This window comes from Somniosus microcephalus, chromosome 3 (assembly GCF_052327205.1).
Source record: "Somniosus microcephalus isolate GS21.2 chromosome 3, FLI_Smic_1.0, whole genome shotgun sequence".
Classification (NCBI taxonomy): domain Eukaryota; kingdom Metazoa; phylum Chordata; class Chondrichthyes; order Squaliformes; family Somniosidae; genus Somniosus; species Somniosus microcephalus.
The window spans coordinates 132,626,914-132,699,002 of record NC_140989.1 but is presented as its reverse complement, the minus strand read 5'-3'; the positions used below and the strand labels follow the sequence as shown (position 1 = coordinate 132,699,002).

The window sequence follows — 72,089 nt, the reverse complement described above, 5'->3', positions numbered from 1 at the left end:
AAAGAGCCTGATAGACTTAATCTTTGAGTACAATGTAAAGCTTTGAAAATGTGTTGACTGTTTTGAAAATGTTTATGTTTATAGAGCACTAACAAAAGTGTTACTGATATTATCTTTATTGTTTTCTTGAAAGTTGATTGATATTGATTTTGTTAAACCTCAAAGAAAGGGGGATGTAATGATCAATAACATGTCATTCTATAGTGGACACTAGGTGGAGCCGTAGAGCTGTGTAGAGCTGTATATAGCTTTATGTATAAGACTACACTACCCAGCTGTTTGTATATTAAGACTACATTACCCATGAGGCACTAGGCTACCCACAAGGCAGCAGTCAAGATGGAAGCCTCTACAGATACTGTACCTAGTCCACATGTGCTCAATAAAAGTGTCTAGCAAAAGCTAGCTGTGTTCATAATAAGAATGTCTATTTATTAATGAACATAAGAGGTTCTGGTGGGATCATGTGGGTGGGTGGAAGTCCTGACCTGCCATTTTACTATCAATCTCAGGAAAATCCAGCCTTTTGTGTCAATTAGTGCTGAATTACGAACAGTCTTGTGGATATTTACTCCCAAGAACTGGGTTGAGACTAACCTAGATTCTGCTCACAAAGGAGCTTTATGAAAAGCAATGAGAAGGTTATTTTACCATCAGCCCGGGATTCAAATCCAGTGTTGTACTGAGGGTGTGCTGCACTGTCAGAGGTGCCCTCTTTCGGATGAGACGTTAAAACCGAGGCCCCGTCTACTCTCGCAGGTGCATGTATAAGATCCCATAGCACTATTTCAAAGAAAAGCAGGGGCATTATCCCCAGTGTCCTGGCCAATATTTATCCCTCAATCAATATCACTAAAAAATAGATTATCTGGTCATTATCATATTGCTGTTTTGGGACCTTGCTGTGCGGAAATTGGCTGCCATGTTTCCTAAATTACAACAGTGACTACACTTCAAAAGTATTTCATTGGCTGTAAAGCACTTTGGGACATCCTGAAGTCGTGAAAGGCGCTACAGAAATGCAAGCCTTTCTTTCTTTAGAAGTTGTCTACAAAATTCCTGCATGGTATAAAAGGACAGGGTGTACAATGTCCAGGTAACTTTGGGCAAATGCCTGTCACCCCTGGTCTGGTTTATGTGTGACTCCAGTCCCACACTATGTAATTGACTTTTGATGCTATCAGGTAAACTAGGGACAGACAATAAATACTGCCTTGCCAGTGTCACTCACATCCCAAGTATAAATTATAACATGACACGACGGCTGCCAATGAAGTTGAAGTATTTACACATGCGCAGTTTCAGTGTTTATTCGGTTGTTCGCTAACTGAAAAGAAAATATTGTCGCCATTACAAAGGAAACACTTCCAGTGAGAAAGGAGAGGAGGGGGTGGTAAAAAGAAATACTGCTGAACAGAGCCGCATCAGGAAAAGAAAATCTGTGCCAGCAAAACACAGTAAACATCCATTTTTATTAATTTTCTTACTTTTATTAATTTTCTTCTCCTTTCCCTTCACATGGAACCTGCACACTGTACAAATAAATCTCCGCAACCCTCCCCCCCCCGTGAAAATATCATACATTAATGCTTAAACCAACCTGTGCTATTATTATACATTATTAAACCAACTCATAGATTCCATAGGTTTAGGCATGCGATATGGCTATATTATTATTAAACATGCATACTTAAACCACCACAGATTTATGCACAGAACGCTTCTGCGCAGCTTCCAGTTCGTTGGCAGCAGTCACTCTGATTATAAAAAGGGACTGGGGTTATCCACAGCTGTTCTGGTTATGAAGTTCATCACAGCAAGCCCTAAATTCCCCTCATCCAGCATCAACACTGGAGGGACATGGGATAATGTCGAATGAGCATTACTCTGTTTTTAACCCGTGCTTTACCTGACCTGGGAGTGTTTGATTGAATAGTGCAGACTGAGCTTTACTCTGTTTATAACCCGTGCTGTACCTAACCTGTTAGTGTTTGATGGGATAATGTAGAGTGTAAGGGGTGGTGTGTGTGGTCAGCTTTGCCTCTGACTCCCTGAGCGGTTCAAATCGCTCCCGCTCCCTTGGTTCTAGACTTTGGACTTATTTGGGGATTGTAATTAAATTTCAACAGACAACTGAGTTGTTGAAAAGAACTTGGATTTTTATTGAGACAGGAAAATATACACAACACAATATTCTTATTACTCTAAAAGGGGGAACACTTTGGAATATGCGAGGGAGAATGACAATAGACAAAATAACTAGGTTGGATTCCAGAGGACCAGGGAAATGCTCACCAAACGACTTTCTTGACAGTTGTAGAGGTTCGTGATTTTGGGGTTCTCTTTAGGTGTGGTGGTTGGGGCCTGCCGTACCCCGGACGTGGTGGAAGACTTCACCTGTGTTGGGTTTTCAGTCTTCGCGTGTCCGCTGATGCGGTCGGGTGCGTATTTGGATTTATCTGGTAAGTACCCAATTTCCTTTGGTTAGGTATAGGGTTTAGAGTCTTTTGCATTATATTTTACCCAGGGGTAAGTCAGGATAGCTTGTAGAGTGGAATCAAACTTGCGAATCTTCAGTTTCTTCCAGGTTGGTTTCTTGTTGGTCGCGGTGGCCCAATATTACCTAGTTGTTGGTAATATCATTTGTCGTTTGTTTCTTGAGGCCCTTGGTTGCCGCGATTCCTTTTCCTATCCTCAAGTCTCCGACTGCTGTGATGATGAATGTTCGATGATGCTGGATGAACTGTGACTTCTGGATGAACTGTGACTTCTCCCGTGTTGTTGTTCCGAAAGGCTGTGTTGAACTGACAAAGCAGGCCTCAATTATACCGTTTTGAGGCCTTGCTTATCTGCCCGCCAAATCTTCTCTGGCTCATTGTTAATTTTGGTGGGCTCGTTAACTTTAATAGAGTTTTAATAGTTTTTAATATCCTTTACCGAGTTTTGGGCTGGTCCCATCTATTTTTAATTGACTTTTAACTAGTTTTGGGATTGCTTCGAAATTGGTTTCGGGATTGCTTCGAAATTGGTTTAAGTGTGTGAAGTGGTTTTGGAAATCTCTGAGTGGTTTAAACTGTTGTTCGATTGGCCTCGACTGCTGGGGTCAGGGTCCCTTTTGTTAATTAGTGGCATGTACTGTATTATTCATATTTTTGATGGCTCTGCATCTTTGGCGGGAACTGTCCATTCGTAGGCCTATTGTCTTTATGTAGAATGACTGAGACAGTCCAGAACATTCCCAGACAATCTGGCCTATGCCAAATACTCAAACTGTTTGTTTTACGGGGGCCCATCCCAACTCCTTTGTCGCAGCATTCCACAGGCCTGGCCATGCCCTTTTAAAATAGCCAAAATGCTGGGGTTTTGACTTTAAGCCCCTTTTGGCCCAATATTCTTTTAAACAGTCCAAAATCTCTTCTTTTCTTGGTTTGGGGAATCTGTAGAATTTTGCAAACCTTACAAGAGTGAGCTTTGCTCTGTACCTGACCCATGCTGTACCAGACCTGGGAGTGTTTGATGGGACAGTGCTTTACCCATTATTGCCCATGATGCCTGTCATAAATTGCAACTTCTACAAGAAGTAACTCAGGAAGTACTACTGAACGGCCAGCTGAGGGCGCCATCCGAGGAGTATAAATACTCAGGCATGGGCCCAACTTAGCCAGAGACAATCTGGAAACAGGAAGCTAGTGACTATTAACTAGACCTCCATGTTTTGTTACAAGTCAATTAAAGCCTTGCTTTATGTACAACCAAGTGCGTAGTGAGTCTTTATTACGTCAATTTAATCGACTTGTTATCGTCTCCACGCCTTGGGTGATTCGGAACAACCAGCTGCAACTCGAACCGCAGAAAGGGACTTGGGCAAGAAACTGATCCATCATGGAAAAACTCCTTAGACCCGCTCGTCTCGACCTGGACCCGAATGCACCTGCGGCAGCAAAGGTATGGAAGCATTGGTTTCGTACCTTTAGCAACTTTCATGAAGAATGTGAGACGGATGCCCCTAATAAGTTACGAATGCTTATTAACTATGTATCCCCTCATGTGTATGATTATATTGAGGACTGTATAGACTATGACGCTGCTATCCAAATTTTACAGCAGCTATATGTCAAGTCCCCGAATGAAATCTTTGCTCGACACCTACTGGCCACAACTCGGCAGCAGCCTGGGGAATCAATCGATGAATTCCTCCAGAAACTTCGCAGGCTCAGCAAAGATTGTAACCTTAAAGCGGTTACAGCTGAACAGTATCAAGAGGAACTAATCCGCGATTCCTTCATCAATGGGATTGCATCCCCTTTTATACGTCAGCGCCTGCTGGAAAATAAAACCCTCAATTTACGGGCTGCTTATGACCAGGCATGTTCCCTAGACTTGGCCACCACGTGCACGGGCGGTGGCTATCACCTTTAATAAGTCTTTCGATAGGTCTCGGGTGGATGCCCCCGCTGATGATGACTCTACTCTAATGGACGATGACCCTACCCTAGAGGCCTTTGCTGATGACGACCCCGCCCTAGCAGCATCCTGGCAATCAGGAAGAAAGTGTTTCTTTTGTGGAGGTACGTTCCATTACAGAAAATTTTGCCCGGCTCGTAATGCGACCTGCAATCATTGCAGCAAGAAAGGACACTTTTCCTAAGTATGCCAGGCACGGGCCTCTGCTAACAAGAAAGGCCGCTCCTCTAAAGTATACCAGTCGAGAGCTCCTGTTAGCTTCACAGCTGCTATCTATGGAGCTGCTCCTCCCCCAAGAACCACTGCTAAGGCTACAGCTGCCGAAGGAAAAAGTACCCCTCCTCCCATCACAGCTGTTTTTCCCCAAAGTTTGTCCCATGCAGCCACGAAGGTTTCAGTAAATGGGCACACTCCAAGCATGCAAATTGACTCCTGCAGCTCTGACAGCTTCATTAGTAAGCGGGCTGTCAGCAGGTTAAAACTGCACATTTATCCCTCAGACAGGGAGATTGCAATGGCTCCGACGACTCTGACCACCAATTCTTCTGGCTTCTGTCTTGTCAACCTCATCCTCAATGGTCGCACGTATCCCTCCACCTGGCTCGGAGTACTCGAAAACTTATGTAGCGATGTGCTTCTGGCACAGGACTTCCAGAAGCAGCACAAAAGACTTACTTTTGAGTTTGGAGGGTCGAAGCCGGAGCTTACCATTTCTAAGGTGCCGTTTTGTGCGCTCTCGGTGGCCTTACTCGGTGAACCCTCCCTGTTTGCCAATCTCTCCCCCCGCTGTAAACCCATAGCCACCAAATCGCGGCGCTTTAGCCAAGATGACCGAGCATTTATTGAGGCAGAAATCTCTTGCCTTTTAGCCGACGGTATTATCGAGCTGTGTTTATCTCCCTGGCGGGCTCAAGTCGTCGTTGTGAAAAACCCTTTAAAACAACATAAGAAACGTCTGTGTATTGATTATTCGCAGACTATTAATCAATATACCGATCTGGATGCCTACCCGCTACCACGCATAGCTGACATGGTCAACAACCTTGCCAAATACAAGGTATTTTCAACCTCCGATTTAAAGAGAGCGTACCATCAGGTACTGCTGAAAGACTCTGACAAAAAGTATACGGCCTTTGAGGCCAATGGTCGGCTTTATCAGTTTCATCGCCTTCCATTTGGGGTCACCAATGGGGTGGCCGTCTTCCAACGGGCAATGGATGGCCTAGTCCGGCAAGAAAACTTGACGGATACCTTTCTGTATTTAGACAATATCACTATTGCCGGCCATGATCAAAAGGAGCATGATGCCAATCTTCAGAGATTTTTTGACGTTTTCCGTCGTCGCCACTTAACGTTAAACAAATCCAAATCAGTGAAATCGGTGCCATCAGTGAACATTCTCGGCTGCTGCGTGGGCAACGGTGTTATTAAACTGGACCCAGAGCGACTTCGTCCACTTCAGGAGCTCCCTCCCCCTACAAATCTCAGCTCTCTTCATCGGGCACTTGGCATGTTTGCTTATTACACAAAGTACCTCACTTCTCCAATAAAATACAGCCCCTGCTTCATGCGAAGTCTTTTCCATTGGAAGCAACGGCTATTTCTGCCTTCAACCTCCTCAAACGACAGCTGGAGAAAGCCACGCTTCGCTCCATTGATGAAAACCTTCCTTTTGTGGTCGAATGCGATGCATCGGAGGTGGCGATCTCGGCTACCTTGAATCAAGGTGATCGATGTTGTGTTGGTACCTTTCTACCTAGACACAATAAGAACTCAGAACCCAGAGATTCAAACATGAAGTGCTTTATTCAGGAAGGAAAGGAAAGTTCTGGAGAGTTCCGAACAAAGAGAGCTAAACTTAACCAAGAGAACACCCAACCATTTATCTGCTGTGACAGCGCCACCACAGGTGGGAGGAGAACATACAATACATAACATATTCCTCCCCTCTTAAATGAAAGGTCCACATTATTCCTCAACAGGTAAGTTACTTTCAATGCACTCAACTAACCAAGGGTAGAGGTAGACTGCCTCAAACCCTAACTTTACCCTGGGGTTTATTCTGCCCCAGTCTTGTGGGTAAGTCACTAAGCCTACAGATCCAAGCGTCTTGGAGGCCGCCGCTCTCTGACAGGATACCGGCGGTCATCGCTGGCTTCCACAGCAGTAGGCATTGACACAGGCCTAGATAGAGAAGGTGCCTGTGTCAGTCAAAAGTCAGGAGTTTGCACAGGTGGAACAGTCTCTTTGACTTCCTGTGTTGGAGAAGAGCACTGTGGCAAAGGATGCTGGTTTGCGGTATCATCCGGAAACAGTTCAGGCCAACCAGCCATTGGAGCCTCTGTGGCTGTCTCTGCTCCTAGCAACAGTTGATCTGTGTGTCTTCTCCAGACGACGCCCTCAGCAGTCTCAACCATGTAAGACACAGGGCCCGTCTGCGCGATCACCGTAGCAGGAACCCATTTCAGTCCAGTGTTGTAGTTTCAAGCTAGGACGTGCTCTCCAGGGTGAAACCGTCTCTCCTTGGCTCATTTCTCTCTCTTTTCAACTTGAGCTTGTTGTTGACAATGGACAACCTGTTCTGCCCTTGGAGGTTTGAGTAAGTCAAAACTTGTCCGCAACTGCCTCTTCATCATGAGCGAAGCGGGGGAAGTTTTGGTTGTGGCATGCAGCTCGTTCCTGTAGGACAACAGGAAGCTGTTCAGACGTTGGTGGATTGAGCCCTGACCTTGCGATGCCTTCAAGGTGTGCTTCAAAGTTTGCACGAACCTTTCTGCCAGGCCGTTAGTAGAGGGATGATAGGGCGCAGACCTGATGTGTTGGACACCATTCACATGCAGGAAGGTTGCAAACTCCTGTGATACAAATTGTGGACTGTTGTCACTTACGAGTTGTTCCGGTGAGCCATAACGGCTGAACATCTCACCAAGTTTCTCAATTGTTTTCTCTGTCGTGGTAGACCTCATCACAGCGACCTCCAACCACTTGCTATGAGCATCCACAACCACCATAAACGTCTTCTCTTCGAAAGGACCGGTGAAGTCCACATGTACTCGCTGCCACACTTCTGCAGGCCAATCCCAGGGGTGTAGGGTTGCCAGCTGTGGAACATTCCGGACCCTTTGACATGGGGAACATGTTTTGGCTTTCTCCTCAATATTTCCATCGAGACCTGGCCACCAGAAGTAGCTTCTTGCCATTTCCTTCATCAGAACCATCCCACTGTGGCCTGTATGAAGTTGTTGCAGTATAGGTTCCCTCAGAGGTGGCGGAATGATGACACGGCGTCCCCAAAGAAGACAACCTGCCTGGACGGAGAGCTCATTTCTTTTTGAAACATAAGGTTTCAAACTAGGAGAATCTCCTATAGCTCTCCCTCGAATGACATCGTCCATTACCTCAGACAGGACTGGATCGTTGCGGGTGTACCTTCGCACCTGAACTGCCGTGACAGGTGCTCCCTCCACTTGTCTAAAGTAGAAGATGTCTATCTGACGAGGCTCTGGGGGAGTAACAGGTAAGGGTAGCCTCGAGAGACCGTCTGCGTTGCCGTGCAAGTCTGATTTGCGATATTTGATGTCGTATGCGTGTCCTGACAACAGTAAAGCCCACCTTTGCATCCTGCTTGCAGCAAGAGACGGAATTCCGGTGTGGGGCCCGAAGATTGAAGTCAATGGATGGTGGTCCGTCAGGAGTGTGAACCTTCTCCCAAATAGGTACTGATGAAATTTTCGAATTCCAAAAACGATTCCCAAGGCCTCGCGCTCAATCTGTGCATAGTTACTCTCAGCCTTGTTCAAGGTGCGTGATGCGAAGGCGATAGGTTTCTCTTCACCAGAAGGCATGATGTGGGCTATGACTGCTCCCACACCATATGGTGATGCATCACATGCTAGCTGCACGGGTAGCTTTGGGTTGAAGTGTGTCAGGTCCTCCGATTTCAGCAATGCTTTCTTTGCTTGGGCGAAAGCTTCGTTGCACAGTTCAGTCAATTTCCATGTTTTGCCTTGACATAGCAACATTGCTGAAGCTGTTACATCAGTTGCTAAGTCTGGAATAAACTTCCCATAGTAGTTAAGTAGCCCCAGAAATGAATGTAACTGGCTCACATTCTGGGGTGCTGAGGCCTCCACGATCGCCTTGACCTTTGACGGCGCCTTATGCAGGCCAGTAGCGTCAATCACATGCCCCAGGTACTCAACTGAAGACTGAAAGAATTCACATTTGTCTTTACGAACTCGGAGTCCGTACTCTTTCAGTCGTTGTAGTGTCGCATCCAAGTTCAGAAGATGATCCTCCTCATTTGTCCCAGTGACAAGGATGTCGTCCAGGTAGCACTGGACTCCTGGCAGTCCACTCAAAATCTGATCCATTGCCCTTTGGAATAGAGCAGAGGCCGACGTACTTCCAAACGGAAGGCGGCAGTACCTGTATAGCCCCTTGTGTGTCACAATTGTCAGCAGCTCCTTTGATTTGTCATCGACATGCATTTGTAGATAAGCCTGGCATAAGTCTATTTTGCTGAACTTTTGCCCTCCGGCCAGGCCCGTAAAAAGATCATCAATGAGGGGAAGAGGGTACTGTTCCACAGACAGCACCGGGTTAATAGTTACTTTAAAATCCCCGCAGATTCGAACAGATCCATCCTTTTTCAGGACAGGAACAATGGGTGTGGCCCATTTGCTCACACTCACAGGCTCCAGGACTCCATTCTCGACTAAGGCCTCCAAGCTAGCCTCAACTTTTGGCCTAATTGCATAGGGTACAGATCGGGCTTTGTGAAACTTCAGCTTGCTGTCAGGTTTAATGTCCAGTCTCACGCTGATCTTTTTCATGCTCCCAAGTTCCCCACTGAAGAGTTCTGCATGTTTGTTTAACACTGCAGTCAGACCTGACTCCCCTTTTGACATCATGCGGACTGCAGGCCAGTACAGCGTGATTTTCTCTAGCCACGCACGTCCCAGTAGCGATGGGTAATTTCCCTTTACCACATATAGTGACAGTTTCGCAGTCTGTCCATTCAATTTAACTGTCACCTCAATGGCGCCTCTCATGGCCACAGGTTCGCCGGTATACGTCTTTAGCACAATGTTTGTTGGCTGAAGGGTAAGATGCTTTAACATTTTGTTGTAGACAGTGTCTGAAACAAGGGACACAGCCGCGCCTGTGTCCACCTCCATCCGCACTGATTGTCCCTCCACCAGTGGTGACACCCAGTAGCCATTTGAACCACCTGCAACCGTCAGTATGTGCACCTCTTCCTCCTCAGAGGTGTCGCTCCCCTCTGTTTTGCTTGTTCCATCATACTGCATTGAATGAACACTCTTTTTCCTCTCTTGTCCAAATACAGACATTTTGCTTTCATGCTTCCCAGCTCTGGCTGTTCTTCTTTTACCTCTACAGGCACGTTCAATGTGACCTTTTTTGCCACAATTTTGGCATTCCAGCTCCATACATCAGCAGTCATTAGCGTGATGGCCCGTTTTCCCACAACGGTAACATGTGCCGTTCCGCGCACCTTTAGGCTCAGACGACACCTTGTGAACTCTCCCTGTTGAACTCAACTGGTGAGCCTCCTTTTCCGCCATCTCCATGGAGACACTAACTTCAATGGCCTTTTCAACAGTAAGGTTGTCCTCAGTAAGAAGGCGCTTCTGTGTGGCTGCACTTTGCAGACCACACACAAGTCTGTCTCTAATGGTGCCATTCAGCACCTCCTTGAACTTGCAGTGTTCTGACTGTAAGAATTCGCAATAATTTACAGTTCTGAAGATCAATTTTTTTGATTAAAGAATCCCTGGGCGTTGTGCTTTTAAATTTCCAGGGATAAAAATGGCTGTCACCACATGGCCGAAGACAAAGGACAATGCTTTGTTTACAAAGCAATTGAATGCTATTAGCATTTGTTTGTATATCGAGTGGATACATCTAAACTGCAGAAGAGACTTTTGTACCTTGAATGGGAAACGTTTAACAATTGAATGGGTTTTAAATCACCCAGCACTGGACAATAGGGCTGTTGCATTCTTTTGTTTCAGCCCAGGGAGCTCCGGAAGACACATTAACCCAGTCTAACCACTTTGAGTTAGCCAATCACAGCTTTCTCTTGTGTATTGGACCCTTTGGGTGGGGAATTTTACACACAGCCCTTGCAAGGCAGAATGGCAGGACCTCACCAGGTATAAAGATAGCTGCTGAGAAGCTATCTCGCTCTCTTACTTCGCTGGACCACAGGTGAGCCGAGTGTTCTGACTCCTCGGCAAGGCAACCTAGCAGGAGTTTGGGGTGGTGATTTGAGGGTAATTGCTAAGATTGTTTAAATAACATTGTAGTCATTTTATCCCTCGTTTTTGCCGTCTGCAACCCCCCTGTTATATAGTTTTAATGTAATTACTGTGTTCGTGTGGTATAGTTTATTCCTGGATTGTAGTTTATTTAGTTAATAAAACTTGATTTTTTCTCTCATCCAAACTACGTGTCCGTGTTAATATCAATAATTATAAGTTCCTCTGCTCAGAACTAAAGGAGGGGTAGCGATTCGGAACCGCTGTTTTAAAATTGGTTTTATTGGAATTGGTCTGGGTGCAGGCAAAGGCTGCAAGACCAGGAAAATTATTTTAAACCAGTTTAAAGAAGCCCCCAACCCTTACAATGGCGAGCCAGGTAGGAGTGGAGGCAGTTTTTGATTTAATAAGTGGTCTGGATCTGGAGAAAGCATCAGCTCTTGTTTCTCTTGTTGTTTTCAGTATGTGGGTAGCCCTGTGGATGTTAGCAGCAGCGTGTAGGCTGACCTATCATGGTATAGGTGGCTGGGTTAGGAAGGGTGAGAAGAGGGTGCAGGAGGAGGTTGAAGAGGCCAAGAATCGGGAGTCCCAGCTTGAAAAATGCCAGGCGGAGGTAGAACACCTCAGAAAGGTGTATGAGGCCAGAGCTAGTGGAATGAGGGTGCGGGAGAATGCACGCCTCACACTAGAGGTCACGAAATGCCAGTCATTTATCGAGCGCCTTGTGCAGGAAGTCACAGAGGCAAGGGACTGTGAGATGAGACTGCGGGAAGAGAATAGGAATCCTCAGCCCACAGCAGGCACAAGTTCACAGGCAAGCTCTGTGGCTTGTGTGGGGGGAGGAGCCATTCATGTTCAGAGTAAGCTGTTTAAGCCAGGGAACAGGGAAGGAGAGTTCTGGGACCCCTGTAGAGCAGGTCTAGTAGCAGAAATCCGGGACAAGGGAGGCACACAGGGGATAGTTTTGGCCCCAGAAAAAAGGCAGGTCCAAAATTCCCCAGTTAAAGCCACCTAGGTGAGGGAACATGAGTTTGCTGTCCATGCAATTGCAAGTTCACCGCCTGTAAAGACAGGCACGGTGGCCTGTTTAAAGGGACCAGTTTCCCAGCCCGCTTCTAGAGTGGTCCCCCCGATGATGTGGGACCCTGCGGGGGCAGGGATAGCAATCCCTCTTGCAGGAGACATAGGGAGGGAGCTGACACCAGGTTTTAAACATGGGGAGGAAAATTTCCAGCCACCAGCAGCGGGTGGTGAGAGTATACCTGCCCCCAACACAGGAGTGGGCAGGGAAGAGCAGATAAACCCAGAGAGAGATTTGCACAAGCAGGCTGCCAGGTACATTATACAGTGCGGGCCATTTGGACATGGGGGAGAAGGTTCCCAGCCAGCTGGGGCTGTGACCCAAGCTCAGGGTCCACCAGCCAAAGTTTCCCCCAGAGAGACACCCCTCAGAAGGTCTCAGCGGGTGCCCCAGCCTAAGAAAGCATGGTCACCCACTTTACAGTGGAGTAGGGTGGTCTCCCGAGCCAGGGAGAAGCCAGAGAACAGAGGCCCCCATTCAACAGCCGTAAGCTGCGAGGGACCAGAGACAGGAGGCAGTCCAGCTTCGCTGCAGCCAGCAGCAATCTGTGACAGTGCCAGAGATTAGTCTGGCCATCCGGAGACGGGCGGCATTTGTATTATAGCTATGTGTGTATATAGCTTGATTTAAGGTGTATTTTAAGTTTGTTGACATAACTAGTTGCAAGTATAAGTTTAAAGAGTTTAAGTTAACATGTGTGCCAAATGTTTGTATTTTTGGTCCGAGGTCGAGGGACCTGACCATGTCTCCACCTAAGGCAGCAGGTCAGTGAGACCTGGCTGCATGTCCCTTTTAAGTTTTTGCAGGAGATTGGAAAATGAAGCAGCCATGTTCGCCCAGCCCGAGCTCGGCATCGAATGAAGATACAGATACGGAATATTGGGGATCACCTCGCCACTGGACGAATCCAGGAGACCCCGCAGCGATCTTCGGGAAAAACCGGACAGGATCCGAAGGAACTTGCCTACTCCTCCTACGGGGAGGAGATGGCTCCAGCTGGGTGGGGCACGGCCCCCAACCCAGCACTATCCTGACCGAAGTTCACATGCAGGAGACCTTGCTGTTGAGGAGTCATGATGGGGAAGCGTGGGCGCCTTGTCATAGGGATGCGTTCCCCGGGGGTGGGTGGTGATGGCCCGGGAATGATTGTATAGAGGAGGGGGAGACCCAAGAGTCGCGTGGGTGCGGTCGGGGGAGGGAGGAACTCACCCGGGGGCCCACGGGCAAAGAGGATAAGTGTGGCTGGGAAGGATGAGTGGGTGGCCGGATCAGTGTGGGGCCAGGGAGACCCGCCACACAGGCACCCATCATCTTCTGCAGCCAGTCGAGGGAAGACGGGAGGGGGAGGGACTGGGAGTCATGAGATCCCATACTCCCTGGTCTCGGTCTGTGCCAAGGTAATTTTTAAACATGAGGGGTACCCCGCCTCCACAAAAGGACAATGGAACGGCTCGGGGCTGGCAGAGCAGGCTGGTCTGTAAATCCATTCTGCCTGTTTTAAAGTTTAAGATGATCAAAGGGGGGTGGAAGGTACTTTAACTGCCCGGGTGGGAAGAGCAATGCCCACTCGAATTTCGCGACCCATCATCGGCACGTGATGATCCGGGTTTATTTAAGCATGTTGTTTCAAATGTTTAATTTTTTTGTATTTTGTGTTACAGCCCCAAGTTGAGCAGAGGCGTAGGATCCTCTCCGTGCTTGGGACCAGTTTGTGACAACTCCAAGTTGAGCAGAGGCGTAGGACCCTCTCCGTGCTTGGGATCGTTTTGATTACATTGTGTAACTAAGATTGCAACATTTTGTAATAACTTATGATGTAAAAAAGTGATTGTAAATTTGGTTTACACGGTATAATTTTACAAGCGTGTAGGGGTATGAGAACCCTTATTGAAAACTGAAGTATCTGTAAGATGCCTACCGTACCATGGTTTTTTTCTTGAATTAAAGGGGAATAGACGGGACGGGGATCAGTGGCAGATAGCTATTAGGTAAATACAGGGGATGGTTGTTTGTGAGGGGTCAGAAATCATTGCTCATTTCTTCAAGAGGATACTACAAGCAAGCTGGAAGTATCCAAGGGCGGACTGTAAGAATTCGCAATAATTTACAGTTCTGAAGATCAATTTTTTTGATTAAAGAATCCCTGGGCATTGTGCTTTTAAATTTCCAGGGATAAAAATGCTGTCACCATATGGCTGAAGACAAAGGACAATGCTTTGTTTACAAAGCAATTGTATATCGAGTGGATACATTTAAACTGCAGAAGAGACTTTTGTACCTTGAATGGGAAACGTTTAACAATTGAATGGGTTTTAAATCACCCAGCACTGGACAATAGGGCTGTTGCATTCTTTTGTTTCAGCTCAGGGAGCTCCGGAAGACACATTAACCCAGTCTAACCACTTTGAGTTAGCCAATCACAGCTTTCTCTTGTGTATTGGACCCTTTGGGTAGGGAATTTTGCACACAGCCCTTGCAAGGCAGAACGGCAGGGGCCTCACCAGGTATAAAGATAGCTGCTGAGAAGCTATCTCGCTCTCTTACTTCGCTGGACCACAGGTGAGCAGGGTGTTCCGACTCCTCAACAAGGCAACCTAGCAGGAGTTTGGGGTGGTGATTTGAGGGTAATTGCTAAGATTGTTTAAATAACATTGTAGTCATTTTATCCCTCATTTTCGCCGTCTGCAACCCCCCTGTTATATAGTTTTAATGTAATTACTGTGTTCGTGTGGTATAGTTTATTCCTGGATTGTAGTTTATTTAGTTAATAAAACTTGATTTTTTCTCTCATCCAAACTACGTGTCTGCTTTAATATCAATAATTATAAGTTCCTCCACTCAGAACTAAAGGAGGGGTAGCGATTCGGAACCGCTGTTTTAAAATTGGTTTTATTGGAATTGGTCTGAGTGCAGGCAAAGGCTGCAAGACCAGGAAAATTACTTTAAACCAGTTTAAAGAAGCCCCCAACCCTTACATGACAACCTTTTTAAAGCAGCAATAAACATCGTCACTGATTCCCCCTCCTCTTGATTCCGTTTGTGAAATCTAAATCTCTCAGCAATAACCAGAGGTTTTGGTGAAAAACGTGCTCCAAGAATTTCCACTAGTTGCTTATACGTTTTAGTTCCTGGCTTAACTGGCTGCACAAGGCTGCGAAGTAAATTGAATGTCTTCGGCCCCATTACACTCAAAAAGGTAGGCATGACCTTTTCGTTTGCCACTGCATTCGCCAATACAAATTAGTCAAAACGTTCCGTATAAGCGCTCCATTGCTCCACATTTTCATCAAAATCACCGATGTTTCCTAATATAGTAGCCATCTCACGTTTCAAATTAAAATTTCTGTTTACTCACTGCACCCGTAACATTAATGTGATGCTGCAAGCTCTGTCCCGAGTGTTTTGTAGTCAAAAACAAGAAAGTTCCCACAACGCAGATTCATCCGATCCTCGTCGCCACTTTGTTGTGTCGGTACCTTTCTACCTAGACACAATAAGAACTCAGAACCCAGAGATTCAAACATGAAGTGCTTTATTCAGGAAGGAAAGGAACGTTCTGGAGAGTTCCAAACAAAGAGAGCTAAACTTAACCAAGAGAACACCCAACCATTTATCTGCTGTGACAGCGCCACCGCAGGTGGGAGGAGAACACACAATACATAACAGTCGACCTGTGGCATTCCTATCCAGAACCTTACAGGGTAGCGAGCTCCATTACCCCCCCCCTGTCGAGAAGGAGGCTACAGCCATCATCGAGGCTGTACACCAATGGAGTCATTTTCTTGCTCGGCGTCATTTCACGCTCATAACTTGACCAGCGCTCTGTGGCCTTCATGTTGGATAACCGGAAGCGCACGAAAATCAAAAATAATAACATTCAACTCTGGAGGATGGAGCTGGCCGCCTTTGGATATACTATCCATTACCAACCTGGCAAACAGAATGTGGCCCCAGATACCTTCACACGGGTATTTTGCTCTTCAATGTCAACGTCGACTCTGGTGGATCTGCATATGGACTTATGCCATCCTGGCGTTACCCGTATGTTGCACTTTGTGCGCTCCAAAAATCTACCATTCTCAACGGAGGACGTAAAGAAAACATGCTCCTCCTGTAGGATTTGTGCAGAATTGAAACCACAATTCTTCCGCCCATCAGATGACTTACTCATACATGCAATGCAGCCTATGCAGAGGCTCAGCATAGACTTTAAAGGGCCATTGCCTTCGTCGACGCGGAACACTTACCTACTTATGATGGTAGACGAGTATTCACGCTTTCCCTTCGCCTTCCCCTGTCCTAATATGCTTACCTCTACGGTAATTAAATGCCTTGATCAGGTCTTTTCCCTTTGCGGTACAGCCAATTTTATCCACACGAATCGGGGTCCCTCATTTATGTCGAGTGAACTTGAAAGTTATCTCTCCCAACGGGGAATTGCCTCGAGTAAGACGACACCATATCACCCAATCGGCAATGGACAGGTTGAACGATACAATGCCATCATCTGGAACGCTGTCCATCTGGCACTGAGGTCACGCAACCTACCAGACCAGCAGTGGGAAACTGTGCTCCCCGACGTGTTACACTCTATCAGGTCTCTTCTCTCCACATCCACTAATGTCACACCTCAAGAGCGATTCTTCAAGTTCCGGCGTCGCTCTACACATGGGACATCTCTACCATCATGGTTGGTGGCTCCAGGCCCTGTGCTACTCTGGAGGTTTGTCCGCTCTGCCAAGAACGACCCTCTCATTGACGAGGTGGAGTTAACGGAGGTAAACCCCACGTATGCGCACGTGCGGTACCCCGATGGCCGGGAGTCCACCGTCTTGCTCAGAGATCTGGCTCTCTGCCCAACTGGTCACACGGGCCCGAATGATGAAGGATCCCATGACGATGATGTCAACACTTCGCACCCCTATGAAGATGACGCCCTACCTGGGACATTGAGGGATCTGCTGGCAGTGCTACCGGATCAACTCAGGGAGCCGAACACTCCCCGTAGGATGGCCACCTGAAATCAGGACGCCGGAAACTCTCTGGCTACGACCCAGGATGAGGCCAGCTCTGCACCTGTGGGGACCCGCACCCGGAGTCATGATATTCCCAGGCCTTCACAGGACGATCAAGACGACGCGGACTCTACCAACTTACCGGTTAGGGCCAAGCGACCCAGGGACCAGGACACGGTCCGGGGAGACATGCCTTCCGGTCACAAGCAGAAAGCTAAATGACTACGGCTATTTTTGGTTCACCTAGTCCGTTAAAGGAAGACTGGACTTCCAAACCTTTTAGGGAGGAAGAATGTCATAAATCGCAACTTCTACAAGAAGTAACTCAGGAAGTACTACTGAACGGCCAGCTGAGGGCGCCATCCGAAGAGTATAAATACTCGGACGTGGGCCCAACTTGGCCAGAGACAATCTGGAAACAGGAAGCTAGTGACTACTAATTAGACCTCCATGTTTTGTTACAACTCGATTAAGCCTTGCTTTATGTACAACCAAGTGCGTAGTGAGTCTTTATTACGTCAATGCCCGCTTGATTTATTGTTCTGATGGTCCCACTGGTTGATACTCTGAATGATCCTTCCATCTATTGCCTCTGACACCCCTTCCTGCTACAGGGAATAGATTGGTTCAGAACACAGAAGGGGCTGCAGTATCTCTGCCTCATCCCAACATCATTCACTCAAACAGCTTCTCATTGCCAAAGCAGGAGGGAGGCACACTGCCTGATATAAGACTTCGGGGTGTATAAAGCAAGAGGTGGACATGGGGTCATTTAGTGGGACCTCACATTTGGAGGAGGGGAGAGAGAATTCGTAAAGAGTAAGTTGGGAGGCTGTGCTCCCTGTCTGGAGTCTCAGTACATGGGAGCAGGTTCAGAGACATGACTGATCGTACAACCTGCGCTCATGCCCAGTGAGACTGCACCCCAGGTGCCGAGCCTGGCCATATGACCCTGTAACTCGAGTGGGCGGGGCTTGGGCTGCTTTGTGACAGTTCCTGACTGTGATTGGCTCCTGGCTCCTTTGTGATGTCACCTGGAGACAGGTTTATGCCCTGGTTACACACCATCAGTGGGAGTTACTGTGGGAGGAGCTGGAGTTGATAGCTGACACTGAGTGAGTCTGGTTCCTATAAATAGGGCAAAGAAAAGAACAATGTTATATAAAAGTAAGTAATTCAACCAAATTTAATTAATTGCAAATATATTCAAATTAAATACAATCATAGTCACAAAAAACAGTCCCACTGTATTCCAGTTACAGATTCTAGAATTAATATTAATCATTTTTATATTAACGGTTTATCAGGAAAGTGGACAGAGAGAAGTCAAATCATCTCCACACAAACTGGGACTGGAGAAATATTGCTTGCTTCACAAAGCAGATCTGGTGGGACCAAAACCCCCAGCGTTAAAGACAGGATAAAATGAGAAGCTTCAACAATGATTGGAAAGGTGAGGAACTTGACTGAGAATCTCTTCAGCCCAGGATTTTGCCATGGTGAGAGTCTAACCAGCTACTGGGAGCTGTTCGACAGCTGCCAGAAGGCTCGGTGTTTGATGCAGCAAGTTGACCGGAGCTTAACTCATTTATAAACCTTGCCCATATCTCACCTGGGAGTGCTTGGCACTTACATGTAGAGGGATTTTTATTCCATATTCTTCTCATGGTGTACTTTATTGGATAGCGGAAAGGGAGCTGTTTGCCGCATTGAACGCATTCTGTATATGAGTTGGCATTGCTTGGTGAACCAATTTAGAGAATTTTACACTGTATCTAACCCATGCTGTACGTGACCTGGGAGTGTTTGATGGGACACTGTAGAGGGAGCTTTACTTGTGTATCTTATCTGTGCTGTTACTGACCTGGGAGTATTTTATAGGACAATGCAAAGGGAGCTATCCCATTATTGCCCATGATGTCACCTCGAATTATTGCTCCAACGGTCCAACCACTTGATAACTCTGATGATTCCTCTACTTATTGCATTTGATACCCCATCCATTGCAGAGAATAGACTGGTTTCAGAACACAGTAGAGTGTGTAACATATCTGCCTCATCCCAACATCATTTGCTCAAACTGCCTCTCACTGCCAAAGCAGGAGGGAGTCAAACTGCCTGATTTAAAGAGAATGGGCCTTTGGGGTGTTTATTTTTATTCGATCCTGGGATGTGGACGTCGCTGGCAAGGCCAGCATTTATTGCTCATCCCTAATTGCCCTTGAGAAGTTGGTGGTGGCCTTCTTTAACCGCTGCAGTCTGTGTGGTGAATGTACTCCCACAATGCTGTTAGGGAGGGAGTTCTAGGATTTTGACACAGCGATGATGAAGGAACAGCGATATATTTCCAAGTCAGGATGGTGTGTGACTTGGAGGGAAACTTGGAGATGATGGTGTTCCCATGCGCCTGCTGCCCTTGTCATTCTAGGTGGTCGAGGTCGCGGGTTTGGGGGTGCTGCCGAAGAAGCCTTGGGAGTTGTTGCAGTGCATCTTGTAGATGGTACACACTGCAGCCACGGTACGCTGGTGGTAGAGGGAGTGAATGTTTAAAGTGGTGGATGGGGTGCCAATCAAGCGAGCTGCTTTGTCCTGGATGGTGTCGAGCTTCTTGAGTGTTGTTGGAGCTGCACTCATCCAGGCAAGTGGAGAGTATTCTATCACACTCCTGACCTGTGCCTTGTAGATGGTAGAAAGGCTTTGGGGAGTCAGGAGGTGAGGCACTCGCCGTAGAATACACAGCCTCTGACCTGCTCTTGTAGTCACGGTATTTATGTGGCTGGTCCAGTTAAGTTTCTGGTCAATGGTGACCCCCAGGATGTTGATGTTGGGGGATTCAGCGATGGTAATGCCAGTGAATGTTAAGGGGCAGTGGTTAGACTCTCGATTGATGGAGACAACCATCGCCTGGCACTTGTGTGGCTCGAATGTTACTTGCCACTTATCAGCCCAAGCCTGAATGTCGTCCACGTCTTGCTGTATGCGAGTACGGACTGCTTCATTATCTGAAGAGTTGTGAATGGAACTGAACACTATGCAATCATTAGCGAACATCACCATTTCTGACTTCTGAGCTGGTGAAATATAAACTGTGAAAATAACAATGGACAAAAGACTAGGGCTAGAAATTCGGTATGTTAGCGCCTACCATTAGCACCTGGCGGGGGCGCTAAGGGGATAGCGCCCGGGCGCGGCGAATGCAGCAACGCCCGCGAACTTCAGTGCTGGTTTAGCGCTGACATTAACTCTTAGCACCTGGGCCTCTAGCGCCTCGCAGATTGTGACATCATAAAGTGCGCAGCGCCCCGTTGTCGCCCGAGATGGAAAATTCACAATGCGCTCAAAATTGCTTAGCGCTCTGCTGCTACTGCCCCGCTCTCGGACCTTGGCGCCCTAAGAGAAGTGTTTAGCGCTTGATTTAGTGGTCCACTTCCCTCTTGGAGCGCTAAAACTGAATTTCGTGGGAGGCAAGAATGATTAGCGCCTGGCGCTAATTTTTCAACTTTTAGCGCCCCAAAAGGGGCTATACCGAATTTCTCCCCCCAATGATTTAACATGAGTGGTCAAGGTGAGATTCCATCTCACAAACACACTTCTCAATAACTGCACAACCACCAGAATCACAACCTCAAAACACTGCATCCACCATCTAACTATACGCTGACATTCACACAACCCATAATATTGCATCCTTCACAGGTACTACTCACACCTCAGACACATCACACAGTTCTTCAACCATATGAGGGAACACACACACAAACAAACCTGCAAACACACTCAAGAAGAGCCACCTTGCACACCGAAGGAAGCGGAGGAGGAGGAGAGCGAGGAAGATGGCACTGCATCATTTGCTGCCACTGTCACAGGCACTAGCTCAGAGACCGGCACCATGCATAACTTAGAGGCTAGGGTAGAACATGATCCACAGTTTCTCGCACAGGCAGCAGTCACACCAGGTGGAAGGGACACGACATGTGCCAACTTGCCATGGGGTAAGGTCACACACTAGTTCTGCTGTAGAAGAGTCAGATGAGGACCTCGCATGGCCAAGCTTCAGAAGGCGGCTAATGGGTCAGACACACCAAATGGTTGGTGCAATTGACAGCCTGCCTGAAAGCTTATAGGTTGCGGCTAGGGGGATGGAGGAGTCTGCCTCCAGCTTGGTCCATGGCTTGACACAGAGCCTGGAACCCATCCTCTCCAGCGTGGAGAGCCTGGCCACTCAGGTTGTACTTTCTAGAAGCAGCAGAGCAGACAAGAGCGCTTATACCACAGCCACTAAGGGTTTGAACCAGGGTGAATAGTTTAGTATTTGTAAGTACTGTTGGTTGTGTCATGTTGTCATTGCTTGTTTCTGCTCTAGATAAAGAGTGATTATGGTAATTGTATAGTGGTGGAATTGTTGGTCTTTTTTATTCTGTTCTTCATGGGGAAGGGGTTGAAAGGATTGAGTGCAGATGATTGACTTCTTAATGGATCCTCAGTCCTGGAAGGTAAGGCATGTGGCAACGCTGCTCCAAATCTGATGGTGGAGGACGTCTCTCAAAAGTGTTCTTCAATTAGAGGACGGTGCGTGTCCTCCCAGGTGCAGGCCATCTAACTGGAGCGCTCTGGTGATCCCCCTGGTCCCCCTCGACTTTCTCCTCCTCCTCAACCTCTTCTTCCTCCTCAACCTCCTCCTCCGCCCCTTCCTCCTCAACCACCTTCTCTTCCTCTTCCTCCTCCTGTGGTTAGGGAGCTAGACCTATGGCACAATTGCTGTTGGTAATGGCTGGTTACTCATGATTGCCAGTTTGTGGAGCATGCTGCAAGTCACCACGAATCTGGAGCCCTCCTCCCCATCCAGTCCCTCCTCCCCATCCAGTCCCTCCTCCCCATCCAGTCCCTCCTCCCCATCCAGTCCCTCCTCCCCATCCAGTCCCTCCTCCCCATCCAGTCCCTCCTCCCCATCCAGTCCCTCCTCCCCATCCAGTCCCTCCTCCCCATCCAGTCCCTCCTCCCCATCCAGTCCCTCCTCCCCATCCAGTCCCTCCTCTCCCTCTCTCCTCCAGCAGCTGCTGTTGCTTTGCCTGACCTCATCTCCTCCTCCCATTCCTACTGCAGACCAAGGGGCACCCCTAGCAAAATACCCATGATCAAACACTTTCTTTCTCCTGGTGACTCCTATAAGGTCTCAAATAAGGTACAGTAGCACAGCACTCACTCTCTTTAGGTGAAGTCCTGAGAGAATTTTGGGAATAAATATTGATAGAGTGTTGGTGAAGTCTTGCCAAAGCGTCCCAGAAAGTCTCCTGATGTGTATCAAAAGTCCTCTTCAAACGCATTGTAGTCAGTCGATCTGTAGTGACAAGTGAGCGGTGAATGCCGAGTGCCTTTAGTAACGCTCACAATCCTCACCAACAACTTCTTTACTCGTGTTCAGCTGCTCGCTGTTAGGAAAGGTTGTTAATGGAAGCGCTAGCCAGCAAAATGGCATGCAGCCTCTTTAATGGGTGCTAAGAGCCAATTTAATTGGTCATCAGAGCCATTCCTAGCATGCGCTTCAACTCCTTTACCAATATGGCGTCTTGCGATAAAGCGAGCTAACCAGGCGTTGAAGCCCAAGACCCCACCTTGGCTACCTCGGAGATGCTTTCAAGAGACCTCCTCTACCATCAGACTTCGGAGCACAGTTACCACATGCCTTACCTTCCACGACTAAAGTACCCAGGGAAAATAGCCCCCACCATGTCTGTTATAACCTTGTCCTGAATATGACCTCTTAGAACCTGCTTATTATTGCAGATTCTTAGCTTTAACATGCAAGTGTCTATAATATTGAGAAATGTGTAATAAAGTTATTAGAATTATTAGGGCCTTCCCCACCTAGCCTATCTCTGTCTACAAGTCCATATAAAAAGGGCAAAGGAAAGGGCTAGAATCAGGGACCTCACCTGGCTGAGATCAGCTAATTCAGCACAGACCACGGATTAAACCTGCAAACTCTTCTGGTCTGCAAACCATGGTAGACAGTGCAATAATCAGTTGAGCCAACTGGGCAGCTACAGAAACAAGATCTCTCGAGAGAAGCCAGCAGGATGCGAGTCTCGTTCACTTTCACGTCGCTCCTGCTCCATTCTTGCCAAGATATGGGGCAGGTAGGAGATAAATATCGGCCCCAAATATCACATCCAGAATTGGCAGGATAACTGGCATACATCGCCATAATTATATTCTTCCCTGAATGGTAACTTTCAAAAGAAGTGGATAAATACTTGAAAAGGAGAAATTTGTAGGGCGATGTGGAAAGAGCAGGAACTAATTGGAGAGTTCTTTCAAAGAGCCAGCACAGGCACAATGGGCAGAATGGCCTCCTCCTGTGTTGTATGACTCTAAGTAAAAGAAAACGTGAGAAATGAGTAGTACAGATGATAGCACCAGAAATTCAAATACATGACAAGTTATTCATTAACCTCACACATCTGAAGTTCTCTCTTTCTTTGCTCACTACAAGATTCATCGTAAGTGTCGTTAATTCCTCCTGGCTCAAAATAAGTACTCTAGTCAGTATCGCCAAACTGGCAGTTTCTGGGGGCAGGGGTGGTGAGCACATTAACTGGCTTCTATTTTGTTATGGTCATTGAGCTCATTGATACCCTTGCCATGGTGTTTAATTGTTTTAGCATTCGTTTTCTCCAACTAAATTCCCATGAATAACAGAATAGTTGGGCTTACTAACCAACTAGACATGCTCAGCCTTAATGGACACTTCAAGCATGTATGAATCTAAACATTATTCAACTCATGATTTTAACATTGACACAAACTGATTTTGCCTTCAGTCTCCCAATTATATAGCTCATGAATCCAAAGATAATTATAATAGCCCTAAAAAATATCAAGGAAATATATTCAAATTAAACACTTTTCAATTCTTACGCTTGTGAATTTGAAAACTATAAGTTTGGATCAAAAGGTTCATTTCATGATTTAATCCTTCAGCATCCGAGTGGTTCATTATCTTTGTAGAGTCAGAACTTCCCATGTGGGTCTTATAATTCAGTTATTTCTTACTGAAGTGCCATTGATTCAGTCTGCAAGATTACCAGCAAAATTGCCCTCTAAATCCACTGTCAGTGGCAAAATAATAGTTTCTCCTTTGTTATATTAACACCTTCTCCTGTTATACAATATTAATTGCTGAAATGAAAAGAGTCCGAGAAGAACTAGGATGCTTGAAAGTATGAATTTTCAAAAGCAGTTATAAAAGTTATCAAAGAATTAATTTAACCTCAGCACATTCATTCCCTCCATAAAATCTTTCAAATTCCTCAGTGTGACTGCACATTACCAAAAAATATCATATTACTTATGGTTATAGGAACTTCCCTTTGCAGTTTACATGTATCATTCTCATCCCACATCACTCTCACTCTCACAAACATCACTCTCACTCTCATCAATCTCACTCTCAATTTCACCAATCTCACTCTCACCAATCTCACTCTCACTCATCTCACTCTCACTCTCATCAATCTCACATTCACTCTCATCAATCTTACTCTCAACAATCTGTCTCTCACTCACCAGTCTCACCTCACTCTCACCAATTTTACTCTCACTCTCACCAATCTCAGTCTCACTCTCACCAATCTCAGTCTCACTCTCACCAATTTTAGTCTCACTCTCACCAATCTGTCTCACCAATCTCAGTCTTGCACTCTCATCAATCTCAATCCCACTCTCACCAATCTCACTCTGATCAGCATTACTCTCACCACTCAGTCTCAATCTGATCAATCTCGCTCTCACCCAATCTCGCTCTCACCCAATCTCACTCACATTTCTCAGTCTCACCCTGTCAATCTGCTCACCGACTCTCTCCCAATCTCTCGCTCTCTCCCAATCTCTCGCTTGCTCTCACCAATATCGCTCTCCATCACTCTCAACAATCTCACTCTCAACAATCTCACTCTCAACAATCTCACTCTCAACAATCTCACTCTCAACAATCTCACTACCTCACTCTCAACAACCTCACTACCTCACTCTCAACAACCTCACTACCTCACTCTCAACAACCTCACTACCTCACTCTCAACAACCTCACTCTCAACAACCTCACTACCTCACTCTCAACAACCTCACTCTCAATCTCAGTCTCACTCTACCAAACACACGCTCACTCTCACCAATCTCAGTCTCACTCATCTCAGCCTCTCACTCTCATCAATCTCACTCTCACTCTCATCAATCTCACCCTCACCAATCTGTCTTTCATTCTCATCAATCTCACTCTCACTGTCACTATCAATCTCACTCTCACCAATCTCAGTCACTCACCAATCTCGCTCTCACTCTCTCACTCTCAATATCGCTCTCTCTCTCACTCACGTTTCTCAGTCTCTCTCTGTCAATCTGCTCTCCCAATCTCTCCAACAGTCTCACTCTGAACACCCTCACCCATCTCAGACTCTGAACACCCTCCCCCATCTCAGGCCCTCCCCCTCCCCCATCTCAGGCCCTCCCCCTCACCCACCTCAGGCCCTCCCCCTCACCCATCTCAGGCCCGCCCCCTCCCCCATCTCAGGCCCTCCCCCTCACCCATCTCAGGCCCTCCCCCTCACCCACCTCAGGCCCTCCCCCTCACCCATCTCAGGCCCTCACCCTCACCCATCTCAGGTCCTCCCCCTCACCCATCTCAGGCTCTCCCCCTCACCCATCTCAGGCATCTCAGCCTCTCACTCTCAACAATCTCAATCTCACTCACATTTCTCAGTCTCACTGTCAATCTGCTCACCGACTCTCTCCCAATCTCTCGCCCTCACTCTCACCCATCTCACTCTCACCCATCTCACTCTCAATCCCAATCTCACTCTCAATCCCAATCTCACTCTCAATCCCAATCTCACTCTCAATCCCAATCTTACCCTCACCCCACATCAGTCTCTCAGTCTACGGATAAACCTCTAGCCTCCTTGTCATGAACATTTAGGGCTTCCTTTTCATAATCTAGTTGAAGGTAAAGAAAGAAAGTCTTGCATATATATAGCATCTTTCACAACCTCAGGACATCCCAAAGCACTTTACAGCCAATGAAATACTTTTGAATTGTAGTCACTGTTGTAATGTAGGAAACACGGCATTCAATTCGCACACAGCAAGCTCCCACAAATAGCAATGTAATAATGACCAGATAATGTGTTTTAGTGATGTTGGTTCAGGGATAAATGTTGACCAGGACACCAGGGATAACTCCCCTGCTCTTCTTCAAAATAGTGCCATGGAATCATTTAAGGATATAAGTCTTACCCCCTCATCCCACAAGCATTTTGCACTTTCAAGCTATTCATGCTGTATGCATGCACTTCTGCCTTCCTGCCCCCCTCCCCTCACCATAACCCGACTCTTGTGCCTTTCTGCTTTCAGATAATCAGCAAACACTGAGCAGCCTGTCCCTGAGGGCACCGCAGAGAGCGAGGGGGGAGAAGAAGAGGAGGAAGAGGAGGAGGAAGAACACACTGCGTCACTGCATCTCTCACCCGCAGACACCAGCTCAGATACCGGCACTACGTGTTCTTTAGAGGCTAATGCAGTAGTGGGATCTGCACAGGGTGAGGCACCGGGGACGAATCGGCTGCAGCAAGGCCAGGGGGAAAGGGTAGCTCAGGGACCAGCTTCCCAGAGGGTGAGTTCGCACGCATGAGTTCTGCTGCACAGGACTCAGATGAGGACCTCGATGGGGAAGCCTTTAGAAAAAGGGTGATGGGCATGCACACGGAAATGATAGGTGCAATGGTAAGGCTGGCAGAGAGCCTCTCGGCAATGGTGAGGAGCATGGAGGAGTCCACCTCCAACATTGCACAAGGCTCTACGCAGAGCATGGAGCCCATTATTTCCAGTCTGCAAATGATGGTACACTCCCAGAGAGACCGTGGTGACCCAGACGTGATGGGTGTGCATGATCAGTGATGTCGCAGCTTCCATTGCAGCCCAGGCGGAAGCGACCCAACATCTTAGAGCTGCAGCGGAAGCTCAGACCGCTCTCATGCAGTCTGTGCTTGGTGGCATCCAAGCTCTGTCTAACCCATGAAGCCTCAGCGTGATGCCACCCAAGCTCTGCCTGCTCCCATGAAGCCTCAGCATGATGCCACCCAAGCTCTGCCTGCTGCCATTGTGACTGGGTCTACCACCGTCGACCGGGGCTTTCACAGTGTTGCAGCAGGCTAGCAATCTGTGCTCCAGCAGATTGCTAGGAATGCTGAGGTGCTGCTCCAGGGGAGTGACAGTGAGTCAGTGGAGCAGGAACCTGCTGTCCTCTCTCAGGATAACAGCATTCCTGCTCCCACCACTGCCACTCCACCATTGCCCTTGTCGCTACCTGTCATCCAGCCAGCCCAGACTGCTGCTGCACATGCCGAGGTGGTGCAGTCTACACCTGGGCCTTCTAGGTCCAGAGCTGGTCGAGGTCATACTCAGCAACCATCCACCAGCCATGCTGCAGCCACTGGGGGCGCACTACATAGGAGCACTAGAGTAGGAAAAGGCACACGATCGACAGGCACTAAGGGATTGCAAAAGGGTGATTAGTTAATAGAGTTGATGTAATATGTGTATAGTAGCAGGAATTAGCACACAGCCACTCAAACTTCAAAACCCTGTCAGTTGCAAGTGATTGGGGAGGATCCCTTTAAATAGCGTCGCTAGAGCCGGCTTCCTGCTGCTGCACACCACTTCAACCTGTCGTTGTTTTCTCCAGTCAGTCAGTTCAATGGCCAAAACAAAGTTGGAAGATTGGGCATCAAGTGAGCGTTGCACACTCACTAATGTCATGATCTCCATGATTGCGATATCCCTGGTGATTGAGTTTGCCGGCAGTGCTAGTGGCAAGATGAATATGGCGTGCAGCGCTGGAACTGCCATCAGCTGGCGGTAGAGCTCTGAACAGCGCTTTAGTGCCATCTCGTGGCGCTAACATCTGGCGCTAAACAGACAAATTTTCCCCCCTTAAGGATATTAAGGCTTTAAAATGTGTTTGCATTTTTTTTTCTTGAACAAGAAAAAAGGAGTCTTGCATCCAGATTCCATAGTGCACACAGTGAGGTACACGAAACACTGTATAAATCCATGCATAGAGCAAATTGCTCCCATGCCACTACTGCATTTGGTAAAAAAAATCCTGATAATTTAGCAAATAAACTTTCAATTATCTCATGGAAATATCTAACCAGGTCAGTTTCCAGCGTGTGTTCTACTTCCTCCTGGCCAACAAAAATCAGAGATGAGAGCCAAGCCATTCTGAATGTCTCCATTCTGCTCTGTACCTAATGGCAGTTACCATAAGCTCCTATGCTTATGTTCTGATGAAAGGTCATTGACCTGAAACGTTAACTCTGTTTTTCTCTGCACAGGTGGTGCCTGACCTGCTGAGTATTTCAGATTTCCAGCATCCGCAGTATTTTACTTTTGCTCCTTATGTCTAATTATTTGGTAATCCACTCCTCTGCTGATGGCAGATGGCAAAGTATCTCCGCAACACCTAACTAGAGAATGCGGTGACCGACAATAACAGCAAATGCATCGACTACAACAACAGCAACTTGTATTTATATAGTGCCTTTAATGTAGTAAAATGTCCCAAGGAGTCACATAAGGAGAAATTAGGATGAATGACCAAATGTTTGGTGAAAGAGGTAGATTTTAAGGAGCATCTTAAAGGAGGAGAGAGAGGTAGAGAGGCAGAGAAGTTTAGGGAGGGAATTCCAGAGCTTAGGGCCTCGGCAGCTGAAGGCATGGCCGCCAATGGTGGAGCGATTAAAATCAGGATGCTCAAGAGGCCAGAATTGGAGGAGCGCAGATATCTCGGAAGGTTGTAGGACTGGAGGAGATTACAGAGATAGGCCATTTCTTGCAGAATTGTAAGATTTGCAAAATTTCTACATTTCCCCAAAGGTTATTATTAATAAACAGGACCCTGCGTGGACATTTTAAATCAAAAAGGGTACCCAAGATGGCGTCTGTGCCTCGTGGCAGAAAGCCTGTAAGATTTTTAAATGGACTCTGCAACGCAGACAGCTTGTGGATCGAAACCAAAGCTGCAGTTTCTGTGAAGAGAGACTTTGGGCTGAAAATTCAGTAGGGTTAGCGCCCATTTTGCGGCGCTAGAGGGCCTAGCGCCGCAATGATAGCCGTTTCTGAAATTCACTTCGGCGCTGCCATCGGCGTTAGCCGGTTGCGCTGCGCCGGCACCGATGACGTCATCGGTGTGCGCAGCATCCCGGTTGCCGTGGCAACGCGCCCGAACGCCGAAATTCAGTTGCGGCCGCCTCGCCCGTGGCAGCCGCAACTAAGACTCTGGCAACCGAGTCTTACACAAGTTAGCGCCGGCGCATTAAGGTCGCGCGGCGGCCGGCCGCTTTCCCGCCGGCCGCCTGCCCGCACCTCCCTCCCCGGACTCCTCCACCCCCCCCCGCGGAACAGATGCGTCTGGCCTGCAAGCCCGGCACTTGTCCGAGGTGCCGGGCTCATTTTTGAAAAAATCAAATGGCCAGCGATCGGGTGAAGGCAGCGCCTCCTTAACGGGAGGAGGAGGCCTGCACTTCCCCAGCCTGCCGCACCGCATCGGGTGCCGCAGCGCCGGATTAGCGCCGCAATGCGGCACTCAGCGCCCATTGGGAGGCACTCACGCCCGCCAGTAGCGCCGGCAGCCGTCTGGGCGCGGCGCTACTGAATTTTTGGTGCGCGCAAGGGAATTAGCGCCGGCGCTAAATTTCCGGCGCTAAAGCCCTGGCGCGGCGTCAACTCAATTTCTAGGCCTTTATATTTTGAAACCAGACAGGACTTTGAATTATGTATTAGATCGAATTGGAGACAAATCTAAATTCAGTTAGGCCTATAGTTAAGGCCATCAAGCAGTTTACATATATAATCGACAACAGATTAAGAAAGCCATCAAGGCTGGGCAGGCCCATCAAGGAACATTCCTGACAAAACAAGTCAATTATCGGGCTGGTAGATGCGATTACCGGCCATCTAAAAACAGTTAGTATGGATTGCTACCATTATTTAAAATAGCCCACCAAGGTTAAGACAAAAAAACTAACCTGATTTGGCGCGCAGATAAGGGTTTTTGAAAAGAATATAATTGAAGGCCCCGGGTAGCAATCGCGCTCTTCTCTTCTCTCTCTGCTCTGCTCTTCGGCCCCTCGCCCTCGTGGCTGTCGCTCTTTCCCCATCCCGCGCTTACCCCCTGGCCTTTGCCCGTGCCTTTTACCACTCCATCTGGAAATCGCCCAGGCACTGCATCGGGCGGACATGGACACGGACAATTCAGGCCAGGCGAGGCAGGACGCGACGAGGGGAGGAGGGAAGACCGAGGAAGACCAACTGAGGAAGACCAACTGAGGAGACAAACTGAGGGTAGACTTCGAATCATCGGGCCTTCAGCCTCAGCCAACCTCCGACTATCTTCATATAAACTCAAACTGTCGGCTGAAGGAGAAGAATCATCCTTGCAAGGTAAAGTACCCAAACAGAGACTTTAACTTTAACAGAGACTCAAACCTGGACAACGCCCTTGCAGCGCCCGGAGACCACATGACGATGGCAGGCTCCAGAGAGCACCAAGAGTGAACCCCGAACCCCACCGCTGTTTTGAGTCCAACAAACCCTTTTGATTGGTGAGCATAAATTCTGGCCCCTCATAGCTTAATCTAGTTAGGTATAGGGGGTGGGATAAGGATAAGGGGATTGTTAAGATAGTTTTCCCTCGATGTGCCATGTGTTCCCCATTCCCTGTATAAGTATAGTTATTTGTATTTGCCTGTAATGTTATATACTGGCAACTTCTCATAAGACTGTGTTAATTTTTTTTCTGTTTAATAAAATCCTGAGTTTTGCTTACATCCAAACCACCTGTCTACTCGAGTCTTTTCTGTATCGCTACCTGTACCTAAGTCCGGTGTCGAGAATCTCAGGGGCGTGGGAGCGATTCGAACTGCTCACGGGCAGTCAGAGGCATAACTGACTGGGCCCATGCGCCACCCCCTACAGAATCAAGAGTGCATCCTCCAACAGAAGCAGACATAAGAAGCTTATATTTAGTTTAGGGTTACCTCACAGAATATGGGACATGGTAGCTTTGGTTTTGTCCACATCTTCATAAATTATAATCTTTGTTTACCCTGAAAGGTCATAGATTCACCAGAGTCTGACAAAACCCATGATTCATTTCAAGTTGAATTTGTTTAAGCCCCCAAAAAGTAAATCCATTTCCAGATAATGTCAAATGGACAAGATGGATTCCGAGATCCTTTTTTCTGTTTAATTTTGTACCAATAAATTATTTGTGTCACCAATGTCCATAAAACCAAGATTCTATTTACAGTTTATTCACAATTTTTATATTAAGGTTAAAAAAAACCTTTGTCTTCAGGACTGTATATGGTACTGTTAACTTAACAGATATTTAAAATAGGCAGTAGGTACGATTGACTTATCTAAGTTAATTCATTGCAGCAAATTTATACAGAGCAGTTAGCAATTAATTTCATAAACTGCAAACAAAATGGTATTCACAGGATTAAATAATAGCTACTTTCGTGCCAGCTATATTAAAACTAGCTTTGAAGCAATTAGCAATGTATTTCCCAATCTTAGAGAGCGGTATTAAGGTAGCTTAAGACCCGATAGTAATGTATCACAAAAATCTAGGCTGACATTCCAGTGCAGTACTGAGGGAGTGCTGCACTGTCGGAGGTGCCGTCTTTCAGATGAGTCGTTAAACCGAGGCCCTGTCTGCTCCCTCAGGTGGACGTAAAAGATTCCATGGCACTATTTCAAAGAGGAGCAAGGGAGTTATGCCTGGTGTCCTGGCCAATATTTATCCCTTAAACAACATCACTAAAAAAACAGATTATCTGGTCATTTTCACATTGCTGTTTGCAAATTGGCTTCTGCGTTTCCTACATTACAACAGTGACTACACTTCAAAAGTATTTCATTGGCTGTAAAGTGCTTTGGGATGTCCTGAGGTCGTGAAATGTGCTATATATTTCATCTTGCAATCCTCATCAATCAGCTAATAAGCTACAGGTTCTCACAAATGATCTCCCTCAATTACAGGCAACATCTGATTATCAAACTCATTGTTATTGCTCAGCAGCCCACGGATATATATAGCTGGAGCTCAGATCTTCCTTACTGCTGCTGTAGTTGCTCTTTCCATAGTTTGCACAGAATATAAATCTAGTGAAGGCAGATTCTGACTCTGCACAGTCTTCCCTGGTTTCTTTTCTTGCAGAAGCAATCAATATCAGGCTTTCTTCTGTTAAGACATACTCTATTGGAGATTTTGCCACAACAGCCAGTGCGCTGATATCTTTGTAGTCTGGCATTAAGCAAGAGTTCCTCTTCTTTGATACTGGTCCAGTTCTGTTTACTGATATGTCTTACATATGGTTTGACATTTGAAAACAATGACAAGCCCCTCACCATTAGGTGATACTGCTGCACCTTTCTTTCACAACAGATTAATTGGTAGCCTTCAAAAGGAAATTGGATAAATACTTGAAGGAGAAAGAATCGCAGGGCTATGGGGAAAGAGCGGGAGAATGGGACTAACTGGATTGCTCTTTGAAAGAGCCGGCACAGACTCGATGGGCCGAATGGCCTCCTTCTGTGCTGTACTATTCGATGATTCTATGAACTCTCAACTACTCAGTCATGCTGGGCACATCTCCTGTTACTTTCTCCGGGTGCTCACACAACAGACGGCTAGAAAGCAGCAGCAATTGTAAGCCTAGTGCTGAGTCTTGTTCTCCTCACTCTTCCCCACCACTTGGCCCTTCCTGTGGCTCTAATCATTCCACCCCCCCGATCTTTTCTATACATTTCCAGCCAATTAGTTCCAATATGACTTTAATTCTGTCTCTGCCGTTTCCGCTCATTAATACAATGGCCTAGAAATTCAGTTGGTTGCGCCAGCCGTTAGCGCCTTAGGAGGAGTAGATGTCGGGCGCTAGGCGGCTAGCGCCCGGGCGCAGCGCAATCTGCGCCTCGCCCCAACTTCACTAGAGATTTAGCGGCGGCGCAAAGTCTTTGCGCGCGCTCAGCTGCGCTCGCAGATCATGACGTCATTTCCTCGTGCAACGCCCTTTGTGCGCCCCGAACCGGAACTTCAGTGGCAACGCCCCATTGTGCGCCTGGTGCCCCTAGCGACTGTTAGAGTGGAACGGTGCTCAGCCGATGTGGGGCGCGGGGGGCGCAAATTAAAGGGCACTCCTCCTGCACTATAAAAGGCTGCCATTTCGCAGCACTCCTTCTTGAGAAACGGATCTTTGGAGAGAGACCAAGGTAGATAGCTTTCTGCTTTGGCCCAACACTCGGACAGGTACTTCTGGCTTCAGGCCACAGCTTTCCACTAGTCTTTGCCTTCATTGACATCTCATTGTTTGCCAGCATATTATGGGGGCTGCAATGGGTGTCAACGCTGGCTTTCTCAATTACATCCAAAGGGCTCACAGACGCCGTGAGAGAGTGGCAGCCCTGGCTAGACGGAGAGGGGGCAACAGGCGTCGGCAAAGGAGGCCTTACCCACCCAGGGTATACCGCCAGCAGTTCTCCTATCTCAACATGTCTGAAGAGCAGTGTGTTCGGAGGCTGCGATTCCGAAGGGACGTGGTCACAGAGATCTGCCACCTGCTTGGCGGTGATCTGCAGCCACAGCTGAGGTGCAGGACGTCTCTGTCGGTGGCAGTGAAGGTGACGGTGGCTCTCAACTTCTATGCCACCGGCTCCTTCCAATCCGCTGCTGGGGACATTGCCAACATCTCCCAGTTCGCCGTGCATTGCTGCATCCGCCAGGTCGCCAATGCCCTTTTCCAAAGGAGACGTCAGTTCATCCCCTTCTCCATGGCCCTTGCCAAGCAGCAACAGCGTGCAATGGGCTTTGCAGCATTCGCGGGCTTCCCCATGGTGCAGGGTGCCATTGACTGCACGCATGTGGCTTTGCGGGCACCTCTGGAGAATGCCGAGGATTACCGCAACCGGAAGGGGTACCATTCGCTCAATGAGCAGTTGGTGTGTGACCACAGGCAGCTCATCCTAGCTGTCAATGCCCGCTTTCCAGGCAGCAGCCACGATGCCTTCATCCTGCGACAGACTTCTGTGGCAGACATGTTCCAGGCACAGCCTCACCCACGAGGATGGCTTATCGGGGACAAAGGCTATCCTTTGTGTACCTGGCTGATGACCCTGCTCCGTGCGCCCAGCACCCCTGCTGAAGAGGGATACAACGAGAGCCATCAAGCGACCAGGAACATCATCGAACAAACAATCGGCATCCTGAAGCAACAGTTCCGCTGTCTGGATCGTTCCGGTGGAGCCCTACAATATTCGCCGGAGCGAGTCTCCCATTTCGTGGTCGTTTGCTGCATGCTGCACAACCTGGCTAGCCGCAGGACTCAGCCACTGCCATCAGAGATTGGAGGACCACCTCAGGAGGAGGAGGAGGAGGAGGAGGAGGAGGACCAGCACAGGAGGGAGGCAGAAAGTGCAAGGGCCGCCCGTCGCCGGCTTATTGAACGTCGGTTCTAGGCCCCCTCTCAGGGAATGGCTTGTGCCAATGTCAGCAGATGAATGTAGCCGCTCCACAAGCCCTCAGCCGAGCAGGGCAACCAGGACTTAACCAAAAAACCATGCACAGTGCAATTTAACAACAATAATTTATTGAAAACCTCTGCCCTTCCCACATTACATGCTCATGTGGAGAAGCCCCCTCCAAAAACACAAAACTACCAGTCTCGGCCTTACAAAAAGAAAGAAAGACACCAGTCTCGGCCTTACAAAAACACAACAGGCATTTGAGCATACCTTCTACTTTTTGCCCTGCAAGGGCGATGCCTTTCGCATCCTTGCCTGGCCCCTGCCCGCCCTGCAGCTCCTCCTCAATGGGAGCCCAGTGGCTGCAGCAAGGCTGGGGGAAGGCTGCTGAGGGGCAGATGGCGTGACAGCAGATGCCCTTGGGGGTCGGCCTACACCAGCTCTGGCCTTGGAGTGGCCGGCTGCTGACTGCTCCAACTCTGGCTGGGTGGCAGCAGTCTGTCCAGCGGCTCGTGGCAGCTGCAATGGCGGAGTGGCAGTGTCGGCTGCAGGAATGGTGCCAACCTGGCAGATCGCAGGTGCTCGCTGGTCACCTGATACAGTGGCACTCGCACGGGCCAGCACTGCAGCATGCGCAGCAAACAGCTGAAGGACAGACTGCTGGGCTGCTGCTGCGCGGCGGGTGCCCTGGCGATGCCTGGCTGATCCAGCGAGGGTGGCAGCAGTTAGTGCCCGTGTGGCCCTGGTCTGTGTCCGCATGACACCAGCCAGTGAAAGGACGGCACGACTGAGCACTTGGCTAGAAGCCGACTGTGCTGCCGCGAAGTCCTGCAGACTCCTGGCCTGTGCTGCACTGAATTGTTGCAGACTCCTGGCCTGTGCTGCTCCGAATTGCTGCACACTCCTTGACAGAGACTCTATGGAGTCAGGCATCCTTGCCACTGCAGCCATGAGCTCAGTGTGCCTGCGCTCAGCCTGGACGGCCATTTCCTCTAGGAGGCGCACCTCCTCTGCGCTGACCGTCGCAGGACTGGAGGCCGCACTCACCCTCTGGGGAGAAGTCCGCCGAGCTTCCCTACCCCTCCCGCGTTGCTGCAGGCTGCTGGGCCCCGGAGCTTCACTCTCCTCTGACCCTTCCCCCCCGGCTCCCCTCCAGGGAAGACGTGTCCCCTACATCGCCATGGGCTCGCGCGGCTGAGGGTGGCACTGATGGGCCGGCTTCCTCTTCCTCCTCCTCGTCTTCCGAAGGGCTGACAGTGGCAGCTTGAGGGCCCGCCTCCTCACCTGGCGATTCACCATCTGAAAGCAGGAAGGCACAAGAGTAGCTTTAGAGTGAGGACAGGGCGGCAGCGAGGGAGGCATGAGTGCTGCTATTCACCGCATTGGTCGGACAGTGGCAAAGGATGGTGATCTCATGCGCAAGTGGAACGAGAGAGGTCCAAAAGGTGATGCCCTTACCATTGGTGCCCAGAACAGGGTCGGCATCTCCACTGGCGACGGGGCCAATCAGCCGGCCTGCCATAATGCGCTCCACACGCTGGTCAAGGTCGGAGAGCTCTTTGAGGTCAGGATGGCCTCCCCCGGTCTCAGTTCGGTTGCGCCGGTTGTGCGCCACCTTGGCCTGCAAGAGAAAGGACGGCCTCTAAGTACAGTGTGAAGCCCTGATCTTGTCTGCACTGCCTCCCATGGTCGAATAGCTTGTACAGTGTGAAGCCCTGATCTTTTCTGCACTGCCTCCCATGGTCAAATAGCTTGTACAGTGTGTAGCCCTGATCTTGTCTGCAATGCCTCCCATGGTCGAAGAGCTTGTACAGTGTGTAAAGTGCTGAATGTGCAAGTGATTTTCATGCCAGTCCCATAGCTGCTGGATGAGGGCTGGCCATTAGGGCTTTCAGGTCCCTTTGCCCATAAAGTGAGGTGCACATGCAAGGATGAGGAGGACACTGGAAAGGGTACTCACCCTGACAACCCGAGTGAGGTCGTTGAACTTCTTCCGGCATTGCACAGGAGTCCTGGCAACCACGCTGTTGGAAGACACCCTGTTGGAGACCTCCCTCCAGGCTTTCTGGTAGGCGCTGGGCAGCGGCCTCTTGCCACCTTCTGGAAACAGAACGTGGCGCCTGCGCTCCACTCCACCAACCAGCAGCCTCAGGTCACCGTCGCTGAAGCGCTGCGCTCTCTCCCTGGCCTTCTCCATAGCCCTGGGCGTTGTGCAGGTGAAGCTGAAGTGGTCAGGCCTAGGTTGAGGGCTGCAGTGTGCAGGGCATGGCAGGCAAACAAATCGACCCTCCCCCTTTAAGAGCTGACCGGCGCCAGAGTGTCTGCCGTCAATCAAGAACTCGCCGCACCGGCGCTGCGCCCGGCCTCGGGGCTATCGCTCAGCACCGCCGGCTTAGCGCCTAAAGATAGTCGTGCATCGCCTGTTTTAGCGCAGCAGCAACCTCTTGGGGCGATGCGACTGAATATCGCCAAAGGGGGCGCGACTTTGCGCCGGGCGCAAACTTTTGCGGCCGCCCGACTTTAGCGCCCCAAAAGTGGCTATACTGAATTTCTAGGCCAAACTTTTGTAATTTTCTCCAGCCCCGCTATTTCCTGTTGCTCCACCCAGCTTCTCTCTCGCCTCGGCTTCGATATGTGAGGTGATTCTACACTTTAAGGATTTGCAATGCTTAATATATTAAAACATTAAGATATGTTTTTCTTTTATCTATATGTGTTGTCCTTTTTAAACCGAAATCTGCCATCGAAGCCTATCTCTCCTGCTGTCAGTGCTGACTTTACAAGCTGGTGCCTGATGGAAAATAAAGAGCTTCTCTCAGCGTGAAGACGGAAGCAAACTCTTGCCTCTGAAATATTGTGACTGCGTAATGTTTCTGCAAGCATTAAGACGACAGCATGACAGACAGCTGAGTTGTGCCCTCTTTCCAAGGGCCAGGATATGATGGGAATACAGATAAACAAGAAGGCAGCCTGAACAACCTTCATTCAGGTCGACAGTGTAGTGTATGTACCCGTCTATCTTTAAGGGAACTATTGAATGTAACCGTTCACCTTTAAGGGAACTACTTTAGGTGTGGCACTATTTGTTTGGCTTCTGTATACTGTAATACCGATAGTGACCACACCAGTATATAAGTGTTGCAGCAGGATTGCTGGGGCAGATTCGCCCGGACCTTCGAATAGTAAAGACCTGTTTGTTTGTTACTTCTGAAGTCTGTGTATTTATTAACTGCACAACCCACAGACTTTACAGTGGCGACGAGTCCGATCGTACCCTGCGGCAAGACTACCAAAAGCAACGAAGAGCGTCGAAGAGAGACAACCGCCCTCGTCGTGCTACCAAAAGAAAACACGAGGCTGCAACAACAGAAAGCAGGAAGACTAACAGCAAAAGCTGTATCAGCAACAGGCACTGACTACCCTTCTGCCACGGTGCGGAGTGAGCCGACCAGCAAGAAACAAGGCGGCCGAAGAGACTGTGAGTAGGGGAAGGTGTAGAAGTATCCGGAGGATAAGGGCAGAGCACTCGACCTCGGTCGAGGGGGAGCTGTGCCGGCCAAAAGTCGGGTCCAACGGCGTCGGGTGACAGCCGGACCGCGATCGGCGGGAAAAATCCGGGCAGCGACCGCAGCCACGAAGCGCTGAGCCTGCGAGTAGGCGCGGGAAGAGAAACCCAGCCGCAGCCGGGGAGGGAAACACCGGTCTGCGAGAGGGCTGGGGAGGCGAACGGGAACCGTGCGGGTGAGAGCCGGGTGCGGAGAGGGAAAGACAGAGCCGAGCAAGGGGAGAGAGACTGTGCGAGAGCCAGTCCAGCGGCTGAACTGTTCTCCACCAACGGGGTACCCAGGGCCGGTAGCACCGAACGTGCGGGGGAGAGAGCGACAGAGCCGGGTACGGAGAGAGAGACTGCGCGAGAGCCAGTCCAGCGGCTGAACTGTCCTCCGTTAACGGGGTGTACCCAGCGCCGGTAGAGCCGTGCGGGCGGGAGGAAAAGACAGAGCCGAGTAAGGGGAGCTGTGCGGAAGCCAGCCAGCGGCTGAACCTGTCCGCTGTGGGGGAAGCGTACCCCTTCCACCGGGAAGAAACGCGGGAAGCCGCCATTAGGCGGAGAAGACGCCAGAAGCGGGAAACCGCCATTGAAGTGGGCGGGGCGAGAAAGGAAGAGCGGGAAACCGCCGATTTCGCGGGAAACCCGCCATATTAGAAATAAACAAATAAATAAGAATACTAAAGAAATACTGGTGCTGCTCCCAAGGGAAGAAAGATGCCTAAGCGAGGGAATATTAACGACTTTAGTTCTGAAATAGAAGACTGGGCCACGTACGTGGAACGCATAGAGATCTATTGCGAAGCCAACAAAATAGAGGAAGACGACAAGGCGATAACATTGCTAAACTCGATGGGGGCAAAAACATACGGGCTCTTGAAGCATCTAATAGCACCAAATAAACCAGCGGATCAGACCTTCGAAGAGATTGTGGCTGTGCTGAAGGACCACTTGAACCCCACACCGCTGATGCTGGCTGAACGATTCAAATTCTACGCAAGAACGCAGAAGAAAGACGAAAGCAATGCGGAATACTTGGTCGAACTGCGTAGGCTAGCGAAATACTGCCAGTTCAGAGGGAATCTGACAGAAGCGCTGCGGGACAAGTTCGTATGCGGATTGTCCAAAGAAGGGACGCAGAAGCGACTACTGGAAGAGAACGACCTCACACTGGACAGGGCTGTCCTTATAGCTGCATCGCACGAAGCCGCAGCGAAAGGAACGGCGGAAATGCAACTAAAGGCGACGGCACTCGGGGTGGACCAAATTACTTCAAGCACAACAAAATGCTACCGTTGTGGGAAGACAACGCATGACCAGAATCAATGCTGGTTTAAGAACCAAGAGTGTAGGAAATGTGGCAAACTGGGTCACATCGCGAAGGTATGCCGGTCCGGGAAAAAGACCAATAATCAAAGGAAGCCACCACAAGAAAAGTACAACAAGGTACACAAGGTGGCTGAGAAGAGTTCAGACGAATAGAATTCAGACTCAGACCCAAACAACCAGGAGCTGGGTAGTCTGAGAATCCACAATGTGGGTAAAGAAACGGATCTACAGGCCATCTGGGTCATACTAAAAATAGCTGGAGTCCAAGTAAGAATGGAGCTGGACACTGGATCAGCTCTATCAGTCATCAACCGAAGGGACTACCACTGGCTATTCTCTCACATACCTTTAAGAAATACCAAGTTCGTATTACAGACATACACGGGGCATAACGTATACCCCGTGGGGAAAATAAGAGTCAAGGTGAGAGATAGGGGTAAAGAACACCCAAGAATGAGCTTGTACGTATTACCTGAGGGAGGACCACCACTTCTAGGACGGGAGTGGATTAAGAAAATAGACATGGAATGGCATTACCTAAAAGCCATAATGAGGGAGGACTCGGTGCAAGCTATTAGCTCAGATTCTGAAATGGATGATGATAAGTCCAAGTCGAATATGGAAGACAAGGCTAAAAGGGACTTGCCGACGATGGGAAAGAAAACGAAGACATGCAGAAGGACTTATGGTACCAAGAAGAATAAAGCTGCAGAGCAGAACTCCAGGTTGACAGAGAATTCTGAGCCTGTTCAAGCAAAGGATTCATCCATGATGGAAGAACACCGAGCTCGGACGCAAACTTATGTCAAAGTACGACAACAATTAGAACAGTTGAGTGACCATCTCGTACAAGAGATGAAAAGTATGGAAAAGTTCTGGGACACCGAATGGGAGAACCTGGAAAGACTACAGAGACAGCTAGCTCAAGCAGAGAGCGACCATAGAGCCATCGTGGTCAAATACCAATCACATTCCCCTGATGCTGTTCAGGAACTAGAATATTTACAGAACGAACCAAAGGAAGAGGAATCTTCAGGGAGCCAGGATTTTATTCCAGTTCTTCTCTACGACTCCTTACAAGCAGAGTGTGAGAAGTTGAAAGAACAGTATGAACAGGCCCAGGCTACAATTCTGGAGGGGGTTAACTCGGCAGCCTCCGAAAAGCTAGTTTCAGTAGAAGCATATGAACAACTAAAGGTTGAACATGAGCAAGAAGTCCAAAGGCTGCAGGAAATTCTTGATGAGCTCAAGGCCAAGACAGACTCATCGGTAGAAGCTCCATCCATAGATGAGAAATTAGAGGTGAAAATCATGGCAGAGCATGAAAGGCAGGATGTCCAAGAACTTATAAAAACATTGAAGGACACCCAAGACAAATATGAGGCGGCAATGACCGAGGTTCAACAACTTGAAGAACAGATTCAACTGGGAATCCTTTCAGTGGAAGAACAGGACACTGTAAGAATGGTCCCTGAACATGAACTAGAGAGCATCAGGGCGCAACTTTTCCGAGCGCTGAAAGCCAAAGTTCAAGAGGAACGTAAGGTGGAAGTATTGGAGAAAGAGGTGGATGAAATGGAGAAGACTCTGATCCACCGTGTTCCCAGGGAAGAGTTAACGGTCAGCCAACTCCTTCATATGCTGAAGGACAAGACTCTGCAAGGGGAACAATCTGAACACGAGCTTCAATCTTCAGGGGGAACGAGTTCGGAGCTCTCAAAAGTCACGGAGATAGCTGAGGTGGCAACACAAATTTTACAAGGATGCCAAAAGTACGTTGAATCACGTCAAGGTGAACAGAAGAATGTGGAAACCGTTACTTCAGTAGAAGGGTTAAATAGCCTGATAACGCAATTACCGATGGAAAGGAAGGTATTGAACTCACAAATGAGGTCCGTCGTGAAGGAATGGCAGATAACCCAGGAAGAGCGGGATGACTATGAATGCATGAAGAAGGCTTTTCAAGAAAGATGTTTAGGGAAGGAACCACCGTCAGCTAACGTCCAGACGGGTGAGGAGGAAGAAGAAGTCTCTCTCGCTGGCCTAACTCAGGACGAACCCGAATATTACCATGACCTGTTGAGTGACACTGAATATTACGAGGATGTGGTCTGCCCAGCTTGTGATGAAAACTCTCAAAGTGCTGAAATCCGGATGAAGCACTTAAGGTCTAAGGAACATAGAGAGTTGGTGGCGCTACAGCTGGCAGCCGAGAAAGGAGCTCCGAGAGTTTCAAAAAGGCAGAAAAGAAAAAGAAGAAGCAGAAGATAATAACTGTCTAAAATATTAGCACTTCTGCCATTCCAGGCGGGACATTACGAAAGGAGCTAAATTAGTTGAAAAACTGGAAAATGTCAAGACAGCCAGTTGGTTGTAAAAGTCCGCACTGCTGGTTCAACAGGATGAAAGTTCAAGCTGTTACGTCAAGAAAAAGGCTATGGAGGAGTCACGCTAGCCAGGTGAACCGGCTACACCAAAGAAATGTTGTTCGGAACGAGTCAAGATCAGAGACTGAATCTATGAACTGTTTCCGCAGAGACTGAACCTGTGAACTGTTTCCACCGAGGTTATATTTGTAAATTGTTTTATATAACATTGACTCCACCGAGATTATATCTGTAATTTGTTTTATAGGAAGTTGAAGATATGTATGTTTAACGGGGACTCTGTAAGTAATAAGCTAAAAAAGGAGGATTGTAGTGTATGTACCCGTCTATCTTTAAGGGAACTATTGAATGTAACCGTTCACCTTTAAGGGAACTACTTTAGGTGTGGCACTATTTGTTTGGCTTCTGTATACTGTAATACCGATAGTGACCACACCAGTATATAAGTGTTGTGGCAGGATTGCTGGGGCAGATTCGCCCGGACCTTCGAATAGTAAAGACCTGTTTGTTTGTTACTTCTGAAGTCTGTGTATTTATTAACTGCACAACCCACAGACTTTACAGACAGCAGCTTCAGCGCTCTCCATTTCACTCTCAGCCCAATTAGTGGACACTGTCACTGGAGCAATAGGACCCATTCTGCTGCCCCCGAAGAATTGAAATGAATGGGTCTGCTGACCGTGGTCTTCTCTCTCCAAAATGCTTCCCTTATAAGTTTTTAACGTCCCCTCCCCCAGCACTCACTGCCTCCAACCCCACTCCTGTCGGCATATACGTGCTTGCAGTTTATAGGGTGGGCGATTCTTCCTCCCGCCCTCATTTCTGGTGGAATATGGGATGCATTTTAAAAGGGGCGAAAACCGGCAGATCCAGGTCTTTTCCCAAATTCCTGCCCCCCCCCCCAGGAATTTCATATCTACCTGCAACCCAGACCACCGACCCCACCATATTCCTGTGCATCTTGTTCTATTGCCAAGAAACGGTAAGGTGCAAGATTGGGGACGTAGCTAAACAAACATAAGATTAATCAGTTTCCATATGAACATAATTCAATCCCCAAAGTACCAGTAACACTCCCATAACAATGTAATTGTGATTGAATTAAAAGAAAAAAAGACGTGTATTTCTACAGGACCTTTCACAAACTCAGGATGGCCCAAAGTGCTTTACAGCCAATGAAGTACTTTTGAAGTGTGGTCACTGTTGGAATGTCGGAAATGCGACAGCCAATTTGCGTACAGCAATCTCCCACAAACAGCCTTGTGATAAAGACCAGATAATCTGTTTTAGCGATGTTGATTGAGGAATAAATATTGTCCAGGACACCGGGGACAACTCCCCAGCTCTTCACCGAAATAGTGCCATGGGATCTTTTATGTCCACCTGAGAGAGTAGATGGGGCCCTTATTTATATTTTTCTCTGTAAATATATCAGAATATCTCCGATAGGATGCAACAGGTAACGTAGTGGGTCCTCAGGGTATGCAACAATGATTAAGGGCGGCACGGTGGCATAGTGGTTAGCACTGTTGCCTCACAGCACCAGGGACCCGGGTTCAAATCTGGCCTCGGGTGACTGTCTGTGTGGAGTTTGCACATTCTCCCCGTGTTTGCGTGGGTTTCCTCCGGGTGCTCCGGTTTCCTCCCACAGTCCAAAGATGTGCCGGTTAGGTTGATTGGCTATGATAAAAATTGGCCCTTAGTGTTAGGGAGGATTAAATACGTGGGGTTACGGGGATAGGGCTTGGGTGGGATGGCTGTCGGTGTAGGGACCGGGTGCTAGGGTTTGGATGATCAGCCATGATCTCGTTGAATGGCGGAGCAGGCTCGAAGGGCCGAATGGCCTACTCCATCTTCTATGTTTCTATGTAAGCTCTTTCGGATGAGACATTAAACCGAGGCCCTGTCTGCCCTCTCAGGTGAATGTAAAAGATCCCACAGCCAGTATTTCAAAGAAGAGCAGGGGTGTTCTCCTTGGAGTCCTGGCCAAAATTTATCCTTCAAATCAACATGAATTTCTGGCCATTATCTCATTGTTGTTTTTGGTGAAGTCAAGCGTAGGTCCCTTGCAGTCAGAATCAGGGGAATTTATAATGGGGAACAAAGAAATGGCTGACCAATTAAATACATACTTTGGTTCTGTCTTCACAAAGGAGGACACAAATAACCTCCCAGAGATGTCGGGGAACATAGGGTCTAATGAGAGGGAGGAACTGAATGAAATCAGTATTTGTAGGAAAATGGTGTTAGGGATATTGACGGGATTGAAGGCCAATAAATCCCCAGGGCCTGATAATCTACATCCTAGGGTACTTAAGGACGTGGCCCTAGAAATAGTAGATGCATTGCTAGTCATCTTCCAAAATTCTATAGACTCCAGAACAGTTCCCATGGATTGGAGGGTAGCTAATGTAACCCCACTATTCGAAAAAGGTGGTAGAGAGAAAACGGGGAATTATAGACCAGTAAGCCTGACATCGGTAGTTGGGAAAATGCTAGAGTCCATTATAAAAGATGTAATAGCAGAGCACTTGGAAAACAGTGACAGGATCGGACAAAGTCAACATGGATTTACAAAAGGTAAATCGTGCTTGACTAATCTACTGGAATTTTTTGAGGATGTAACTGGTAGAATAGATAAGGGAGAACCAGTGGATGTGGCGTATTTGGGCTTTCAGAAGACTTTCAATAAGGTCCCGCATAAGAGATTAGCGTGCAAAGTTAAAGTGTAGTGTATGTACTTTGGCAGAAGGAACTATATTCTGCAGCCCCTGTATACTGCAGTACCAGTAGTGACCACCCCTGTATATAAGCCTGTGTAGTAACTTTGCATAGTAGTTCCAGTTTTGTCTCCACTCAGTAAAGACCTGTTGTAACCAACTCCTGCAGTCCGTGTCTCAATTACACGCGGACATAATACTGGCGACGAGCTGATCCGAACTTACCTACAGTTCTGCACCACCTCATGGGGATCCATCCCTGAAGCGAAGTTGCTAGAGGTCGAGGCCAGAAAAAAAAAAAAAACCAGAAGAAACAGGCGTCGACCGTGGGCAACCGCCTCTGATTCATCGGAGTTGAAGATTTGCAGGAGAGGCTGTTGAGAGCGGGGCTTGGTTATCCTGTCTATGGTGTTCCAGCTAATCGGGCTGGTAGCAGGTAGTACACTGATCCTTCCTGGGCTGCGGCGGGCTAGAGCTCGATCGGGTGGCTTTTGAACGGGGCCGAGCAGCGTTGTCGGGAAGAGGAGAGAGAGAGAGAGGGTGGAGCACACAGGGCGCGGCCGGTGCTACGAAGCCGGGCAGCGTACAGACCCGAGAAGAGGGAGGAAAGTGTCCCGTAGGGTTGCTGTGACGACGGGAAAATAAAAGAAATTAGAAGCACAGAAAGCCGCGAGGAGCTGCAGTTTGCCACGGGAACCGCGGAGAGCGGCGTTAGCAGCAGCGCGGGGGGGAAGTGCGTGAAGACCATAGGGCGTCGCCATCAAGGCATAAAAACGCCAGCAACAGCGCTAGCAGCAGCGGAGAAGACAGAAAGCGCGGGAGGCGCCATCTTAATCCAGCGGGGAAGAAGGCAAAGCGCGGGAGGCACCATTTTGTTAAATCGGGGAAGAAGGCAAAGCGCGGGAGGCGCCATCTTAGATTTCCAAGATGCCGAAGACTGGCAATATCACTGCCTTCGATAATGCAATAGAAGACTGGACCACGTCTGTGGAAAGAGTCGAAGTATATTGCAAGGCAAACGAAGTAGCCGATGAGAAAAAGTCATCGGTACTACTAAACTTAATGGGCGCAAGAACGTACGGCCTATTGCGGAACCTGATCACTCCAGCCAAACCGATGGCGAAGAGTTTCAACGAAATTGTTGATATCCTACAGGAACACCTAAATCCTACACCGCTGCTGATAGCAGAAAGATTTAAATTCCACAGGAGAAATCAGCATAAAGATGAGAGCAATGCTGATTACCTTACGGAACTACGCAAGCTATCAAAGCACTGCCAGTTTGGAGCAGGACTGACAGATACTCTACGGGACAAATTTGTCTGTGGAGTCCTGAGTGAAGGAACCCAGAAGAGGTTACTCTCAGAGAAAGAGCTGACGCTAGATAAGGCTTTCAGCATGGCAGTATCGTACGAAGCAACAGCAAGGGGAGCTGCGGAAATACAGCAAAAGCCACAGGAATACGGCACCCACGAAATGACACGGGGATTTGAAAAATGTTATCGCTGCGGCAGAACAACCCATGACCAGAAGGACTGCTGGTCCAAGGATAAAATATGCAGGCAATGCGGAAAGATGGGACACATTGCACGAGTTTGCAGGTCTGGGAAGAAGACTAACAACGACAAAAAGGCTACTAAGGAACAGTACAGGAAAGTACAAAAGATGACGGACAGTAGTTCCGAAGACCAGAAGAGCGATAGTGAATCCGGGAACAAGAGACTAAGCTGTCTCAAACTTCACAACGTAATCGCAAAAGAGGATCACCGAACCATTTGGGTCACCCTCACAATAGCAGGGTCCCAAGTCAAAATGGAATTGGATACAGGATCAGCCCTGACCGTCATGAATTGACGAGACTACGAGCGGCTATTCTCACACATACCCTTGAAAGAGACATCCATTGTCTTGAAGACGTATACGGGGCAGAAAGTATACCCCAGAGGGAAAATAAGGGTGCCTGTCGAATACAACGGCAAGGAAATACAGAAATTGTATCTGTACATACTGCAAGATGGTGGACCACCGTTATTGGGACGTGAATGGATCAGAAAGATAAGTTTAGACTGGCACTCCATTCAGGCACTGACGGTGGCTGGTAAAAAGGATGACGACGTCACACCTGGACGATTGTCAAAAATCTTAGCTAACGCCAAAGAGGTATTTCAACAAGAACTGGGAACTCTTAAAGGCGTAACCGCCTCGATAAAAATAGAAGAGAATGCAATTCCCAAGTTTTTCAAAGCAAGACCGGTACCGTATGCAATTCGCCCAGCCGTCGAGGCAGAGCTGGAGAATCTGGAGAATGCAGGCGTGTTATCTAAGGTAGACTGGAGCGAGTGGGTGACACCCATCATTCCTGTCATGAAGAAAACGTTAAACAATAAGTCTGAGGAGCCAAGGAAGGTTCGCATCTGTGGGGACTTCAAGGTGACGGTGAACCCAGTCCTTCACACAGTACAGTATCCTCTCCCGAGGATAAAAGATATTTCCGCCTCACTATCTGGAGGGAAGCGTTTTACAAAAATTGACCAAGCACAAGCATATTTGCAGATGGAGGTTGAAGAATCCTCTAGGAAGTATTTCACAATAAACACTCACAAAGGTCTTTACCAGTATAATCGACTGGTATTCGGAGTAGCATCAGCTCCGGCGATATGGCAAAGAGCGATGGAACAAGTCCTGCAAGGGATTCCGGGGACTCAGTTTTACTTGGATGACATCCTAGTGACAGGTGAAGATGACAGTGAACACCTTGCCAACCTAGAGCAGGTGCTCACTAGACTAAGAGAACATGGGCTACGAGCCAATCGCCCCAAGTGCGAGTTTTTTAAGAAACAGATATCGTATTGCGGCCACGTGATTGATGAAGAGGGGTTACATAAGTCCCCTGACAAAATTGAAGCGGTAGTTAAGGCTCCAGCGCCTGAAAATGTGTCGCAACTGAGGTCATTCCTCGGATTGGTGAATTACTACCATAAGTTTTTGCCGAATTTGTCCACAATTCTGCACCCACTGAACGCCCTACTACAAACTGGAGTAGCATGGAAATGGAGCGATGAATGTAAGCGGGCCTTTCAGAAGAGTAAAGACCTAATCACTTCAAGAGAAGTATTGGCTCACTACAACCCATCACCACCGATAAGACTGGCGTGTGATGCGTCTCCCTACGGCATTGGAGCGGTACTGTCACATAAATTCCTTGATGGTTCAGAGAGGCCGATAGCTTTTGCGTCACGCTCGTTAACTTCAGCCGAGCGTAACTACGCCCAGATTGACAGAGAGGCCCTCAGCCTGGTGTGGGGGGTGAAGAAGTTCAATCACTACCTGCACGGTCAGAAATTTACTCTACTAACTGATCATCAACCTCTTGTCTCCATTTTGAACCCTCAGAAGGCCGTCCCGATAATGACAGCACAATGGCTACAGAGGTGGTCCCTTTTCCTAGGGGCACACCAATATGACATCGAGTACAAAGTAACTAAACAGCATGGGAATGCTGATGGATTGTCGCGCCTACCGTTGCCGACGGTGGAAGAAGCACCTGCAGTGGATCCTGTGGAGATATTCCACTCGACCATAGTCGAATGTCTACCTGTGACGAATGCAAACGTAGAAAAGGAAACACGAAATGACCCGACACTCTCCTGGGTCTATGATTTAACGGTGAAGGGATGGCCAGCACATGGCGAACCACTGCTGCCAGCATTCTCGCCGAGAAGAGAACAGCTGTCAGTGTGCAGAGGAACCTTGATGTGTGGATCCAGAGTAGTAATTTCACCCAAATTGAAGGATAGAGTGCTCAATGAGCTTCATGAGGGTCATCTGGGAGGGGTAAAAATGAAGAACTTAGCCAGAGCGTTTGTGTGGTGGCCGGGAATTGATAGAGAAATCGAAGAGATGACCAAGAGCTGTACAGGATGCCAGAAGGTCCAAAACGCCCCACCACAAGCCCCTCTACATCCATGGGAGTGGCCCTCATCTCCATGGCAAAGGGTGCACATTGATTTTGCTGGTCCATTTATGGACTCGATGTTTTTAATTGCGGTGGATGCACATTCAAAGTGGCCAGAGGTAATAAAAATGTCCTCAGCCACCACAGAAAAAACTATCAGTCTTACGAACCATATTCGCCAGAAATGGGCTGCCTGAACAGATTTGCTCTGACAATGGACCACAGTTTGTGTCTGAAGAGTTCCGGAGGTTCTTAAAGAACAATGGTGTTAAGCATTACACATCCGCCCCATATCATCCAGCCACCAATGGATTTGCTGAGAGGTTCGTTCAAACATTCAAGAAGGCTATCAAGGCAATGTGTAATGAAGACATACCCCTACAACACAAGGTGGATAACTTCTTGTTTGCCTACCGGAATGCGACACATGCGGTTACCAACCAGACTCCAGCCATGATGTTCTTCAATCGAAGACTACGATACCGCTTGGATTTGGTTAAGCCAAACATCAGAAGAGATGTGGAGAACAGGCAGTTTCAGAATATGAATGAAAGGCCGACCAGGAGTTTTAAGATAGGTCAACCAGTTTTGGCCTGGGACTACCGCACAGAGAAATGGCAGCCAGAAACGATCTGCACACGGCAAGGACCTCTAATGTATACCGTGTACGTTGGAGAGAGCATTGTAAGACGCCATGCTGACCAGATTCTAGAGTCACTGGAAAACGTCAATTCCACACCACGATCCGATACACCTGGTGATGAAACCGAAGTACCAATTGCATCTACCTCAGAATCGGGGATATTGGAAGCAGACGAACCCAACAACGACGTTGATTCCGAATCAACTTTGCCAGAAGAACCTGATACCCCAAAGAGGTGTTATCCAGACAGAATCAGGAAGCCTCCTCAAAGACTGAACTTATAATTGCTTAACTTCAGCTAATGTATATAGCAACTGTAATTGTAAATATGTTATTCAATTCTTAATCGAATGTTATGTACTGTTTAGCTAAAAGGGGAGGAATTGTAGTGTATGTACTTTGGCAGAAGGAACTATATTCTGCAGCCCCTGTATACTGCAGTACCAGTAGTGACCACCCCTGTATGTAAGCCTGTGAAGTAACTTTGCATAGTAGTTCCAGTTTTGTCTCCAATCAGTAAAGACCTGTTGTAACCAACTCCTGCAGCCCGTGTCTCAATTACACACGGACATAATATAAAGCACATGGGATTGGGGGTAAGGTACTGACTTGGATAGAGAAGTGGTTGGCAGACAGGAAGCAAAGAGTTGGAATAAATGGCTCTTTTTCCGAGTGGCAGGCAGTGACTAGTGGGATACCGCAGGGATCGGTGCTAGGACCCCAGTTATTCACAATATTAATGATCTAGACGAGGGAACTAGATGTAATATCTCCAAGTTTGCAGACGACACAAAGCTGGGTGGGCGTGTGTGCTGTGAGGAGGATGCAGAGAAACTCCAGTATGATTTGGACAGATTGGGTGCATGGCAGATGCAGTCTAATGTGGATAAATGCGAGGTTATCCACTTTGGTGGCAAAAACAAGAAGGCAGATTATTATCTGAATGGCAATAGATTGGGAAAAGAGGAAGTGCAATGAGACCTGGGTGTCCTTGTGCACCAGTTGCTGAAGGTAAGCATGCAGGTGCAGCAGGCGGTTAAGAAGGCAAATGGTATGTTGGCCTTCATAGCGAGAGGATTCGAGTACAGGAGCAAGGATGTCTTGCTGAAGTTGTACAGGGCCTTGGTGAGACAACACCTTGAGTATTGTGTGCAATTTTGGGCACCTTATCTGAGGAAGGATGTTCTTGCCATGGAGGGAGTGCAGCGAAGATTCACCAGACTGATACCTGGGATGGCAGGAATGACGCATGAAGAGAGATTGGGTTGATTGGGCTTGTATTCGCTAGAGTTTAGTAGAATGAGAGGGGATCTCATTGAAACTTATAAAATTCTAACAGGACTAGACAGACTAGATGCAGGAAGGATGTTCCCGATGGCGGGGGAGTCCAGAAGCAGGGTCGCAGTCTAAAGATAAGGGGTAAGCCATTTAGGACTGAGATGAGGAATTTCTTCACCCAGAGAGTGGTGAACCTATGGAATTCTCTACCACAGAAGACAGTTGAGGCCAATTCATTAAATATATTCAAGAAGGATTTAGATATATTTCTTAAGGCTAAAGGGATATGGGGAGAAAGCAGGGACAGGGTACTGAATTTGGATGATCAGCTATGATCTCATTAAATGGCGGAACAGGCTCGAGGGGCCGAATGGCCTACTCCTGCTCCTATCTTCTATGTTTCTATGTTTGCGTAAATTGGCTGCTGTGTTTCCTGCATCACAACAGTGACTACAATTCAGAGGTACTTCATTGGTTGTAAAGCGCTTTGGGATGTCCTGTGGTTATGAAAGGCGCTATACAAATGCAAGTCTTTTTTTTAGTTTGCCTGCCTTATTTATCATGAACAGTACTTTAATTATTTTAAACAAAGGCAGAGCTTTTTTGGATAAAATAGTGCTCAACAACTTTCAGCAGATATCTAGTTCCAACGTAAAAGAAATTGACACAGCTGTCGTCTAATTCACAACATAAATACAGATGAAGAAGGTTATTCAGGCCATTTTTTTTTTTTATTCATTGATGGGATGTGGGCGTCGCTGGCTGGCTAGGCCTGCATTTAGTGCCCATCCCTAATTGCCCTTGAGAAGATGGTGGTGAGCCGCCTTCTTGAACCGCTGCAGTCCATATGGTGTAGGTACACCCACAATGCTGTTAGGAAGGGAGTTCCAGGATTTTGGCCCAGCGACAGTGAAGGAACGGCGATACAGGTCCAAGTCAGGATGGTGTGTGGCTTGGAGGGGAACTTGTAGGTGGTGATGTTCCCATGCGTCTGCTGCCCTTGTCCTTCTAAGTGGTAGAGGTCGCGGGTTTGGAAGGTGCTGTTGAAGGAGCTTTGGCAAGTTGCTGCAGTGCATCTTGTAGATGGTACACACTGCAGCCACAGTGCACCGGTGGTGGAGGGAGTGAATGTTGGAGGTGGTGGATGGAGTGCCAATCAAGCGGGCTGCTTTATCCTGAATGGTGTCGAGCTTCTTGAGTGTTGTTGGAGCTGCACTCATCCAGGCAAGTGGAGAGTATTCCATCACACTCCTGACTTGTGCCTTGTAGATGGTGGAAAGGCTTTGGGGAGTCAGGAGGTGAGACACTCGCCGCAGAATTCCCAGCCTCTGGCCTGCTCTTGTAGCCACAGTATTGATATGGCTGGTCCAGTTCAGTTTCTGATCAATGGTAACCCCCAGGATGTTGATAGTGGGGGATTCAGCAATAGTAATGCCATTGAATGTCAAGGGGAGATGGTTAGAGTCTCGCTTGTTGGAGTTGGTCACTGCCTGGCACTTGTGTGGTGCGAATGTTACTTGCCACTTGTCAGCCCAAGTCTGAATGTTGTCCAGGTCTTGCTGCATATGGACACGGACTGCGTCAGTATCTGACGAGTCTCGAATGGTGCTGAACAGTGTGCAATCATCAGCGAACATCCCCACTTCTGACCTTATGATGGAGGGAAGGTCATTGATGAAACAGCTGAAGATGGTTGGGCCTAGGACACTGCCCTGAGGAACTCCTGCAGTGATGTCATGTGATTGAGATGAATGACCCCCAACAACCACAGCCAACTTCCTTTGTGCTAGGTATGATTCCAACCAATGGAGAGTTTTCCCCTTGATTCCCATTGACTTCAGTTTTGCTAGGGCTCCTTGATGCCACACTCGATTTTAGCTCATCCATCTGGAAAAGCCTAGTCTCCTTAAATGTCTTTCTCCACTATCCTACTGGAGAAATCCATTCTAAGTATTGATCACTTTTTAAATGAAGAACTTATTAGTCTCAATATGCCTTTCACCATTTTGAACCTGTGCCCTCTTATCCTACTGTATCGATTCACTTTGAAGTAATGTTCCAGATTAACCTCTGTACCATTTGTTGTCTTATGTACCTCAACAACAACTTGCATTCATATAGCGCCTTTAATGTAGTAAAACGTCACAAGGTGCTTCACAGAAGCGTAATCAGACAATATTTGACACCAAACCACATATTAGGACAGGTGACCAAAAGCTTGGTCAAAGAGGTAGGTTTAAGGAGTATCTTAAAAGGAGGAGGGCGAGATAGAGAGACAGAGAGGTTTAGGGAGGGAATTCAAGAGCTTAGGGCTCAGGCAGCTGAAGGCACTGCCTTCAGGGCATAAATGTTTCCCTTGTGTCTTGGTGAAAACTGGACACAACACTAAAGATACAGGCCTAGAAATTCAGTTTGGGGCACCCAGCTCGCCTGGGCGCCGGAATTACTGCTGCGCGCGGAGCCACTTGCGCCAGCGGGATATTCAGTTTCAGCGCCCCAAGTGGAAGCCGGCCGCTAAACAAGGGTTTCGGCGCCCCGCTTGGGGCGCTGAAACTGAATATCGGCGCGCAAAGTGCCGCAGCGCCACCCGCTGCGGCACGGCAGCCTGCGGTACTGCAGGCCTTCCTCCCACTCTTAAGGGGGAGGTGCCTGCAACAGTGCGATCCCCGCTCGCGAGTGCCGGCAAATGAGCCCGGCACCAAGGAGAAGTGCCGGGCTCTCGGGAAACAGCCGGCAATGCCGCGGGGGGGGGTGGTGTAGGAGGCCGGGGACGGAGGTGCGGGCAGGCGGCCGCCGAAAAAGCGGCCGGCCGCACCTCCACCTTAACTCGCCCCACTACCGCCACAGGTAGGCCCCTGTATACCGGTCGCTGTTTGCGGCCGGCGTGGAGGAGGCGGCAGCGACCAAATATGGCCAGCGGGGCGATAGCGGGGCGCTGCGCACACCGATGACATCATCGGTGGCGGCGCAGCACTACAGGCTAACGCCGCCATTAGCGCCCCGCTAAATATCGCGGTGGTTGTGGCCAGAGGCGCAAAAGCCCTCTTTGGGCGCAAACTGGTGGCGCAGGCCACTGAATTTCTAGGCCACAGTCTGACCACAGCACTGTACAATTTTAGCATGACATTTCCCAACTTGTACATTACAGATTTATGCTATAGTTCAGCTTTCTATTTGCTTTCTATTTCCATAGTGACTACATGTTAAGAACCATGACCTAGAAATCTGGTCATGCGGCGCCCATTTCTCGGGGCACCAAACAGCCTCATAAGCCTCCAGTATGGTGGGCAGGAAGCGCTCACTCATTACGAGCTGGAAATGCACCACCCGCCATATTGGTAAAGGTCAAAATATCGGCATGCAATGCCCACACCAGAAACAGGCATTAGTCCCTCTGTATATGGAAAGGAGTCTAACTGCAATATTGGTTTGCCCGGGGCTGCTGGCACTCAGGAAAACCAGGCCTATATGTGGCATAACAGGTGGTCATTATCGCAACCAACAAGGTAAGTTTGTAAAATGTATTTACCTGAATATGGAACCAGGAAGAGCAGTTCTCCTCCTGACCTAACATTCAAGGCTCAGCTCTGCTCCCTCCCCCCCCCAATCGATAGACACCATTCCTTCTCCCCCTCCCTCGATCATTCCCCCCACACGATGGACACCTCTTCCCCCCCCCCAAATTGCCAGTGCTACCTTTCCCCCGCCACCACTACCTCTCGACCCGAATGATCCCCCCCTTTCCCTGTTGCCTTCACCTTGCTCGCTCACCCGAGGGCCACTGCGACATCGGCAGTTGCCTGATCTTCGCCAGCGAGTTGCCTGTTCCTCTCTGCAGCTCACCGGCTTGATGGAAATGAAGCCTGAGGCGCAATATCGGGGGCACCTCGAGCCTCTCCATTCAGGCACAGGGATTGTTCCCTAGGGCCCGAACTTCTAGCCTGATGTCTGCTCCATTCGAGATCTCTTCCAGTTTCATGCTTAGCGATTTCAACATCACTTGTGGAGTACGCATAGTACTGATTTGTTCTCACATTGTGCAATACTTTTACACTGATCCATATTGAATTTATTTAGCTTATTTTGACTATCGACCAGTCTTGACTGTCACCTACATTCATTTGAGTATCATCTGTGAACTTCACAAATTTGTTCATGTAAATTAGAAACAGAAAACATCCCAAAACCAATTCCTAGGACATTCCAGTCATGACTTGTTTCTCCTACCCTGCCATCAAGCTCCTAACGAGAACTGACTGGTTCTCATTCTTTAGCCAATTTTATATCCATTTCAGGTGTGGCCTTGAAATCCAACACTTTAAGCTCTTGTAGCAGCCTTTTATCTGGAAGTCTAGCCACACCACGTCATTGGACTGCAGTCTGCTTGGAGAACCGCATCCTCAGGAAAGTCAAAGGCGGTGGTCAGGCAGGCACATCTCCTAAAACTGTATTGTTTGTTTTAGCTAGATTAGTCTCGTACTTGTAATCCCCACGTTTGGTGATTGGTTCCATTATTTTACATTAATGATGTAATTAATTAATAATTAATGGGTCTGCAGTTGTTTGGGTCTATTTTGTGACCACTTTTGAGGGTAATTTTAACCCCCAAAAAGGGGTGGGTTTGGGTTGGGTGTAAAAAAACCTGAAACAGGAACCCAACACGCCTCAAACCCACCAACTTCTAACTTTAACGGACACGGGTCAAGGGGCGGGTCGGTCATTGAAACCATTTAAGGAGGCTGCGTGCCTTCATTTTAACATGATTTCTATTTTTACACCTGTTAGAATAAAATTTTGCTGGACAAGATTGCTGGACAAGATTTTGCTGGAAAAGACAGAAACAACAAATTTGCTGACTGGGACTAATTGAATCACTGCACAGTGAGACATGCCACGCTTACGCATGGCTGGAACAAAGTTCATCTCGTGTCCTCACTGGGACTAATTGAATCACTGAGGACTAACAAGGTTCACTGGTATCCTATCATCGAACTAATCACTTGTATCCTATTATCGAACTAATCACATTCCGCCGGGGAACAAGACGGAACGAAGACCTGAAGAGGCAGAATTGGCAACACAAGTGTGTAAACTCCTGACTGGAGGAAAATAACGATATGCGCTAATAAACGAATTGATTGGATGAATGTAAATGATCTAAAACCAACTTCTTGGAATTGTATATAAGCTCGGCACATACTACAATCGGGGAGAAGGTGCTCTCGCAGACTGCGTGGTTGCAGACGCTTCTCCCAGAGCTCTGTCATTTAATAAAGTTGCCTCTCTTACTCAAAGTCTAGTTTCCAAGGAATCATTTTTCCTACAACAAATTGGCGCTGCAAGCAGGGTGCCACGGAGCTGAACAGTCGTTCGAATCAGTGACCAGGGTGAGTAGTCAGATTTTTGACCGCCCATAAATCAGAGACACTCGACAAGGCGACTGAACGGCGAAGCGGCACCAAAACGAATCTGGGACACAGACTGAGTGGGTAAGAGACACTACTTGATTTGTATTTGTGTATTTGTATTTGTGTATTTGTATTTGTGTAATAGTAACTAAGAAAAACCTCGGACCAGGAGGACACTTGTCTCAGACACCTAGCCTCAGGCCGGTTGTTAAGAGGGCAAATGCCCCACACGAAGGCCAGGACCATGAAGTAGGTGCCGAGACTCGAGACTCCAAGGTGTTCTAAAGTCGTGATACTAGTCGAGTACGGTTAACATTTTTCTGCATTATATCATGTTGCTAAGTGAACTAGGAGATTATTAGTGTCGGTGTTGTAGGACCCTGATCAGGTAAACAGACACCGGGGAGGGGTAGAAACCCCGTCCAACAAGCAAGCGTTACACGTCCGGGCAGTTTTGAGAGAAAGACAAACCCGGACCTCTGAGAACGCTGGCATAGAGTGCGACAAGAAGCTCGGGTATTCTCGGAAGGAAAGAATAGGGGGGCTCTCTAAGGAACAGATCTCCAGACATGAAGGAACGATCGGTGAAGCAGCGGCGATGTCAGGTGAGGAAGTTAAGAGGGGACCTTCGGGCTTCCTCACATATTCTTATATGACAAACCGACCGTCGTTAATTAAGGAGATGCAGAAAGACGGGTGGGATGTGTCACAGACTTTAGAACTCCAGAGAAGCTGGTTGACTAAACAGACAAAGGATAAAACCAAGAAGGCAGGAGTGTTATTAGTACACCAACTAGCAGGACTCATTGAACAAGTAAACGTAATAAAGAAAGTTGCACAAGACAAAGTACAGATGGTTACGGAACTAGAGACAAAGGTGAAATGTCAAGCAAAGGTTATAAAGGAATTAGAGTGTAAGGTATACGAGGGGGGGCGAATGGGGACTTGTCCAGACACCACCTCCCTTCCCCCATATTACAGTGCAGAACCAACAGCCCCTGCAGGCGAGGGGGACGTTGAAATAGTCGAGATGGCTCCTGTGAGTCGGGGCGGGACATTGGCTAATCCCACCGCCAGTACCCAATAAAGGCGGAGGCCAGGAAGGCAGTCGTGGACATAGTGAAGGGGCTAGTAGAAAGGGGTATCCTGAGGGAAACCACGAGCACTACTAATTCCCCCACATGGCCAGTAGAGAAACCTGATGGGAGCTATAGGTTGACTATAGGCTATACGGCCCACAACAGGGTCACTCCTAAATTACACCCCATCGTTGCCAGCCTCTCAACAATTTTGAATGGGCTATCCGCTGAACAGAAGATATTCACCGTTTTAGACATAGCTAATGGATTCTGGGCACTCCCATTATATCCGGAATCACAAGAGAAATTTGCATTCACAGTAGGGGATAAACAATATACGTGGACCCGATTGCCACAGGGATTCCATAATAGCCCAGCTATTTTTCACCGTGTCATGAGTGATATCCTAAAACAGATAGAAGTACCTAAAGGAAGCACTATTTTGCAGTACGTCGACGACATACTAATAGCCTCGGAAACGAAGGCAGACCATCTGGCAACCCATCTGGCAACCCTATATTTAGTACTAAGGGCCCTAGAGACGGCTGGCCTCAAGGTAAGCCCTAAAAAAGCACAGATAGGAAAAACTCAGGTCCTATACCTGGGACATCTAATCTCCCAAGGACTTAAAGAAATGCCACAGGACAGGAAACACACTGTCCAGGGCATGCCGAGACCCGTAACAGTACGCGGAGTCAGGAAGGTACTGGGGCTCTTTAATTACAGTAGAAATTTTATCCCGGGGTTCGCTAAATTAGCAGAACCTATACAAAGATTAGTGAAAGGGGGTAAACCCGCGTTGGAACCGATAGATTGGGGACCGGAACAAGAGGAAGCTTATACTCAACTAAAGTCTGAGCTAGTATCAGCCCCAGGGCTAGGACTGCCAGATATGAGTAAGGACTTCCACATACATTGCAACAATGAAGAAGGGTTTTACACAGCAGTAGTTACACAGGATCATGGGGATAAAAGAAGGCCCGTCACCTACTATTCCACAGCGGAGGGACCGGTAGTCACAGGGCTCTCCCGGTGCATAGCTGCATTGGATTGTGCGGCTTGGGCAGTAAAGGTTAGTGAGCCGATAGTAATGACAGGAAACATTATATTGCACACTAAACACACTCTGGTAGAGATGCTGAATACCGGGAAATTAAGATCCGTCTCGAACATGAGACGTGCCAAGTGGGAGGCCGTCCTCCTCCCTCCGAGTAAAGCAGTAACCATTGTTAGAGACACGTGGGAGAACCCGGCAGAAGGAATACTGGGAACTGGGGAGCCCCACAACTGTGGGGACGTAGATATGAACCTGGAAGAAGATAGGATAAAAGACACCCCTTTAGCGACAGCGGAAGAGACGTTGTACGTAGATGGTTCACGCAAGTATATAGATGGGCTGCCCCGAACGGGGTGGGCGGTGGTTAATGGCGAATTAAAAACCGTAGAGTCAGGACGGATTGATGGAGGCCTATCGGCCCAAGTGGCAGAGCTAGTGGCTCTCACCAGGGCACTAGAGTTGTCAGAGAATAAAATCGTGAAGATTTACACAGATAGTAGGTATGCCTTTGGGGTGGTCCACGATTATATGACTGCATGGGGTAGGAGGGGATCCATTACTACGGGAGGCAATCCCATAAAACACCAGCTGAGGATAGAAGCCCTCCTAGAAGCTAGCGACAAACCCCAACAGGTAGCAGTAATTAAGATTAAGGCACATCAGAGGGAACCGGACCGGACTAGCCCGGACTGGTTAAATCACCAGGGGAACCAGGCTGCGGACCAAGCAGCACAAAGGGCGCTAGAGCAAGAAAGGATCGAAGAAGTACCAATAGCCGCTGTGAGCAGCTCCGAGGATGAGATAAGTATTGACGAACACCATGAGGACACCCCCGACGTCGAAAAAGGTACGTGGGAAGAACAAGGCGCAAAGCGGGGAAGCGATAATGTCTGGCGAAAGGATAACAGGGTAATGGCCCCCAAGTGCATTCAAAATACGCTATTAGAACTCCACCATGGGCTTGTACACTCAGGGAGAGAAGCGATGATGGGAAGCCTCAGCAAAGAATGGTGGTGGAAGGGGATGAGAAGAGATATCGCGAGATACTGCCATCGATGTATCACCTGTGCGCAGTATAACCCTGGGCGACCCATAAAGGTCAAAATGGGACATCAACCAAGGCCACGAGGGCCCTGGGAGCATATACAAATAGACTTCACAGGTCCCCTTCCACCGTCACACGGCAAAACATACTGCCTCGTGGTCATAGACCAATTCACCCGCTGGGTAGAGGCTTTCCCCACGCGAAATTGCACCGCTTTGACGGTTGCCAGAGTCTTAGCTGAAGAAGTAATCCCCAGGTGGGGAATACCAATTCAAATGGACTCTGATCAAGGTACCCACTTTACCGGGAGTGTCATAAAAACGGTATGCCAATTAATGGGAATTAAACAAAAATTCCACATCCCATACCACCCTCAAAGTTCGGGCATGGTGGAACGAATGAACCAAACCCTTAAAAATGCATTGGCAAAGGCAATGCAGACGTCGGGGAAAACCTGGACTGAAGTATTGCCCATTATCCTAATGAAGCTGCGAGCCACTGAAAACCGAACGACAGGCTTGACCCCTTATGAATTGATGACAGGAAGGGCGATGCAATTGCCAGAAGGCATCATAACAGGTGGGGCCGATGTAGGCCCTTTAAAAGATAGACTAAAACGATACGTTCTGGAACTTAGCACTCAATTAAAGGAGATGCGAAAGAATGTCCGCGATAATCAGGAGGACAAGGATCGGGCACAAGAGCTCACAATGACGGCTTATGTTCCCTCAGCGGGTAGTAAAGTCATGGTGAAAACTCTGCCCAGCAAACCAGGGTTCGCCCCAAAATGGAGTGGGCCATATGAAATCATAATCAGTGGGGATACCTGTGCCTGTCTAGACATAAGGGGTAAAGGAGTATGGAAGCATTGGACACAATTTAAAGTATATAAAGACAACTGACTGGCTACTTTCTGAATCTGTTTTACAGGTGATCTGCATACCCTTTGTCATAAAATTCCTGTAAAGACTGGACTGTAGTGATATATTAATCATGTTTAGAGTATTATGGGTAATGGCATTGTTTCATATTGTCACGGGAAGCGCGGTACCCCATTTACGTAAAGAGAGAGGATTGCATGTCATATGTCTATGCGAAAAAAATGGGCCAAAGCTCCTGCTGGGTGTGCGCCCATGTGCCCACCCATACGTGGGGAGGAATCCCATTAAGGCCTATCCCCTTTAAGGTAGAGGAGATGGTAGGGTGGTTATTCTACTCTAATACCACCTGGAATAAGGAGGATACCATACAAACCCAAAATAGCTTGAATCCAGATCAGCTGGAACATGAGTGGAAACAGGCAGGGTATAACCCCACGAACGTTAAAGGATGGTTTCATCCCCAGTACGATAATCGAAGGTAAGAGCTATTAGTCAGCACAGGGGGGAAACTAAACAATGCAGAGGGGGAAGTCTGCTTGGTAAACTATGACGAGACAGGGTTAGTGGTTGGATGGAGTAAGTGCAAGTATAATTACACTTTAACCAAAACCAGTACTAAACCACCAGGTGCCCTAGAATGGCCCTACGTGGGAACGTTTAATTTATCCGAAGTGCTAAACCGGACTAGCAATCTACCCTGGAGGGGAATACCTGGGATCATGTACCAACTTTGGAACAAATTTGAGGCCTATAATAATACCTATTTCATTTGTGGATATAAGGCGTGTCCATGGCTTCCACGAATCTGGACTGGGTCATGCTATATAGGATACGTAGTACCATACATCCATTATTTATCCTCCCTAACCCACCACTACGGGTACCAGTCATTATGGCAACCAGCTAAGCGTGTTAAGAGAGCTATTACGGAAACCAAAAGATTCTGGGCTATAGCATTCCCCTGGTACGGAACAGGAAAAATAGCAAGGGAATCCATAAGCATGGCAGCAGTGCTCGAACAAATAGCCAACGACACGGCTGAGTCCCTGAGAGAAATGAGTGCCGAAATGGTGGCGATCCGGACCACCGCCTTACAGAATAGGATAGCCCTAGATTATCTGTTGGCGGCGCAAGGAGGCACCTGTGCCCTGATCGGGACAGACTGCTGTACATATGTCCCAGATAGCTCCGAGAATATCACGAGCCTAGCAAATCATATCCAAGAAGAAATAAAGAAGCTCCATCAATCCACAAGCACAGGGTGGCTTGATTGGTTGCTAGGGAAAACCGGGTGGGGAGCGTGGATGATGCAAGGGATAATAATAATAGTTGTAATTTGTATGTTGATGTGTTGTGCGCTGAGCCTTATAAAGTTGTGTTGCCAAACTGCTATGAAAACCGTGATGCCGATCGCCTCTATCAAGGAGGAACACACCAAACTGCTACCAAGGGACGAAGAACACCAATACGACACTGTCAAAGGAACAACCGAACCCCCGGATATAAGCCAGTGGCTGTAAGCACCGACGAAAGGGGGACCGAGGATGGTCATCTGGGAGCAAATTAATCGTGCTCCAGGACCAAGAGGAGGGACTGTTAGAATAAAATTTTGCTGGACAAGATTGCTGGACAAGATTTTGCTGGAAAAGACAGAAACAACAAATTCGCTGACTGGGACTAATTGAATCACTGCACAGTGAGACATGCCACGCTTACGCATGGCTGGAACAAAGTTCATCTCGTGTCCTGACTGGGACTAATTGAATCACTGAGGACTAACAAGGTTCACTGGTATCCTATCATCGAACTAATCACTTGTATCCTATTATCGAACTAATCACATTCCGCCGGGGAACAAGACGGAACGAAGACCTGAAGAGGCAGAATTGGCAACACAAGTGTGTAAACTCCTGACTGGAGGAAAATAACGATATGCGCTAATAAACGAATTGATTGGATGAATGTAAATGATCTAAAACCAACTTCTTGAAATTGTATATAAGCTCGGCACGTACTACAATCGGGGAGAAGGTGCTCTCGCAGACCGCGTGGTTGCAGACGCTTCTCCCAGAGCTCTGTCATTTAATAAAGTTGTCTCTCTTACTCAAAGTCTGGTTTCCGAGGAATCATTTTTCCTACAACAAACCCATATAGGCCAGGTTTTCTGTGCCTCGGGAAACCTGGCAGGTAAAAGGAGGCAAGAAGGGCTGGATACATCAGGTAAGCACATTTACAGACCTGTTTGTGGGCCAGAAGGAGCAGGAGTGTTTCCCCCTCGGTCCAACAAGCAAACCCTGTTAAGCCCCCTGCCCCCTCCGTGATCTCCCCCCGACACCTCATCCCATCACCGACCCCCAATCTCTCCCCGACCCCCGCAATCTTTGACCTCCCCACGATCACTCCTGACCCTCTCAACCATGCACTTAACCCCTGCGCCCCCCCGCCCCAATCTCTACCCCCAACAACCTCTAAATCTACCTGCTCCTGTAGTAAATATTGGGGCCATTGGCTTATTTCCAGCCTAGTGGGACTTCTCTGCCATTCTTCGACTCCTTCATGACTACTATCAGCATTTCCTAAATCCAGTCTCACATCTTTCTTAGCACCTTGGGATAAATTGTCGTGTTGGTATTAGTGTGTGTTGAGCCTGTCTGGGACCCTCATCTGATTGAGGCTGAAGTAAGATCAGACTTTAAATGGTGGTGGGTTATCGAAAAGAACATATATCTGCAACAGTACACTAATTAGTGACACTTTTAAATGTATTCCACTCAATGTTTCGTTTAACAACTAGACTATATTTAAAAAAAATCCATTTGTGCACTTTAATAACAGTTTTAGCTTGAAAGAAGATATAAAATCATCAGCCGAATTATATTTTTAAAAAGTACAGTTTACAATTTATACAAGAAAAGTGGTCTCATGCTCTGCCAATGGCTCAGTGGGTTAGACTGCTGGGTGTGTGATACCGAGCCATGTTCAGGCTGTGCTCAGTTCTAAGTTTGCTGATATCAGCCAGGTGAGAGGACATTTCAATGGGCCATAGAACTGCAAGTTATGGAGAAGAGGGGGAAAATGATTCAGGATTAACACTTCTGATGTTCAGCAAATCTTACTGAAAATGCATTTATTTGTATATCAGGTGAAAAGAGGATCCATTGTGATACCCCGATGGTTAAATTGCCTGCCAACACTCACTAGCAAGACTCAGGCATAAATAATGGCCACTTAGACGACATGGTCTTTAATCTACGATAATTTCCACGTCAATCAGTTTAGATTTTACATACACCAGTTAAACTGTAATCAATGTTTTAATTAATTTCTCAGACACCGGGTTCTGATCCAGCATTGTAAGTACAGAAACCTAGGAACAACTGAATCTACATACAGCAAATTAAATTATACTGGCGCTGTATACTTTTCAACAAATTCAACACTTGGCAACTAGGTGTTTTTTCTCCAGCTTCCAAGGATAATCAGACAGCCACCCATGGAGTCAGACTGAGACTCATAACCGAATGGGTAGTCATCTAATCTGCATGCTCCGGACTCCATGTTTAGAAGTCCATCTGGTTCCTTTCTGTTAAGTATGTGTATTGTATTGAACAATTAACACAAAGACTTAAACGTATAACTCAAACAGGCCTTTACTGGTTGGAGGTAGGGACTGCACATAGGTCTTTACTTCATGCCCACAGGCGGGAACTGAGGGGGATCAGTACCCACAGTACTATTTATACCCCTATGGCCAGGAGTGGTACTGCGTATCACTACGCCCAACAAGTAGTGCAGTCCTGTCCATAGGTTCAAAGTAGCACACATATTACATACACAACATTCCTCCCTTCCTAGCTTTACAGTCATCTCCCCATTTAACATAACGTAATAACATATATACATATATAACTTCAGGTTTACATAACAGAATAACATAGATACATAGATAACTTCATGTCAAAAACAGATCACAGATTCAGTCTCTGCGGAAAACAGTTCACAGATTCAATCTCTGTGGTGTAGTCGGTTCACGTTGCTAGAGTGACTCATTCAATAGTCCTTCCATGGATTTAACAGTTTGAACTTCCGAACTGAATTGGCTCCGTTCGGAGGGACCACGTGTGTGATCTGGTAGAGGTGATAATGGTTCAGATGGGTCATCTTCTGTTTTTACTTTTCCTTTTCTGCTTCTTGGAGACTCTCTGGGCTCCATTGTCAGCTGCCACAGCTGCCAGCTGCATGCGCAGTTCCTCCTTCTCTTCCTCCTGTTTCCGTCGTAGAGCCAGCTTCTCCCGATGTTCCGTAGACTTTTGGTGCTCCTCCATGATTTCTGCACTTTGGGAGTCGAAGTTACAAGCTGGGCAGGACAGGACATCGTAATATTCGGTGTCGTCCTGAGCTAGACCAGTGAGAGGGTCGTCTATTTCCTCCATACCTAGCTGGACGTTAGCCAGCTCTTGTTCCAAATCCAGACATCTTTCCTGAAGAGACTTCTTCATGTGTACCTCTGCATCCAGCTTTTTCTGGGCTTTCAGCAAGTCGTTTACTAGTGACCTCATTTGTGATTTTAATACTTCAACTTCCTTTGGAGATTGATTGATCGGACTATGCAATCCCTCTACCGGAGCAGCTGTTTCAGCGGTCTGTTGTTCTACGTTGACGTGAGTCAGCGTACTTTTGGCATCCAAGGGCTGCTCTGTTGCAGTCATCTCAGTCTGTGTTGCCACCTCAGCTCTTCCAATAACCTTTGAGAGCTCCGAACCCCTTTCGTTTGAATATTGAAGTTCATGTTCAAGTTTTTCCCATTTCAGAGTCCTGTCCTTCAGCATATGCAGGAGTTGGCTGACCGTTAACTCCTCTGACATCAGACGTTTTGTGTGCTCCTGCTCCATTTTCTCCATCAGCTGCTTCTGTTGTCTTTCCAGATTCTCCAACTCTATATCAAAGAACTCTTTCGTTGCATTCAACTCTTGCTCAAAACAGCGAAGCATTTGTTCTAATTGCTGTTGTAGTTTGAAATGGAGTTGAGTTCGAGCCCGGTGTCCCTCAGAAATGGGCACATCAGTAGACTTGCCAGACTCAGAATCCACAGTTAAACTATGTTGTTGTTGCTCAGTGGAATTCTGTGCTGAAACTTTGTCTTTTGCACCTGAGTTGGGCTTACCATCATCCGTTCCAGAGTCTGGGCCGACTATCTTCACCGAGTTCTCACTCGTTATTGTTTGTAGGAAATGCCAGTCCATATTCATTTTCCTAATCCACTCCCGTCCTAGTAGTGGAGGACCTCCTTCAGATATCACATATAAGTCCATTATTTGACTGTCTTCGCCCTTGTGGGCCACTGCAACCTCTATTTTCCCGATGGGGTACACTCTTTGCCCCGTGTATGTTTTCAATATAATCCCCGTATCCTGTAGGGGAATATGTTGGAATAACTTTCCGTAATCTTTCTTATTTATGACCGTCAATGCCGATCCAGTGTCCAATTCCAGTTTTACTTGGACTCCTTCTATCTGAAGAGTGACCCAAATTGTCTGGAGGTCTGCACCCTTACCAGCGTTGAGTACTCTTAAGCTAGCCAGTTCATTACAGCTTAAGCTAGCCAGTTCATTACTGCTAGCGTCTGAATCGGACTCCTGTTCGGTCACCTTGTGTACCTTTGCGTATTTTCCTTGCGGTGACTTCTTGTTGCTGGTCTTCTTCCCTGACCTGCATACTCTAGCTATATGTCCAAGCCTACCACAAGTTCTACATTCTTGGTTTTTAAACCAACACTGGTTCTGATCATGCGTTGTCTTTCCACAACGATAACATTTGCCAGAACTCACACCCAATTTGTGTGCACTGAGCTCCGGTGACCGTAGCTGCATTACTGCCGTGCCTCTCGCTGCGGCTTCGTGTGCTGCTGCCATAGTGACCGCCTTCTCAAGCGTCAGCTCATTCTCCTCGAGCAGTCGCTTTTGTGTATCCTGTTTAAATAAACCACACACAAATTTGTCTCGTAGTGCATCTGTCAATCCCGTTCCAAACTGGCAATATTTCGCTAATTTACGCAATTCCAGCAAATATTCAGCATTGCTTTCATGCTGTAGCTGCCTTCTGTCGTAAAATTTAAATCGTTCCGCTAGCATCAGCGGCGTGGGGTTTAGATGATCTTTCAGGACAGTAACAATCTCATCGAACGTCTTATCCGCCGGTTCATCTGGTGATAACAGGTGTTTCAATTGCCCGTACGTCTTCGCACCCATTAAATTTAATAATGTTAGAGCTTTATCTTGGTCACGAATTTTATTGGCCTTACAATAATTTTTTACTCTTTCAACATATATGGCCCAATCTTCGAGGTCACTATCAAAGGTGCTAATATTCCCGTGTTTAGGCATTGTAGATTTGCAATTTCTCAGATTTTATTTTCTTTACTTGTTATCAAAGATGGCGGCTTCCCGCTCTTGCCGTCGTCCTCCGCCCACAAAATGGCGGTTTTCCCGCGCTTGGCGGTCTTCACCCGTCCCCCGACGCCGTCTCCCTTCAGCCCTCGAGTGCGGCCCTTATCTTCGCCGCGATCGATAGCCCGCGCTGTGCACCGCGACTCTCGCACCTTGAGCTTCTGCAGCCGCCGCGCCTTTCAGTCCGAGTGCGGCTCTTATCTTTGGTCCCGATCGCTGGCCCGGCTGCGCCCCTCACTTCAAAGCGGCCCGGCCCTTATCTGCCGATCGCTATCGCCCTACCTCTCTCTCTTCCCCAGTCCTGTCTTTACTCCGGTTCACAAGCTGATGGAGGCTTCAGGGTCCTAATGCCTGTCTCTTCCAGTCGCTGGAAGCTGTCAGGATTTCTGCTGCCCTTCAGTTTTGAGTGGGGTGTTGAGGATTGAAACCTCTCTTCAACGTCCTGTCTTTGGACGAAGCCGCCTGGAATAACTGCCGCAGGGTAAGAGCCTGACTCGTCGCCAGTGTTAAGTATGTGTATTGTATTGAACAATTAACACAAAGACTTAAACGTATAACTCAAACAGGCCTTTACTGGTTGGAGGTAGGGACTGCACATAGGTCTTTACTTCATGCCCACAGGCGGGAACTGAGGGGGATCAGTACCCACAGTACTATTTATACCCCTATGGCCAGGAGTGGTACTGCGTATCACTACGCCCAACAAGTAGTGCAGTCCTGTCCATAGGTTCAAAGTAGCACACATATTACATACACAACACTTTCTTACTTCCTCATTGTGAAATTAGCTCTTGGTATTGGGTTGGGGAGAGAGGTGAAAACATTAGGGATACCATTAAAATTGTTGGGACTAACCTGGTCATGTTCTACCGGCCATCGTGTATAGAGGGTAAATCATGTTCGCAGAAATTTTAATTGCTCCACCATTGGTGGCCGTGCCTTCAGCTGCCTAGGTCGAAGCTCTGGAACTCCCTCCCTAAATCTCTTTCCTCCTTTAAGATGCTCCTTAAAACCTATCTCTTTGACCAAGCTTCTCGTCATCTGCCCTAACATCTCCTTATATGGCTCGGTGTCAAATTTCATTTAATAATGCTACTGTGAAACGCCTTGGGACGTTTATTACTTTAAAGGCGCTATATAAATATAAGTTGTTGTTGAATGCACCCATTATACGCTGTGGGGACTGTATCTGCTCATTTAACTCCTTGCTGTTTGCGGGACTTTGCTGTTGGCAAATTGGCTGCCTACAACACTTTTTTTTTAAAGTACTTAATTGGCAGTAAAGCAATTTGGGACGACCAGAGGTTGTGAAAGGAGCTGTAGAAATGCAAGTTCTTTCCTTTATTACCATTAACAGGAAATGTCAGTGAATGTCAAAGAAAGCAGACCAAAGTGCAGCAAGTGTCAATACTACTCAGGAATCAAATCCAATTGGGAGTAACCTTGTAAAGTAATAGATTTTCTAGGTTTTATACACACAAAAACTAATTGTAAAATTTTACATTTGACTGGACTTGTCAAGATTTGTACTGCATTAAAGCTGTTTGAAGGTGCATTAAGCATACCATAATAAGCTTCAATCTTTCCACTGAGCAGAAAAATAAAAGTGATAGTGTGGCGGAGACCACATAGGGCCAATAACACAATTCACAATGTATAGCCAATGTGGTTATATGTACCTAAACACAATTCACTATGTATAGCCAATGTTGTTATATGTACGTACTTGGTTGGGTTATCGGGGCAGGGTCCCTTTAAGAGCATCGGTAGCGTGATGACATCATAGCCCTGCAACGAGGCTGAGAACCTCAGTCCTCATGGAGAGTGAATAAAGTAACACGCGTTTTGCCTTTGCTGCAACAGAAGTCTCAGAGCCTGTTGATTTCTAGCGACTCCAACAATAGAATTGTTAGATCAGGGTATTGTTTTAATTTTGTTTTAAAATCAATTTTCATTAAGGTGAACTGCTCCTGTGTGTTCATCTGTGTTTAATTAGTAACTAAGTCAATCTCCCATGGTGTTGTACTCAGTATGTCAAAGAATATGGTCACTCACTTATCTCTCTCTGATGTCTTTGTGAAGCTGTTTCTTGGTCTCTCTTCTGTGCTGCAACTCTCCCTTTTAACTTTGTAGACGTGATCCAAAGTCCCGAATGGTACATTGCTTCCCAGGTGCTGGGGTTTGGAACATCACAGGACAAATATAAAAGGTTCTGGAATGGGAGGGTGAGCAGCCAGATATTATGGTTCATGTGGGAATCAATGTCATAGATAGATTAGGGATTTCAAGGAATTAAGTTCTAGATTCAGGAGCAGAACCTCCAGGGTAGTAATCTCTGGTTTATTCCCGGTGCCACGCGGGGGGCCAGATAGGGAGAGAAAGATTAGGATTGTCAACGCGTGGCTGGAAGGATGGCATAGAAGGGAGGGATTCAGATTTCTAGAACGCTGCAATTACTATTACTACTCTCCATTATTTAAGAAAGGAGGGAAGGAGAAATTGGGTAACTACAGACCTGTCACATATCATCAGGGTAAGAGCGACTGTTGGGCCATGATTGCTTCGCCCACCTCATCCCCCAAGGAATGCTTAGGCCTCCTCTGCCCAAGATTTCTTCCTCTCTCCCCTCTTGCCGAACACGAGTGTGAGCTGATCAGAGACTCAGCATGGATTTATGAAGGGTAGGTCATGTCTGACTAACCTAGTTGAATTTTTTGGGAAGGTCACTAGCATGGTGGATAGGGTAGTGTGTATAGATGTCATCTATATGAATTTCTAGAAGACATTTGATAAGATTCCACACAAGAGATTGTTAGCAAAAATAAAAGTGCATGGAATTGGAAGTAACCTTGTGATATGGGCTGGTAATTGGTTGGGAGGTAGGAGATAGAGAGTAGGGATAAAGGGAATGTTTCATCAAAGTGACGTGGATGAATGAATAGAGTTGTATATCTAAGTTTACAGATGACATTAAGTTAGGAGGCACAGTAAGTTGTGTAAGTGGGAGCAGGAAGTTACAACGGGACACAAAGTGAGTTGGCAAAACTATAGCAGATAAAGCTCAAAGTGGAGAAGTGTGAGGTCATCCACTTTGGATCTTTGAAAGACATTTCAGGATATTTTCTTAATGGTGCGACTAGGAGCTGTGGAGGAGTAAAGGAATTTGGATGTCCATGTGCATAAATCACTAAATGCAAGTGCATTGGTACAAAAGGTAATCAAAAAGGCTAATGGAATGTTAGCCTTTATCTCAAGGGAGTTGGAATACAAAAGTGAGGAAATGATGTTTCAGTTATACAGAGCCTTGGTCAGACTCCATCTGGAGTATTACGTTCAGTTTTGGGCACTGTACCTCAGGAAAGATGTATTGGTCTTGCAGGGGGTACAGCACCGATTCACCAGGCTTAAATTATGACAGGAAAAACTATGTCCTCTGGTGGCGGAAACCAGAATAAGGAGGCATAATCTCATAGAGCTAGGCCACTTAGAGTTGAAAGCAGGAAGCACTTTTTCACACAAAGGGTAGTGGAAATCTGGAACTCTCTCCCCAAAAGGCTGTGGGTGTTGGATCAACTGAAAAGAGAATTAAGGGCTATGGAGTAAAGGGGGATAAATGGAGTTGAGGTACAGATCAACCATAATCTAATTGAATAGTGGAATAGGCTCCATGGGTTGAACTGTCTACTCCTGTTCCTATCCTTTTATTTCTCTTTGTGGAAGGAATTGTGGGGAAAATGTGGCCCTTGGCCGCTTCCTTCCCATCCCTCAATCTTCCCTCACCTTCCGGCTCACATTGTATCCCCTACCCATTTACCCTCACTTGACCCATTCCCCTTCTTACCATCCTGGCACTCCTACAACTATTCCTATCTGTTCTCGTTTGAACTACCAACTTAACCCCTGTAACCTCCACACCCCACCCCGCTCCAATCCGTCCGTCACTCCCCAGCCCCCCTAAGAGTGGGTGTTCCTCCTCCCCCTTCAACCCAGTTTATTTCAAAGATGCTTTCTTTGGTTTTAAATGCAAAATTGCCTGTCTGCTCTTCTATCTCTGGTCCTCTCTGTCTGATGTGTTAGAAATTAGAATCTATCGCTCAGGTTTACATTAACATTTTTGTCATTTATTATTTTTTAATTAGTTTATGGGATGTGGGCGTCGCTGGCACGGCCAGCATTTATTGCCCATCCCTAATTGCCCTTGAACCGCTGCAGTCCGTGTGGTGAAGGTACTCCCACAGTGCTGTTGGGTAGGGAGTTCCAGGATTTTGACCCAGTGACGATGAAGGATCAGCGATATACTTCTAAATCAGGATGGTGTGTGACTTGGAGAGGAACTTGGAGGTGGTGGTGTTCCCATGCGCCTGCTGTCCTTGTCCTTCTAGGTGGAAGAGGTCGCATGTTTGGGAGGTGCTGCCGAAACCTTTGGGAGTTGCTGCAGTGCATCTTGTAGATGGTACACACTGCAGCCACGGTACACCAGTGGTGGAGGGAGTGAATGTTTAAGATGGTGGATGGGGTGCCAATCAAGCGGGCTGCTTTGTCCCGGATGGTGTCGAGCATCTTGAATGTTGTTGGAGCTGCACTCATCCTGGCAAGTGGAGAGTATTCCATCACACTCCTTACTTAGATGGTGGAAAGGCTTTGGGGAGTCAGGAGGTGAGACACTCACCACAGAATACCTAGCCTCTGACCTGCTCTTGTTGCCACAGTATTTATGTGGCTGGTCCAGTTAAGTTTCTGGTCAATGGGGACCCCCAGGATGTTGATGGTGGGGGATTTGGCAATGGTAATGTCAAGGGGAGGTGGTTAGACTCTCGCTTGTTGGAGATAGTCATTGCCTGGCACTTCTGTGGCACGAATGTTACCTGCCACGTATCAGCCCAAGCCTGAATGTCGTCCAGGTCTTGTTGCATGCGGGCATGGACTGCTTCATTATCTGAGGAGTTGTGAATGGTGCTGAACACTGTGCAGTCATCAGCAAACATCCCCATTTCTGACCATATGTTGGAGGGAAGGTCATTGATGAAGCAGCTGAAGATGGTTGGGTCAAGGACACTGCCCTGAGGAACTCCTGCAGCGATGTCCTGGGGCTGTGATGATTGACCTTCAACCACCACAACCATCTTCCTTTGTGCTAGGTATGACTTCAGCCAGTGCAGCATTTTCCCCTCGATTCCTATTGACTTCAGTTTTACTAGGGCTGCTTGATGCCACACTCGGTCAAATGCTGCCTTGATATCAAGGGACTCTCACCTCACTTCTGGAATTCAGCTCCTTTGTCCATGTTTGGACCAAGGCTGTAATGAGGTCGGGAGCCAAGTCGTCTTGGCGGAACCCAAACTGGGCACCAGTGAGCAGGTTATTGGTAAGTGCCGCTTGATAGCACTGTTGACGACACCTTCCATCACTTTTGCTGATGATTGAGAATAGACTGATGGGGCAGTAATTGGCCGGGTTGGATTTGTCCTGCTTTTTGTGGACAGGACATACCTGGGCAGTTTTCCACATTGTTGGATAGATGCCAGTGTTGTAGCTGCACTGGAATAGCTTGGCTAGAGGCGCGGCTAGTTCTGGAGCTCAAGTCTTCAGCACGATAGCCGGGATGTTGTCAGGGCCCATAGCCTTTGCTGTATCCAGTGCGCTCAGCCGTTTCTTGATATCACGTGGAGTGAATCGAATTGGCTGAAGACTGGCTTCTGTGATGGTGGGGACTTCAGGAGTAGGTCGATATGGATCATCCACTTGGCCCTTCTGGCTGAAGGTATTTGCAAATGCTTCACCTTTGTCTTTTGCACTCATGTCCTGTGCTCCACCATCATTGAGGATGGGGATATTCATAGAGCCTCCACCTCCCGTTAGTTGTTTAATGGTCCAGCACCATTCACGACTG

General features: G+C 47.7%; 1 long non-coding RNA gene across 1 annotated transcript; it reads left to right on the top strand.

Annotated features, from left to right (window-relative positions):
* The first annotated feature begins 17,926 nt into the window (after positions 1–17,926).
* LOC147121410 (uncharacterized) lies at positions 17,927–55,507 on the top strand. The gene is made up of 3 exons (XR_015075396.1): positions 17,927–18,011; positions 18,152–18,297; positions 55,069–55,507. It is a non-coding gene; the product is annotated as an uncharacterized LOC147121410 (long non-coding RNA).
* Positions 55,508–72,089: the final 16,582 nt, after the last annotated feature.